Raw genomic sequence first — 56,926 nt, forward strand, 5'->3', positions numbered from 1 at the left:
TTTAGTAAAATATACAATTTATTATTTCATTAATGTGTGTGGTATTTTTTATGTTTATATTGGAAACATATAGCATTCATTATTATGAATCAATAATATGAATTCAAATTACAATTATAATAACACAAAAAAAGTTATGACCTTATAATGGGATAAATTTATGGACTTACCAGGTTCTTGCTCATAAAATTGATTTATATTATAATATTCAGTATAACCAACATAATTAGTTTCGGAGCAAAAACCTTGTATGTCCGGACATACCAGGTTCTTGCTCTGAAATGTAATAACCTGGTACCTAAGTCCATTTTGCTTATATCTCCGTAACTAATAATTAATAGGAATATCAAAAGACATATCACAAAATATATTTAGACATTTATGTGTCCCCAACTATGCTCGTATAATCAACCCCATTGACTGGCTTACGTGCAGACAAGCAAACGGATTGTCCACCAACACTGCAATTACTGTAGTTCTGTGTATTTTGTGTTATTTTCTTCTTTTTTTTTTTAAGTCTGTGTATTATTATTGTATGTATCTTTATTGTAATATTTTAAATTACTTTTTGTACGATATACTACCGTAAAAATTGCCCGTGTAGGCATGAATTATTTAATAATTAAAACAAATATTAGGTAAAAATTGATAATCATTTTATGATAGCACCAATTTTCATTACAAACATTGTCTGTATTTCTTATATTTTTACCGATTGCAGTAACTGCTTACGCACTAAATACTAAGGATAAGATTAAAAATAATTACAAGACCGTTATTAAAATTAAATAAATATAGTTCGTGTAATTATGTCATTAATCAGTAATCACATGTATAACATTATAATTAATAAATAGTAGGTCAAATTTCGAATAAGTTGCAAAAGATCTGAATTTTTTAGTAATTAAATAGTACAATTAATATTATACATATTGTAATACATTATGTTTATTGGACTGGTTTGTAGACCCTGGTACAAGTGATGTCATCGACAGTCAGGACCTGAAAATCAAAAAGCACATCTTTATTAATATTTTATATTGTTTATTACAAGATTTTGCTTAGGTAGGTATTAAAAATTAAAATATATTATAATTTTTTTGTAACAATTTTCAGATTTTCCGTACAAACTTTCTCGTGTTAGCGACTAGCTAGTGATGTTAAAACCGATATTTTGAGTTTTTTTAATCACTCAATTGGTAAGTGCTTAAAAGGTATCTATCATAAAAATCGACTGCTCTAAAGACTAAAACTTTTAAGTCGCACACATCATGATCATAAAAATTGTAGAAGTAGTAAATGACAAAAAATCTCTATTTTTTCGCGATTATATTTTTAAACTAATTTGAATTTATTAACAACTTTCGATCTATAGTATTTAAATTTAGATTTTCAATTTAATGTTAAAAATCCGGTTTCACAAATCAGAAAAAGAGAAAACTAAGATTAATTTTGACCGATTTTAAATTGTTCTCAACGACTACTTAATTTTACGATTATAATTTTTATCTATACAGTATGTCAGTTTATACATACACATCAGTATTGAGTAAGTGCTGAAGCGTTATAGTTTAAATTAAAAATCGTTCTTTTATAATTTATTTAAAATGTATTTTTTATTTAAGGTTTTTAACCTTATACGTTAAGGTCAATAAAGACACTTAAATACTTAATACATTGACTATTATATGAATAAAAACCAAATTATATGTATATAATATTAGATACGTAATGAGCCCCTATACTATGTGTATAATGTGTATATATATATAAATATAAAATGGAACATCAATTAAACGACTCTAACAATAAATCTTTTTACATAAATATAATACATTTCGTCATTTAATTTATTATTAGTATTATAATTTATTATAGCTGTATTAGTATCATTATTTTGTAATTGTTATTATAGTCTAGGTTATTGTACTTAACCCCCATTTTAATGGCAGATTTATTAGCTATTTTACCATTTTCAACTGATCTGGTTCGAATTCCCTGACGATCGTGGTGTCGCTATGTTTGTCGCATTTTTGGGTGTGTACTAGCTTGTTTCCATCTTGAATGATAGTCGACTTCACTTTGCGGCCATCGGGTGTCTCCTCATCGAATTCCTCGTTGAGTTTGAACGCGATCGATGAGTTTTTGAAAGTTGAGTTTGACGATAGCACAAGTTTGCCATCATCGCTTTTGGTCAGCTCCACCACTGGAGATACAGTATTACCTAATTTACGGGTCATCATTCCAACACCTACAAGACAAAATAAGAAACGTAGAATAATATAATATAGTTAAAACTTTTCCAAAAAAAACAAGTATTAATTTTCTCAAATTAAAACCGTGAAACCTAGTTTAGGCATCTACTAATATTAATATTATGATTTAAAATAACCCATATATTTACATAAAGTCTAGATTTTAGTGTATAAAAAGATACGAAATTTCATTAAAAAATAGTTTTAAAAAAAAATGATTTTACGCTTTATTTCAATTAAAACTATTAACAAATTTACTAAACTTTTTAGGTCCGTATAGTTAATAAATTAGCCAACTAAAATTGATAATTTTACTATCAACATCTTTAGAAAAAAAGCTCTATCAGAATCTATTAAAAACATAGTTGTACATATTTAAAAAACAAAGTTGATTTTGCTGTTGGTACAACCGCAAGCTTAAAAATTTTGAAATTGTGATGCAAACATTTCGGTTAAAAATAAAGAAACAAGTCTTTTTTTGAAATTTCATATTATTGATCCAAAATCATTAATAATCACACTCCTATTGACATAAGATACACTCTGTATATAAATAATATAAAAATTATTTTTCATATTAAGTATATATAATATATATATAGTTTCATTCTAAATCTTAAATTAATATGATGTAATTATGCTACAATAAAGTGATACAAAAGTTTTATTGTAGCTAGAATATTTGTTATAGTAATTTTAATGATACTTTGCTCCTTGACGATGAACAAATTAATGCATTTAATGATTTTATCTCGATAAGACTAATTATTGTACAAATCCAATCGGTTTTACCGAGGTACATTGAGAATAATACATCTATCTATCTGCCATAGTCACATTATGCATTAATACAGTATAATTAGAGAAGTTGGACAAATATACTTAATTAAATTTATAACTTCGTCATAGAATACTTTAGGTACATCAAATTCTACGAATTCAAAGATATGTTATGTGGTATAACTTAACCTATCTATTATTCGGGTAATTATACTATACGTAATACCTAACCTAGGTAATATATTATATTATTAAGAGATGCACGGTACTAACTACTAACTAGTTTAGTAGTTTATAGTGTTCATACCTTGTAATTTGTATATATTATTATTCCTAACGCGTGTAGTCATATAATAAGAATAGCTCTTAAAAAGTTAAAATCATAATATTACATTAATACCGCATGTCTGCATCAATGTAAAAGTAAATATTTTCTACAGACGTATATCAAAATATTAATATTGATTTGTTATTACATCAAATAGGTACTTGTTAATTATAATGTAATGATGATTGTTTTTTTTTTAGTATTTTTTTTTTATTTTCAGATACCTAGTTAACCAATTGTATATTTATTAGGTGAACGTAAAATTTATTGATAGTTTAATAGATTTTACAGATTACAAAAAGTGGTCAGAATTCCGTAGATCGTAGGTATATAATTGATATATTCAGGTTTAATGTTTAATCATTAATCAATAGCAATTAGCTACCATAATATTTGTTACTTTATTACTTGTTAAACTGTTTTTAATGGAATCAATAACAGACTGACTAATATACATAATTGTGTGCTGTGTAGTGAAATTCTAATATATTTTACGACAGAAAAAATATTACAGAGAAAGAAAAAAAGTCTATTAATGATTAATCACGTAAATAGGTACGTATAAACAGATAATTTTAGGAAAAAACAAAGTATTTTTTGATATTTTTTTTTGCATTACTTACAATAATAACAATGAGTATATAACAGTAATAATAAATGTAGTAGCATAAAAAAATTGAGTGTTAGTGAGCCGTAGTGTAATAATAATAATAATAATAATAATGATAATGCGCTCTCTTCGTTTCGGTAAAAGAATTTCACCTGTGGCCAATGACCCGTTTCCAGCTTATTAAAGTAAACAGTATAAAAACTATTTGTATGTAGGGATTTCGGGTGTATTTCCATATTTTGGATAATCTAGTTATATTATAACATTAAATAGATATTTCACATATTACTGCTGCACTAATAAGCGACACGCGAATGAATTCAAGTTATGTGTATAGAATGCATTAACAATAATATACAATGTACCTACAGTGAAATAGCTTTAGCTGTCTATACTCACGGCTATAACAGAAGTTCTCAAACTGTGGTACCCGAATAGCCAGACGATAGTATACAGAAAATAAATCGAATTCTTTTATTTATTTATTAATTTTTGTGCCGAATCTAATATTATTTTGTATTGATTTTTATATTTTGTATATATAATTATTTACCGTCATTTCAGCATGTTATTATATTGTTATACAAAATTTACGAGAATAAAGTTTATACCTACCACAATGAATAATTAATCGCAGTAGGAATAGCTCCTTTTGTTTAATCGGTAATTATAATGTATACCTATATTGGCTATATTAATAAATAATGTACACACCACACAACTACATATGTTAAGCTGTTACACGCAGTGCGCACACTATTACCGGTTGTGTTCTATGCAACAATATATCTATATTTAAATAAATCACTTAAAAATTAAACCGATACCTATCTATGAATTTTAGAAAAATAGCTCTTATTGTTGTTATTGTTGATGCCACTAATGCCACTTCTTAATCAAATCAAATTGATACATTAATATAGGTGCATATTAAATTATTATTAGTGTAAGTATTTTATTGTATTATAAAGTACAATAAACTCAGTTGAATATTTTACAAACGGATTTGAGTATAAGATCTGTACCGTGTGTACAAATAGCAGAAATATAATTTATAGAATGATATTATTTAATTTTACGCACTAATCGGAATAAATCAATCGATACAGTAAGCATTTGTCTATACCAATACGTCCGGTTTATATTATATTAATCTGACTATTTACTATAGTAAAATACATTGTATTATATAGAACGTACGTCGTACATAGTACTGACACCACGAGTCATATAATAATATAGTGCAGTATTTATTTAAAACGACGTGTGATAATCAATATACAGTAATTATATAATTATAATGATTATAAAGGAATAGTTTATGTCAATACGCATACACGTGCCGAATCGTCGAAACATTAAAGTTAATATATTTACGATATTATATTATAATATTTTACAAGACATTTACAAAACAACATTTTTTGAATATTTCACGTACATGATATATAATATGTATACATTTTCGCGATCTTGTGACGTTTTCACATTTGTGCCGGACCGCTACGAGTAAATTATTTAACAGCTTTTTAAAAATATAAATTAAATATACAGAAACGCGGGGCGTTGGCCGTCAGGTTGCTGTGCGGGGGTTGCGTACTTACGTATCACTCGCCCCGCCGCACAGTAATGTACGGACAATATAATACATTGTAATAGTGTGATTACGATTTTTTTTTTTTTTGTTTCGAAAAAGGCGACGAATGACGGTGAATAAACACAAATGACACAACGTATAATGCTATGGTCGTGTAAAATATTGACTTTATTACTTTAATTAGGGTCGCCACTCAATAATCTCTCACCGAAATCCGCTAGCTAAAATATATAGTTATATTGAGAATAAATGCGTCCATCCGTTTTATAGTCCGCGGGGTTGTCGCGTTCGGGGAGTGTAAAATGTTTTTGTAAAATTTGTTTGAAAACAAACGATTAATATAGTAAAACGCATATGTAATATTATTGTTAGTATCGAATATATTTCACGTGTTATAATGTGTGAACGTAAAACGGAAAAATGTGCTATTAAGACTGAAGTAAAAAAAAAATAATATTAATAAATAAATAGGAAATTTGTGTAATATGACATATTATCGTGGAAATTTTGAGAAAAATAATTGCCGATTTACGTAGTCACGTATAATCATATAGTTCGAAACATAAGCTCGGCCGGTCTATACCACAATCCGGATTCGGAATTCGGAACGTCTGCATCTGGGAGAATGGTTTTTTTCGAAAATTTATGTTCGAGATCTCTGGTGTACTCGTGACCTATTTACGGTCGTATAGTGGCACCTCGGGGTTAGTGGGTAAGTGGGTGGGTGAATAAGTAGTGGGGGAACGTAGCGGCGATGGCGTGCGCGACTGTAGTCACCGTCGTCGTAATCGTTAAAACGAGCGCGGCCGAAGAGAAACGTTCGGCAGCGTACATATCTATATAATAATAATGTAATATAAAATATCGTTTTTTACTCGCAGCTGTTACCGGTCTGTTTCCGTCGTACGGCGTTGATAGTAATTATTATGCGGTTAAATACTTAAATCTCTAAATCGCGTCGCACGTGTGAATTTAGATGACTACCTACCTATAACAATATTATACGTATACGTTCGGCCGTGACGTCATAATATTTCTACCGGTGACCAAACGGTCTGAACGCGTACACACAACGTGCCTGCAATACCTATACGTGATATTTAAATTATAATTTATCAAGACACGATTAAAACACAAGTAGCTCGTTTGCGATAAGTGCAGTGTATATAGACACTCGTAGTACCTATAGATATTGAAATAATACAATAATAAAAACAATATAATAATAATAATAATGTAGAATTATAACATACGAAATCTTACCCAAAGCTTTCATGTACTCGTCGAATTTTTCGCTAGAGCTCAGCTTATATTTTTTGTTCATAAAAGCCTCCATGATCGCAGCCGGAGAAGTTGAACGAAATCGATCGACGACGGTAAAAATCTACAATATTTATATATAGACGGTCTAGATACTATTTACAACACTGCTGTCGTGGTGTACGGTGTTGCAGGCAGGTACGTATAGGCGAGTACTGCAGACGAGAGACGGAAAACGAATGGGCGAACCGCGTATCGTGCGTAGAACGATATTAGAATATATATATACTGACGAAGAGCGTCGGTTCCACTACTACGCTACGGAGTATAATACGCTATATATTATTATCAAACCGTAGCGGTGCCGGGGTCCGTCCCATTTTATATGCGTCGAGTTTTCCTGGCCGACCGACCGAACCCGCGATCGTTTCCCATAATACAATGTTCAGTATTGATAACAGTATAATATTATGTTATCGTAATGATGTTGTTACAGTATTCATAACAATATATTTATTATCACCGCATTTTGCGGAAGCTTCTAACATTCGATGGTCCATAGTCGTCTGAGCTGTGCGAGTACTAAGTACACGCACACATGCGCACAACAGTTCAAAGGCTATAAATATAAGACCGGTCAATATGTATATATACATAATACTATGTACGACGCGTTAGCGCAAATGCCTGCAGAGACGTTTCACTAATTCGAAACTACTAATTACACTTTATTACCTTAAGGTGTTCGATTATACCTAATACATATTTGTTTACAGGAAGTGCACAAGTCTGCAATAATATTAATTAATAATAAATAATAATCTATATCATAATCGTTTTTGTAACTTAACCGATGTTCATCTAGGTATAATAATGTAGGCAGTAGGCACACATTGGACTTGAGTACAACGAAATAATATATTTAGGTATGATGTAATTGTATATTTATATATGATTAGTATTTAGTATACGTTTATAAAAATACAATCAAATTATCGACAAAAAAAAAACACAGTATGATATTGGTCCAATTAAAAATATTTTTATTTTTTATTACTAATTTTTTATTTTGAATAAATTTAAGCTGAAAAAAACCTGTGGTTTACTTATGACATGAAAGTACAAAAATATGTAACGATATAATATACGTATTGAGGTATGGCGTATAATTGTATATTTATTATATATTATGTTTAGTGTTCTTTTTTAAAAATACAATTAAATTATCGATACAAAAAAACAGTATGATATTTGGCCAATTAAAGATATTTTTACTCGTATTTACTATTTATCAATATTGGTTTTCTTGAATAAATTTAAGCAGACTAAAAATATTAAGTAAAGAGTTTAAATGTATATCTTTGCATTTTAACATATCTACAACTAGTGTATATAAAAAAAAAAAGTATCAAAATAAATAAATCAGTAATAATTAGTATAATATATTTAATTAGCTATATGGATAACTTGGTTCAGAAATTTATTATTTTATTTCGTATTATATTTTTATAATTAAAGGTCTCTTTCAAAGTTGTTTTTACAAAAGAACTAATATCATCAATGTCAATGTCGTGGAAATTTCAAAATTACTAGAAAGTAAAACATAAATAGAATTGAAGGACGTTAACGGTATATATATTTTTTGTGAATACAAAATTAAGACATAGCCATTGCCTATGACCGTCAATGTATATTTTATTTTTTAATTAGTTTCTCAATTTTCATAAATTGCTATAGTGTATCCGACTCTCCGACAAGAGAATAAACATTAAATTGAATTGTTAAACATACATATTATACTTTTAAATTTAATTTAAAAAAAAGGTTTTATATCTTTACTGAAACCATTTATTTTTACTTAAGTATATTAAATTATACTGAAACTAGATAAAACTGCATTATATAATATACATATTTATTGTTCGTATTTGGTATGGTACAGGCTATAGACTATAATATGAACAATATTTCATGTAATATTTCATATTTCATAGTCTGAAATGTGGGTCTATATAATATTAATATTCGCGGCATTTTTCGAACTAGTTTATTTATATTTAGTTTTGCTAAATTATTTATACTGATGGTCATATTTACATTAATGTAAATAAACTAAAAAAATATATTTATTTGACTATAAATAATACAATTTTATCGATGTATAACGAATAAATAATAAATATAATATAATATAATAATTATAATATTACAGTTAGACAGTTAGGTAAATGGTTTTTTTTTTTAATATAAATTATAAAATACTATCACCAATATTAAAAGTTAATTTAGAAATTTAAAATACATAAAAATCAAGTTAAACAGGAGATATTGATAATTTTAAATTGAAACTTATTTATTTATCTACAAAAACTTCTGTAAATTATTTATACAGAGTGAGCACTAAACCTTTATATTTTATTTATGAAAATTATGTTGTTGTTTGTTTGAAAATATATTATACTATTTCTTAATTTTTAATAATAGTATGTATAATATTCCAGTTTTATAATTTGCAAATACTTAAAACGCAAATAAGCTTTTTATTGATCTAATTATGTAAGACTTATATACAATATACATTAGCTATTTATATATTTAAAACACGCGCACCATTATAAATTAACTGGTGAAACCTTATGTAATTTAAAACTAGTCGTTTTTTTTAGTTATTTCTTATATTATGCTTAAAGATAGATGTTATATTGCCTATAGGCCCAAGCGTCAGGCGCAGAATGAAATGCAATGGTATATTATATATCGTATATTGTATATTGTATATTCTGTATGTAAATAATACCACTGATCATTAAATGTAATAGTTGAAATGAAAATGATAATCTTATACTTATTTGTCACACATTTTTAAAATAAAATACATTTATGCTATAAAGTTACGCTTTATAGGTAATAATAAAGTGTTAAATGAAAATAGCACACATTTGTTACATACATGAATGTATATTAATATTAAATTAACTTTGACGGCATTGAAAGCAGGTATCGATATCACGATATTATTGTAACAGTACCGGTATAGAACGGTATACTGTAATATCGGTAAATGCCAGAAAACCACAATACCGGATACCATACACTTGAAACCGTAATACTGTATATCGAAAATTTTTGTTATGATATGCACTATTTATTTAACCCACTAAACGGTATACCGAAAAAACTGCAGTCTACGGCGTCAACCCACGTATAAATAGTAAACGGTATTATGATATACCGTTTAAGCGGTATTTGAACCATAACCGGTTAATTGGTTTACCGATATAAGACGTTAAACTGAATAAACTGTCAACCCTAAACTAGTTACAAAGTATTAATTATATTCATTAAATATCATAGTATTACCCATAGACCTATAGGTCTATGATATTACCTAAAATGAATTATATATATTTAAGTAGGTATCAAAATATAATAATTTTGATTAAAATTAAAGGGAATTAAAGAAAATTGAATAAGATATCTGGATATTTTGATAATTGCTCATATAAATCGTAACATGTTTATATTGTTAAGTCTTTAGGTACACTTTTAAAAATTACCTAGAATTGTGTGTATTGATTATTAATATAATAAATAGATCATAACTTTTTAGTTTTTACAAAAATATTTGATGAAAACTATATTTTAGAAAATGTTTTCATTTAAAATTTACATCAATTGGCTTTTTACAATATAGCAAAATATATGATATAAATGCAGTATAAGAATATAATAACAGTGTTTGTTAACTTAAAATAGAGTAATAGTAAAAATATTTAAATTGGTAATAGCATTTTATCAAACAATATTATAAAATTTATTGAAAACCACATAGCAAATAATTTAATTTACCTATAATTTATATGTAAATGTATTTACTTTGAAAAAGTGAAGTTTTTAAAGTAAATGTAATTTTTCATGTTTTTCTACTGACTGAAATAATAATGCATGAGGTAACTATAATAGTCAATAATTGTTGGATTAATAAAAACCATATAAGATGTGTGTTTTACACTATTGCGTTGTTTTCAAATGTCCTAAAAAAATTATTTTGATGCAAATCAGTACAAGATTAAAAATATAATATTTTTTTTATTTTGATTAAAATTTGAATTGCACTAAGAAAAATAGTGGTCGACAAAGATAACGTCTAAAAATCTTTAACGACTTATTGAAACATAATATAATCATTCACGTCTTCCTAAAATCAATATTATTATGGTATAGTATATGATGTACATTAATACTTAAGTCCAAACATTAAAAACGTTGCAAACGTGTCGCTATTAAATCCAAAATATTTATCTCAAAACGAACGCGTCAACGGTTATTAGGACGTATATAATACGATTAAGGCGCATATACATACATAGGTAGGTATATGCGTATATTTTTTTCCGTAAAATAATAAATTATAATCGACGACGACTTACCGAGAGCTTTCATGTAATCGTCGAATTTGTCGCTGGACTCCAGCTTGAATTTTTTGTCGAAAATCAGAGACATAATTATGCGGTATAGCCGACTTCGGTTCGGGTCTGTTTCCCAATAATATAATATACTCCCGGTATAATATATAATATATTTAATATTATTTGTCACGTTTAGGCCGTCAGACGATCACTGTACGCGAGCACACAGGTACCGAGCGTATTTATAGCAGTCGGCGCGCGGTGGAGGCATTTGCACCGATTTCGAGACGCTCGTTCGGTCCGGTCGGCTTCAACGAACGAGAAATTATTATACAATGCACCGACTGCACTATACAATATGTACATAATATTATTATTATAATATAAACCTAACCCGTCCTTGGCATCCAATTAAATGACCACAGATTGACACGGGTGCACGCATCACTGTGTATGATTGTATAATACCAGCGTAATATAATATATTCGTCTATATTATATCGTACAATATTGTGTGTGTGTGTATGACGTGTGTTTGTGGATCTCTTACAGAGAAGATTTTATGGTTTTAATTTTTCGATTTAGTTATTAACTCGGGCGACGACAATAATCGCGCTGCACACACTGTTGCTGCATTATACTCTTATTGTTATTATTATTGTAGGCAATTACAGTGTACTTAAACGTTAAACGGACCTCACGTAGCGTACGACGACAATCGAAACGCCCGCTGAGCGTATTACGGTAGCAACGACGGCCCGTAGTCGATTACTCGATAATCTCAAAACGCGTATTACGAACACGAGTATTATTATATACATAATTGTGACATGAGAATTTAAGGTAAATAGGATTAATGATTATCGTATTAAAATAAGAATCTTAAAATATAAGCCATATTCTAATGACGTTTTTAAATTAAAACGCTTTCGCTTTTACCATAATAGTTTCAACAATCTATTATAGCCGTATTGATGCTTCTGAAAATCTATTGTTTGAACTGTCCATATATTTTACCATGTTTATCGTTTCATCGATACGAATTATTATGAAGGAACTGAGACACTGAGTACCTTTATTGTTATTTTTCTTATTATTTATCTTGAATAATAATTATTTATTATAATTTCCATAAAGTTAAGGTATATAAGAGAACGGTTTGGAAAACTTCACGTCACAATTTTGAAACTGATACATGATAGGTACTTATAACTAGGTAATAAATAAACGACCACGAAAACAATTTAGGATGGCCAGATGAATATTATTAGTAGTTAATCACCCAGTATATGTATATTTTTGATAAATCTTGTAATGTGTGTTTTATCAGTGAAATATTAAAAAATACAATACGTTTATCATTCTACAAACCTTAGTATAATAGAATATTGGATATATAGTATAACTACATAGCATATATAATGAAATATTATTACAAACTTAAATTAACTATAGATAAGGGTAGGTAAATATTTTGAATGATATTGTTTAAAATGTGAATGTATAATATATTTAGAGTTATAATAAATACATTTGATAAAATATTAAAATATTATCAAATAAATGCGTTTTTTGACTATACTCGATACACACGATGAACCCGTGATGTATTTCATATGCATCATCTTGCGATCGACTATCCAGTATCTACAGACCACAATCGAACATCAATCACATTACCACATTAAATTTTACTTATTTGCTATGTAAAAGCAAACGTTATTATAAATTTATCGATTTAAAACTATCGTTATATTTTACTGATCAGTTGGGAGATTAATAATGGATTCCGTGAGGCCAAAATTTAATTTAAACATTATTTTGACCCATTCTTCAATGACAATATTCAAAAAATGTTCTCTTAAAATATTTTCCAATAGTTATCTATCTAGGTTTATTCAGTTAAAATTATTCTTTTCTTTTAAATTCAGACAATTAGTTATAAGAACATTATAATTTAACAACTGCAATTTGTTCTAATTCTACAATCGCATTTTTGATTTACTATTCCTGTACGCTAAAGTTGGCACGCAACATTTGTAACCCATTTAGATTCTGAATGATACGCAATAGGAATGCGTATTATTGATTTCAAATTTGAAAATGTTATCACGTCTAGAACATAAAGTACAAGTCTCGGAGATATTTAAAAAGTCGTTTATATTTTTAAAAACGACATCTCCTATATCATTATATCAAACCTAGATAATATATAGGTATATACCAGCTGGTGGCTAGAAAATCGATGTAGAATTTGAAATAGGATTTTCCCTTGCAATAACCTTGCAATAGTGTTTGCCGACACACTAAATAAACAAAACAATTGTTTGTTATACAACCGTAGATTGATGAGTTTTTGCTTTTAGTAATATTTATAAATCGAGGCTAGAAGTGTTGAAACAATAAATAGCTCTAGATACAAGTTTTTTGGTATCGCAACTTTTGGTCAACCATTATAAATACTGATAAAAACTAAATAGGTATATCTGATAACATGATAAATAACTATTAAATATTCCTATAATATTATTTTACGAGACATACATTTTCGTAAGTATTGTATAGCATTAAGTTGATATTTGTAAGCTGTTCCATGCTATAATAAAAACAAATAATAAATATTATATAATATTAAAACTATTAAAAAATATGTATTTCTAAATGTTGTTGATAAAAAAATACTTAGGCTGTAGCATTAAAATAATACATATCTAACAATAAATATAAAAAATTTTTTGAATAAAATCCAGATTGGATTTTTAATGACTCTAATTTTTAATTGTTATGTAGAAGATAAACTAATAAGTGCTGGTAGAAAAAAAATAAATTATAGGTAATTTAGAACTTTTATTTCATATATTTTCGAAATTTATTTTCGTACTTTTCTGATTTAATATTTCTGATTTTTCTGGTAATATTCAATTACCAGTGTTCACATATTATATTAATTTTAATTTATGGTGTATTATTTTATTGAAATATTTAAGCAATAAAATGCGTTTTTATCAACGCGAATAGTAGAGACCGGGGCTAGTTGTCACACGGGTGTGCTGTCAATTGTCATATAATATTAATAATTCTGAAACTAGACAGTATTTATATTCATTAATCTGTAATGATATATATAGTTTATCATTATTAATTTATTAATTAGATTTAATTAATTTTAAAATTTAGCAATTTAAGTGTACTAATTATATATAATTTAATATTACATTTTATAATATTATAATATAATTAATTTTAACATTTAGAATTAAGTTGATAAATTAAAAAAATAACTTATTATTAAATGTTATATACATAGATGTTTTATGAGATGCTGCAATCTATACACTGATTAATAGCATAGGCAGCATCCTACAACATTGTCTATAAAAGGCATTAAAAGCACAAGAAATACTCAGTAATGCGCTCAGTTGCACACCCGGTCAATACCCTGTCACTGTTCATGTATCATATTATTAGTAACGTAAATTTTTATGTATAATTTTCGTCTGTGTTGATAATTGATAACTCATTAAGTTAATTTGTTATCAAATAGTAGATTGGAGTTTATTTTACATTAATAACTAACAATTTATATTTGATTTGGCTTAACATTTGGTTTATTTGGAACAACTAATTCCATAATAATATGACAATCATCCCTCAAGCGGGAAAGATTGTCACGAATTCCATACTTAAAAAAAAAAGATTAAAAAATGTATTCTATATTAATATTAGTGTTTGGTTTTTTAGGATATTATTAAGAAGGAGAATATAGATATCAAATATTTTAAATAATGTGACAAAGAGTATTTCAAAAAAATAATTGTCTCTAAAAAAATGAAATGAAATGATGAAAACTAGTCATCCTGGTCTTCGCCTGCATAAAAATAATATTTATTGATTGTGACCGATTTACATAATGTGTACCTCGTAAATTGAAACGATAAACGCTGTTTTTTTCTGTTATACGAGTACATAATGTTGAAACCGTATGGATTTAAAATATTAAAATATTTTTAATTAATATAAACGAGTTAGAAAATTACTAAAAAAAATTTTAGTATATCATTATAATCTTTATATATTTAAAATATTTATAATATTTATAATTAGGTATACTTCTGTACCTACTGTGAATAAAACTTAAACTAGTAATTGTAATAATCTATTTTATTATAGACCGAAAGTTTATTGTTTTAAGATTTAAATATAATCATCAATTTGACTTGATTGTTTATGTACCTAGGTATATGGTTATAACGTTGTAAACTCAATAAAAAATAAATACATTTTGTGGAAAATAAATTACGTAACAACTTATAATACAAGTTAAACAAGTATTGTATAATATAAATGTATATATATCTACAAAGTTATTATATAAAAGTATATAGCAATAGTGTTCTGTAAATAATAATAATAGAAAAGTTTAAAGGTAATCCATGTAGAGTTTGAATAATACTAATTTATTGAATTACGTTCTCAACACAAGTACCTGGTTTTTATAATGTTTTACGAGTTTATATCAAACTTATATAAAAAATAACGTAATTGTCTCGATCGGAGAAATATAGACCACGCAAAAAAAAAATATTGACAGAATTGTATACGTATAAATATTAATTAAAAATAGTTTTTCAAAGATAAATTTTATCCACTGGCAAACATACGCGGTATCATATAATATGTAGGTAATCACGTTAAGTCAAAAGACAAACATAAACGCAGTCATATAACTCTTGAAAGATGTAGGCACTTAAATTGATGTCACATAATATTTTGTTCAGTTTTATCAAACACTCAAACATTCAATACTGTTGTTAAATATTAACAGTTCGTTATAGGTTTTGTATATTATTGTGTGTTGTCAGTTTTTAAATAGTTATCATGGTAAGTTTAACATTTTTTTTTTTTTTTTTTTGGTAACCGACAAGTATAATTTACTAACTGATCTATTTTACGTATTTCTATTTTATTATTTTTAATTGGATTTTTATAAACGTATTGAAGCATCAAAGAACATTATAATAATTGCCGTTTATGTTAATCGTTAACCAGGTTTTCAAACAGCTAATAAAACCAATAATTCAGAATTTAAGAATTTAATTCGTTTTAAAAATAAAATATGAAAAAATTAATTTAACTTTAAAACACGAATAATTAACAATTATATTAAGTTTATTTAAGTTTATATATTAAATTATAACATTAATAATGAAGTATGTGACTTTTTAATACTCTTGTGTGTTTCTGTTAAACACACGTGAAACATAACAAATCTACGTATCGTATTCTTATTATAGTTTATTTCTAGTTGATATTTGAACATATTTTCATATTACCTATAGAATTTGTATAGTGGAGATTATAAACTGTGTCCGACCGGAGAGTTTGTTTTCATATTTTTGGTTATAAATTAGTTAAATGAAGTACTTTTTATTTATAATCTTTTCAAATTTTTGTAAGTATCTTAATTTAAATAAATATATATACATACGAGTATATAAAAAAAACTCCACACTCAGGTACAGTTTAAATTCTGTTCTATACAAATTCAATAATATCTATGTAAGTTCGCTGTAAAATATTTTATAGATAAACTGTAGTAAAAATCTATTATGTATAGATTTTCTATTCTATGCGTGTGTTGTGTGTACCACAAAAACAACACGTGTGGGCATAGCGTCCTATTAAAATAATTTTATACTATACATGCAGATACACTGAAAGTTAAGCATCATATTCAATATGACGTATTGTACTAACTCGATATATGATCTCTAATTTTGTAATCCTACAAAACTTCAAGGATTACTATATTGTGGTCACATGTATAGATTCATTATTGGTAAATTATTTGAGGGGTAGATGAAAGACGTTACCTTCTATTCAACATATTTTTACACACAATTAGTAAAAACAAATGTAATATATTGTTTAATTTAAAATTTTAACTTTAGTCAATAGTATCATTTAGGTCTACTCGTCGCTGTATTATAAGCAGCGATATTTAATGGAAAAAAACCGCGTCTAGAGTAGATACATAATAATTAATATTATATATTATGATATATTACGTGCCGTGGTCGAGATAGTATTATTAAAGTTACTGCGCGCAAAATCTTTTGGAACGACATAAAATAAAAAATATTATAGCAGGCGCGTACGTCACATAATATTGTATAAAATAATCGACAACAGATCGCTGTTTGCCTGTGTTATATAATACGTGTATATTGTCGTCGGCGAGAAGAAATATTTAATAAAAAATAAGGGTCTTATGTATTATAGGTACAGTTTATATACACTTATGGTACATTGTACGAGATTATGTATACACATATATTATGTACAAACATATTGTACCATATATATACGCGATAATATGACTGTTGCGTATTATTATATGTGTGTGTGTGTGTGTGTGTGTGTGTGTGTGTGTGTGTGTGTGTGTGTGTGTGTGCGCGCGTGTGTGTATGTACATTATAAATATTAGTGTCGTCTGTTTGGGTAATCGATTTTCGAGCGCGCGAGCGTGAAATAAAAAAAATACTGAACGAAATAAGTGAAAAATAAAAAACTCGCTCTTATCTACGTCGCAACTAGCCGACTATAAAAGCTAAAAGGGATGATAATGTGTTATATATATATTATATATTGTCGGATTATTATAGAGGGATGCGGCCGACGCGGGAATAGAGAGGAGAAAAAGTCATCACCTACGATAAGGTTCATATGAATAATACCTAATATATTTATATATTATACAATTTTGGCTCGCGGTGTATATACATAGACTTTAAGTATATATTATTATGTATACTATATATATATACACAGAAGGAGAGAAGAGCAGCGGCGACGATATAAGGCGTGGTGCAGCGGCGATGGCACGAAGATTTGTCGTCGCCGACACTGCCGCTGAAAATTCGATATATCGGGGGGCGGGTCGGACGGACGCGGATGATGGAAACTCTTCTTTACCCTTTCGGCGGCGGCGGCGGCGGCGTAGAAAAACGAGCTCGCGGGAGAGTGAGTGAGAGAGAGGGAGGGAGAGAAAGAGAGAGAGTGCGTAGGAGAGAGAGAAAGAGAGAAAAGAGCGCATGCGATTTTTCGTTTTAAAAAAAAAACCCCCCCGAGTTTCGGATAAACTCGGTGTTCGTGTTCCCGCCGCCGACGCCGCCGCCGCGTGAGCGTTATATCGCCCGCCGCGATTACGAACGCTCGTGCAGTAGTCGTCATGCAGCATCTCCGAGACCCGGCAAAAGACCATCACAGTACGTGAACACCGCACAACTGCTCTCTATCGCGACACTATACATTATATTATATCCGCGTAGTACGAGACACCCTTCCCCGGCACCGAGTACACAATATAATACACACATTCAATTATAGTAACTCGTACACCGTCTTATACCAAATAGTCATCATCACAAACGTGTATTTTTATTATTTTTTTTTATTACATATTGTCGTATAGAAAAACGTATGTATTTATCGTTTTGATTTGATCGTATACACTGCAACGTTTAGCGTAGAGAATCGCACATCATTCGCATACGCGAAGAGAGGGATAGAGAATAGATATATTTCGATGTAAACAATAATTATTTTTAAATAATACATTACGAGTAAATTTGAAAATACAAAAACAGGTTTTGCGTTGACGCAATTCTCGCGTTTTTCGAGCGCGCAGATCGTATACAGAACATTATTATAATCTAATAATTATAATTCATATTTTTTTTTTTCTACTCGTTTGAGTGAATATCATTGGTTAAACTGTTTACCACGCATATTAAAAATAATATTTAACATGGATGGTAAAATATCTTCAGTATTCGAAAAATACTTTTCGCCTTCCCCATTGGTGAACCAAATAAGGAATTTTGTCGTGAGTACTTTTAATTAATAATATTATTATTATTATTATGTATCGGTACATATTATGTCTAATATTATAATACAAAAATACTACATTTTTTTTTTTGTATTAATTTAACGAACGAGTTGTATTACATTTTAGGTATGTATAATTAAAAATAAAATCTAATTAGTACAATCATGAAAATTAGTTTTTATGCTTATTCTATGCATATCATTACAGTTTTCCAAAATATTATTCATCATACAATTTAAAAAAATATATTTATAAAAAAAGCTTAAATTTTAATTTTAATTTTGAAGAGCATAATAATTAAAAATATTTAACATGATTTGTCATTACATAATCATACAATGAGGAAATATAAATGAAAATTTTTAATATCCATGTCTTCTTATTTGGCACGGACATTATGTTTAAACAATTAATAGTGTTTGGATTCTATCTTAACACTGCTTTTAATTAGGTCTAGGACAGTTTGGTTTAAAACCATGCACTTTCGTTTGTTACGGCAGTCGTCAAAATAATCAAAAATAATAATGATATTAAAATTGGCAAATAAAAGTTCATTACTCTTCACAATAAAACAATGTTTTAAAAATATTTTTAAATAACTCAAATTTAGTAAAGGAAATATACATGATTACAAAATATTCAAGGCATTATAAAAAAACTTGACTTATTAAACCTTATGTGTGTTTTTATTACTTTTTACAGGTTTCTAAATTATTAAATTTTCACTATTTGTACATAATAATATAGTTCAAAAATGAAATTTTATCGAATTTTATGAAAATTTGTCGAAAAAAAATATATTAAAAAAAATCAAATATTTTTATTCCATATTAAATATATATTGTGATGTAATAAGAGAGTATATTCAGAGGTTAATAGGGTGTTTGTGTGTGTGAATCATGTTGAATTAAGATAACATTTAAGGGTTGAATACCATTTAAAAGGTTTAATAGCTAGATAAGGAAAAAGTTTTAATACTATTAAGAAGTTCTTAATTGATTTATCTACATTCAAGATTCAAGAATAATATACGTATACCTATTATAAATGAAAATTTCTTTTTCTTTTTGTAACAAAAGCGTCATATTTAAAATATAATTAACAACATATTAATTAAAAATAAATTATTTAGTTTTAAAAATAAACATTTTACAATAAACCGTCTTCTGATATATTAAAACTGCGTATTCAAATATTCAAGGGACTGGTAAAATGATTATTTTCAAAACTTTAAAATTTAAACAATAACGGATCGGTTAATATTTTTTTTTTTGTTGTAACTATTTTAAAATTTAATTGGGATAGAGTTATTTATGAATTTATTTTGTTTTTCGAAATTTTATAAAAAAATATACAAATAATCGTTTTTATTTTCAATATTAACTGTATAATGGTCCGTATATTAGGTCCTTACTCCCAATATATAATATTATCCAACATATTTTTAAAGAAGTTATATCATATATAGGTATAGTAGTATATATTAAATAAATAAAGTGGTAGACAGTTTTAAATTGACCCCTTTCTTTCATTGCATTAATTCTCGTTTATTATTCTTTATGGTCGAATTCTATACTAATTATATTATGCGGTATTGTGTGTATCTATTCTTTGGTACTTATATACAATCGTCTCTCAGTTTGTAATAACGTTATACTTATTCTTGTTTCCACGATAAGAGCAGTTTAAAAACCATGACTTGTAAATCATTTATTATTGCTATAGAAGCACTAATAACTACAAAAATATATTCCTTTATACATATGTACGTGATAATATGTACTATACAAAATGTATATATTAACCATTATAGGTATACTCAACTTGATAATGTATTATTAAAGGATTAAAAGGCTATGTTTATGCTTGGTGAATCACCAAGTATATACAATATACGGCGAGTAAAATACAACATAATTAAACGCTAATTTATTATTAACAATTATCGATACACAGGGATTGTAAAATTACGTTTTCAATAAATGTTTAGTTGTAACGCAATCAAAAACAAGATAGGTAATAATAATAATTATTATAAATATAAAAATTTAGAATATATATAATACAATATGCGATTCAGCATAAGTAACTATTAACTAATGATAAAATACGTATATATACGGCTTTTCTGTTTTTAGAATAATCATGATTAATGAGTGAATGAGCGATAATATTATGTACAACACATTTCACGTCTCATGACTATTTTTTTCATGTGTATAAACTTACTGGTCGGAAAAAATTTGATACAATAATTTATTGACAAATGCCGTAGAATGTGTCTATACGAATATGTTCATAAAAGTAAATTTATAGTGTTCCATATTCAACGTGTAAAGAGGATACGATAATCTCCTAGAATTTTTCCAACTATATCTAGATGACTCTTGATGTATACCTAAGATGAGCAGATTTATTGGTAAAGATTAAAGAATACCTATGCCAGAAACAGCTGTATCCTATTCGTTTTACCTATTTATTACTCTTAAGCGCACAAGGCACAAAAAAATATATGTAGGCCGTACGTATACGTTCTGTAAAAATTATTGAATTCACTATTAAACATGACATATCACAGTGTTAACTGATTATGTATTAATTGCAAAGTGTTTTATTCGTCACACATATCACATCACATAATAAATTACCATATACTTAAAATTATATTAAAAAAGGATTGTCTTATAATATTGTTATACTATAGTAATATAATATTTTAATAAGTATAATTAGTCATTTTTTATATCAGTTTTGAATATGTAGCTTGTTGTACTGTATAATGTATATTATATAATATAGAATCGGCAAATAGACGAACAAATGCCACAAAACGTAAGCGCACAACCAACAGTAACGAAACACCACAGTAATAATGTAGTGAACGGCACCACTCCGAAACCCACAAGCAATGAAAAACCAACGGAAATCCAAGTACATCCACAACCCACTCAGCCTACCGATAGAAACTTAGTGCACGTTACTAAAGCACAAATGAAAGGTGACATGCTATAAGACGAAAAAATTATGCAAACACGATAACAATTATATAATATTGTGAACATTTTGACTCGAAAAATAGTACACGAAAAGAATAATTCTCATATAATTAATAATTATTATCCTTACTTATTAATCGCTTAAATTTGATATAATATAATGTGATTCAATACAAAGACATATATTATATCTCGGTACATTATGCATTGATTTTATATTTCAACATTATGCCATATTTCATCATTGGACATAATTTAATCGTCCCGTTTACGACTTATGCGTAGATTTCTGTATTTAAGAGGATTAAAAATTACATTTGGAGTTAATCTTTGATGTGTGGGTATTACGTTTAAAAAAATAAAAAAATATCACTATAAAATTTTGAGTTATTATGTGTACTTACCTAATGTAATTAATTACTTGCTAGGAACGTATTATTCCACGGTGAAAATGTAAATATATAATCCTTTCGGGGTAGCAGCATTTATCTATTCGGATAAACAATTAATTAAACTTAATTTTATACTTTTTAATGTAATCGCTTGCACTCAAATTATACGACTATAACATAAAACGTTAAATTGCGTAGTTAAAAACAATGTTCTTTTCGTTTACATTTTTCGAGGATTTTTTTTTATTCTTGATATTATTTTTAGATAGGCACCTAATAATAATATTAATATTTAAAATAAACTAAAACTAATAGATTTGGCATCTTCGTTGTAGAATTTCAAGAAGCGTTTAGGTTATTTGATAAAGACGGTGACGGCAGCATCACGAAAGAAGAATTGGGTCGAGTTATGCGAAGTCTTGGACAGTTCGCTAGAGAAGAAGAATTGGAAACAATGTTACAAGAAGTCGACATTGATGGTATATATTATGCTTTAATTTTATTAATGTATATTTTAGGATAGAGGGTTGAACTGTCGAGGGTTGAGAAATCAAATCGAACAAAACTTGAATGATTAAGCTGAAATCACGTCGGCCTATATCAATATAATATATTGCATAAATTAAGGCAAAGTAAAATAAAAAAAAGTAATATATTTATAATTTGTTATAATAAACTGTAGCCTGTAGGTAATATAACAATTTAAGAGTGTGACTTTTATGTTATGTAGGTACCTATAGCCTATGTTTCTAATTTTTATCCTTTAATAAAAACAATTATCAAGCGATTAACAAATTATACCAAGCATTTAATGAAATGGGTAATTTTTATCATGTTCTATACAATGTTATAGGCGATGGAGCGTTCAGTTTTCAAGAGTTTGTGGAAATCGTGTACAATATGGGTGGTACGGCAGAAAAAACCGCGGATCAAGAGGAAAAAGAACTCCGAGACGCATTTAGGGTAAGTTTAAATATTATATATTAGTAGTCATTTTATTTTCAATAATATTCGATACTGCGAGTGGTTTTAAAATTTAATAATAAATTATAAAACAAATCATAACAATTTTATAATTTATAAATTTATATAGTCCTGCAGAGTCTGGACTCCAGAAGTAAAACGTAAAACTATATTATAGTCACCTCTGTTACATACTACCAATAAGTTTTCACTGGTGGTAATTCATGGTTACCTAGTGAGAAAAACATAGCAAAGTGTATTACAACATTTTAAAAGTATTTTATGGACACCATGTTGATATTATTAAAAATATTTAAACAATATTAATATATAATGATATAATAATGCATAGTAGCAATTAAGCATAGTATAAGAAGTATAACTTATATTGTCGACAAGACTTGAGAAATACAACTATATATAAATAATGAAAATAATAATTGTTATATATATATGTAAGTACCACGTTTCAGTGTACCTTCCTGTAATACGATATTGTGTTATGCTTACCAGAAAAACAGTAAACTATCGGAAATGCCATTGATTGCATTGCATTTAAATTAAATTAAATTTTTCACTTCAAGACATTATAGTACGAAATAATTTATTTTTTGGGTTTTGACGATAACTTATACCTAATTACATATTTTTGCATTTATTTATTACTAACATATTTTTAAAGCGTTGACAAAAATTTTTTTTGTGTATATTTACATGCATCGTGAATCCGTGATGCTTTTGAGTTTAATTTACGAGGACGGCGTTTTGGAACCTACAAATTTATAATAATATGATCTCAGTATCTCACATGTTCGTTTCTGTCATTATATATGGCGTTTTGTTGTTTTGTATAGTACTAATATATATTCTATGTCTTGATCTTCGCGTTTCCTCACGGCTCACTAACGTGGTGCGGCCATCACTTAGGTTTGAAAAATAAAACCAGCGTATACGTATACTTTTATATTAAATTTAAAAATCCATTAAAAATGTAAGGGAGAGATATAAAAGATAAACTGTTCGTTACACAGTTTGTGTATGTGTATAACGATCAACGATGTACATTATTACAAAAGGAAGGTATATATATATGTATACTATGGTTTTATAGCCATTAGCCTATATATATTATAAATATACATGGGAGTGTACAATGATAATACAATATATAATACTATTTTATTTACGAGGTCTTTGGTTTAACGTCCCGAGGGTAAATAAATGCATACATTAAAGTTCAGAACAATACAACTTTTGACTTTCGACTCGGAGTGGGTCTTATAAAATATTCAACGCACTCTGAACCACTGCATGCGATAACTATTGAAACGAGTATATATGTTTAGTGTCTATACATCATCAAATGCTGAAATAAAATTATTACTTTGCGGCATTATAATAATATGTCGAACAAATATATTTTTGTTGCCTATAATAATAACTGCAGCTTCAGACATTAATAATAATAATAATAATAATCGATAGGTCGGATCGAAAAGTTGTTCATAGTTCATAATAAATATATACCACGATTGCGTCATGACATAATTCGTAGGCCGCAAATACAGTCGATATTATGTTTGCTTATAAATATTGTAACCACTATGAAATACTAAACTATTGTAATAAAATACGACACTTTAATATTCGATTACCGTAACTCTGTATGAGTTATAATTACGATATTCTTCGGAGTATATACGAATAATAATTATTATCGTAGTGTAGCCGCGTTATAGTTAGGTGCATTATGTTGAAGTATAAAAATAACAAAACTAATTGTTTTAAACACATTATGTGTTGTAAATAACAATTTAAAAAAAAATGCTATTCTTAAAATACAAGGACGTGTAGATTTAACACAATATTAAATTAATATAAATCAGTTTAAATGTTCAGAAAAACCACACAATCGTACAAGGCATTCACGATATAATTCTTAAATAATTAGTTAAATTTTCACCAGTGAAAAATCTAAATCACAGAAAAGTATAAATATTAAATGCTTACTATTTAAAATCCGTTTATAAATAAATTATTATTTAAACTACAAAATCTAAGGTTAAATCATTGAATACATATATACGTATATATACATATATTCTTAAACCACGTTTTAGGAGGTGAGTATGTTTTAAACAGTCATTAAATAAAAGTAATATTAAATTGTGACACTATGAAAATCGTTATTACATGATAACTGCAGGTATCATCACAACTGGTATTTTGAACAATCGTAAAGCACGTTTTAGTTTAACCCTGAACATTAATTTATTTTATTCAAATCAAAAATTCATTTTTTTTTATTTCATGTTTTAAAGATAGTGTTGAGTTTATAATACAAAATAAATAGGTAGACACAAGAACTTTTGCTATTTACATGTCAAATGCCTTTAAACGTATTGTAAACTTTTTAAGTATAACATTTAGTCTTACATAAATTCACATTAAGTACGTATGAATATTTTATATATATTATTAACAAACAGTTGTATTAAAACTTTTAAAAATACATAATGGTTTTAAAATAAAAGCGAATAAACATTTTTATATGTCTGTTTAAAAATAGTTTAATATTTAACGATTTTTCTTTTAAATTGTAAACTGGAAAGTTTTTTTTTCATCTCAGCTATACCAGGAAACCAGGAAAAAAACTAATTAAAACAAAAATATAAAATAAAACAGTCGGTATTTTTTAACATACCAAACATGTATTTTAATTATAAGAATATTAAGAAAAGTGGAACGGTAAAATGAAATACTTCGAACAGTTAAAATTAAAATCATAATCTTTTAAAAATAAAAATAGATCGAAACCCTTAAAACCCATGTTTTTTTATAAGGCTTGGAAATATAACGCTCGTTATACTTAGTGGGCTTTACGTAAGGTATTATATGGTTCCTAGCAGATTTCAATATCGTATGGGTAATCACAAAATGTGAGTGGATTGTGCAAAACTGCTTTAAATATTATAATGTATTCCACTTTGCATCTGCAGAGGCGGAAAACGCAAGTTCCTGCAGTAGTTTAAGACTACGGAGGCCCGTAGACTGCTAAAAACTAGTTTTGTTTATCTAGTGTTATACTACTATAGCCGTCTTAATAAATAAAACTATTGCAATATAACTCTCTAAGTTTATTTTGTATCATAACGGATGTCATTATAAATATGAATTCGATAATTTATAGTAAATATTTACCAAATACGAGATAAGTACTAATAGACTATAGTTAGTCACCTAAACTGTTTTTTAGAGATTCGTATGTTTTACCTGTGAGCAGGGACGTATACAAAAAAAAAAAAATCGTGAGGGGGGGTTTACAAAATTTAGCAATACAAATTGTGCTGCAACATAATAAAACAATTTTTTTCTAGTTACTCGAAACTATTTTGGTGGTGGGGGGGTGGTGAACCCAAAATCCCCCCTGTATACGTGCGTGCCTGTGAGCTACGCGCCACAAGTCATTATTCGTTATAGTCTCGATTCATAATAAGATTATACCGTATTGTATAGGTAAAGGCGTATGAGTGTACTACACGCTATTTACACGCATTATCTAAGATTTAATAATAATATAATATATATGAAGGTATTAAATTTGAGTATTACTTATATAGTGACATTTCAATCCTATAATGTATATTCTATTAGATTTATGATGTTTATAGTGCCATTAGTAGATACAGACTTTGGTGCCCAATAACTTATCTACTGTTTATATATTATATTCAATATTTATGAAATCAGAAACTAAGAAATAAATAAGTTATACAATGATATGAGTAGTTTTTTTTTTTGTATCTAATAATGTATGCACATTTAGAAACGTAAAAGAGCTTTTGGTTTCAAATTAAGTGTTATTGGCATTTTGGAGGCTGGAGAAGAGCTAAAAGTAAAACAAATGTGTGTAACACTATGTTTTGACGAAATCGATTAACTTTTTTTTTTGTAATTCAAAAATGAATAATATAGTCATACTGTCATTACTATATCGTCACGAATTGATATGTTCACAAAATATTAATATTAGCTCTATAGACGAGATGTAATTTTAAAAATATCGTAGCTCTTACTGTGTTATTTATAGACATTAAATGGAATAATCGAATTTTTTTTCAATTTAACGAAAAAAAAATGTTGTATTTAAATAATAATTTGAAAATGTGATACCACTTACTTTATTAGCTGTTTTTATAAAACTTAAAAATAGGAATGGAAAATACATGGTCATTATTTTTTTTTTCGTAATTATTATTTATTGTCAAATTACGAAAACTTAAAATTATTTTTTAGTTAAGAACACATTAATTTACAAGGTTCCTCGTAAATTGTTCTTAACGAAATTAAAAAAAAAAAAGTTTAGCGTCAATTTACATTTATTTTTATAAATGTTTGAATAAAAAATGTGGAAGTAATTAAATATTTAAACAAAAAATAACGATTTTTCCTTAAACAATTTTCGTTATTTTGTTGTAATTCAATAATATTCTAACCGTAAGGCAGTGGTTCTCAACTTTTTTTTGTTCACGGCAATATCCTAACCTTGAGTGTTTTATAAAAATCTCGGGACACTTTACATACTATAATATGTATATACGTTTAAATGATTCATATTTTTAGTAATGTTTAAGGCCAGTTCACGGAACACTAGTGTTCTGCGGCACATCGGTTGAGAACTACTGCCTCAAGGACTTGACATTTTTCGTAGTATTATTATTTTCTACAGTCATTGATATTTTCGAATTAATATTTAATACTATGATTCTTATTCAAAGCGTTCTTTGGCGGGCATGGTCAGTATTATAACTTATAGGCAAGTAAGCACCTATTTAGCTAAAATAATATAATATTATATTATGTGATATTTTCGTAAAAACTGATTCAACTTACTCTATCACTAAAAGAAAAATAAGTTACTAATAACAAATAATATAAAATAATTCTAAGCATAAATACATCCCGTTCATAATATAATCGTTTATCATATACATATATAGGCATATTATGTATAAGTAGTCTAATAAATTATATTTTTATAGGCTTTAATTCAAATTTAACACAACCATATTATATTGACCTAATCATTGGTGAAGATCACTCGAAATCTACTATACAGCAGATTGACTACCCCACAACCCCCCTGTTTATAAATCGATAATTTTGGTACTTACTATATTATGATAACCTATATTAATTACTAATTAGTCATTAGTATTACACCAGAAATTACGATTCAAAGTTCGTTTGCATAAAAAATAGTTGTAATCATTCCTGTAATACTATTCAAAGTTCAAAATATTATATATAGTTTTAAAATAATAATTGTATAACTTGTTTAAGTTCATAAATAAAAAGTATTTTTGGAAATGTTCTATTATTATAATAAATTAAATTAAAAATATAAATATTTTTTTTACATAATTTAATCCTGTTTATTGTGTGTATAATTATAGGTAAATAATTACTATTTTAATACATTATTTTATTTTACGGACAACTGTCCAATTTAAACAGAATAGTATAGGAAATAATAATAACAATAGTGAAGAGAATATAAGTAATGAGTAACGGTTAACAATTTTGGACAAATGGTTTAACATTATACAATAATAAATAAAAGAAAAACAATATAGGTAATACGCATAAAGATGTCAAAGGCTTTTGGCAATCAATAATTATATAATATAAGTATTATTATGATTATATAAGTAGTAATAACGAAATAACTCGGCTCAATTTAAAGGGAGAAATAGAAGGGTCGGCATTGGCAATGCGCATAAGACGGATAATGGGAGAGTTTCAGAGTTAAGATGGTATAGTTTGAGGAAGATAATTGAAAATGGAATGAGAATATATTGTCTATTATATACACATAATATAGGTAATGTTCTAATGTTTATTATTTGCAAGCTATAGCTACTATACGATGCATATTGCATAGTTTTAGTGTGGAATGATGTATTATAATTTATAGTGGAGTAATATAGACCTATTGATTTCATTTAGTACAAGTGTACACTGTACTGTAAACAAATATACAAGAAAAGTGTTTGATTAGTATTTTTATATATAGGTACATGACACAAAACTATTTACAGTTCTTTGTTATTTTTCAATCCTGTTGGTAAATTCGAAAAAGGTTCAACGTATTTAATAATATTTATCATACACGATCACGATACATCTATAATTTCAAATAATTTTAAAAAATTACCTATATTCATTATTCACACAGGTATAACTTTTTTTACGTGTAATATATAAAGTCGATGCAATAAAAATAATGACCACAAGTAAGGCTACAAGACTACTAACAAATATGATATGATGAAAAAATATTTTTGATACTTATTGAAAACACTTTTTAATTTATTACTTTATTTATTTTTTTTTTTTTTTTATTAAGTCCTGTACTTAATAGATCATCACAATACAATTTCAACTTGTGCATTACTTAGCATTTTAGATGATTACCCGGTATTGTAGCAGAAGCCAACATTTTAATTTGAGGATTCGTATGAGAAATGGTTTTTAAAATTTTTATAAAAATATTTGGCTTTAAGGTTTATTGTTTTAAACCAGTAAATAGGATATAATTTTAAACGTAAGAATTAGCATTAATTTTATTTTTTATTGAAAAATGTTCTGGAAGATTTGAATTTTATTAACATTTGATTTTTTTTCGTCTTATGTTATTAGTAAAGTTTCATAAAGTTTCGTGTATAATAAGTTTCGTTTCCATGCATGGAAGTGTATTTATTATTGAGTATTATGCGCGAGTGATTATTTAGAGCTAATCTAAAAGTTATGATATGGCGGGCCCAAGATAATCTTTGATCAAGTGTTAAACCAAAATATTTTACTGTGGTGGGGTAATAAGGAATGGGTATATCATATAGAGAAACATTAGGCCAAAATCTGAGGGTAAAAGTAGTATGAACAGATTAGTTTTGAACAACTTAAAAACGCCATCATATTTTGGTAAACCAATTTTTCATAGGTAGTAATGGTAGTATCTATACATTTGAGAATTAACTTTCAAGTATTTTAACAAAAATAGTAAAAGACTAATTGGTCGATGGGATGATAGCCGATTAGGATGCTTATTTAGTTTTGTACGGACATTATAGCCTATAAGTGGAAAATAAGAACATTTTAGAATTGCATTAATTGTATGTAAGATATGGATAACTGCTTTTTTTTTTGAGACCTCGGGCTTACTTCAGCAGTAGGCAATGAAGTCAAACCCAACTAATTTATTAACTCAGTATTTTTTAATGCTATGTTTTATATCACTTGGCGTGAATGGTTTGACTGTAACTTGTAAGTTAAATAGAGAAAACTGAGACTTCAGGAACATGCACGTGTATCTAAAAAAAAAAAACTTAAGCCTAATTTAAAAATATTGTATTTATTTTCAGTTTTTACTAATTATTTTGCATGTAGGGTATGCGTGTTTAATTTAAATTTTTACATCGTAAAAAAATATTCATACCTAACACGTATAATACTATAATACTGCAGGATACAGATATAATGTCCATATAATTTAGGTACCAAAAGTACCTAGCATAAGCAGTAGAACCTATATAAGCATAAGACAATTTTTTTTTAGAAGATAATCTAATAAATTGTAATATACAAACAGACAATACATTCAAGTTTTCAAGTTTTTTTTTCCCCGAAAAACATAAAAAGTATAAGTATCAAGTAGGTAGTTATACTAAACCGAATTAATGTGGTTTCAGGTATTTGACAAACATAACAGAGGATATATAAGTGCGTCGGATTTAAGAGCCGTCCTTCAATGTTTGGGCGAAGATTTATCAGAAGAAGAAAGTAAGTAACTACTAATTAAGTATATACCTATGTAAAGTTTAAAAAAGGTACTAACTAGATACCTATTAATTATTATAAATATTAGGCAGGTATTACATGTTTTGTATAAACAATTTTTTTCCTTGTTTTATTTATTCTAGTTGAGGATATGATCAAGGAAGTAGACGTGGACGGGGATGGAAGAATCGATTTTTACGGTAAGTACCTACATAAGTACCGAAGATGTCGGATACATTTATTGTTACATTGAAATTGAATACGAGTAGGTATATTGTAGGTATAGTGTTGTATACAAACGCAGTATAACAAAATGCAGTCTCACAATCATGTTTTATTTTATTTGCCTACTTATATGATTCAATGATTGAGTGGTTTTAGCTGTTACGCGGACATATAGTACCTATAGTATAAACCATATATATATATATATATATAATATATATATACCTACGACCTACCCGCTACCCATATCCCATACCCACTATAATGAAGGCAGTGTAAATAATGATGATAGGATTGATATAGATTTAGATCTTAATTGGCTTAGATATTGATCTCCTACAGAACTTTAGTAGATAATAGTTTTTTTTAAATATAAGACTGTTTATTAATATTTATAATTCGTACATTCAATCAATTCACGCATAGTGTATGGCTATATTTTAAATTAAAGTAATGCATTTTTTTAAATAGTATAAAATGTATAAACATAATCAAATAGGTAGGTATGTATGTAGAATGTAGATATTTCGGTTAGTATCTATGTCAAAAAATATACTATGTACCTATTATATTAGTGATCAGGATTCAGGATTTTAAAGTTCATAATTCTTCATATATACCTACTAATAATTTATTTTTCCCGTTGGTTCTTTATGATCTAGTCGTTCTAACACTAGGTAACTTACCTAGTTTATATTTAACTAATTTAATTGATTATTCTATAATAATCAATCAGTCAAATACTTTGAATTTAAAATCATATTCATATTAATATCAACATTTTCAATTTTTATAAGCCAGTAAATACTAATATTTTGCCCAAGTAGAGGTTTTTTTTTTGTGCTATCTTAGCCAGAATAAAATTTACAAAAAAAATATTCCGATAACAAATAAACAAGCTGTCATCATTTTAGTACTTAACACTATTAGGAGTCACCAAATACTACTTTTTTTTAGAAACACCATATGAGAAACTTTACTCATTCAGTAAGTTTTTGGGAGCCTTTGAAATACAATGTAGTTTAGTAGTTATAAAATATTTTTAACCAATGAAAAATCAAAATATTAAATGTAAACTTTTATATCTCACCATAAGTCCACATAACAATTTTTATGTAAAATATAATATGCATTTTACCCATTTAGTGACTAATATTTAATATTATTTCATTGAATGTTATCACTTTATCTACTTATATATTTAATATTAAAATTAATTTTATTAGTACCTATATTTGAATACTGATAACACTTTTTTGTTTAATACAAATAATAAATAAAATAGTTTTTATTATAATAATTAAATTAGCAAAAAAAGAATATTGAAAATGTATGTAATATGTATCATTTTCAAAAAACTATATTATATTTTTAGAATTCGTGAATGCTCTTGGAGAACCAGGAGATGATTATGATGAAAACGATGAAGACGAAGAAGACATTTACCCCCAATTGGACATTCAAACATAGTTTTAAACAATTACACGTCTTAATATTATAATAAATTCAGTTAAAATTGAATTATCAAAAATGATAACAATATTTTTTGTAAACTTAGGTTAAAATGTTAAGAACATACCCATTTTGTAATTTCTATCAGGAATAAACACACCAATATCTGTTTTAATTTTGCCAACTAATGATCTCTATTAAGTAAAACATATTTTACTATAATATCAATGTAATACTGTAGTATTGTTAAGTAATTTATATCATTTTCAATGTTAATATATAAATTAATCGTTTAATGGTACAATCAGTAATTCAACTTAAGACCCAATAATTTATCAAAAACATATTATATCATTAATTTTACTTCATGTATAAATTTTAGTCAAAAACATTCAGTTATATGTTATAAGTTGTTATAACTATTTATTTAAGAAACTATAAAAATTATTGTTTATTATAATAGTGTACGAATCTATTTACTTCCATGGAAGATAATTTATAAATAGAAAATGTTAAGGTAACTTAATTAAAACAATAATATTATGAACAAGTATTTTTACTTTAAAAAAATTACATTATTATATTGTCAGTATTCTTTCAAATACAATTAATTCAAATTTGTGAAATTGTCCATTCCTCCTTTATGCTTTGTGAACTAAAATTAAATACATTAAGAACCAGAATACATTTAAAGGAAATAGTCGGCTGCGTGTTTTTTTGTTGGCATTCCTCGATTTTCTTGTGGAGCTGCCTCAAATATTGTAAAATCTCTTTGGAGTGTTTCACTAAGTTCCAATATTGCCGCAACATTACCACATCTAATAACATTAATAATTAAGTAACAACATTGATAGATAAATAGTATAACATGTATTTTTAGAGTAGTATTTACCGATAACAATAATTGGGTGCTGACCAAACAGTAAGCACAGTTTCATCAAAATGCCATTTATATCCTTCCATGACTAGCTGATGAGCTCGACAAATAATATCTATATCATTTGTAGTATTAAACTGGGAGACAACATCAGAACCAAAAAGGTATCCAGCACCTCGAGGACTAACACCCCATCCCTGAGTATCTAAAATAATTTAGAATGTTTAAAAACCAATTTTTACTAGTGAGTTATGGTTATTAAAAAAACTTACTTTCAGGATCGGACCATAATAAATCACACATAGGTCCATCATGAGGAACTTCTTGTTTTCTATCAATAGTTCTAATTTGATCCAATGTTTGAATTGAAGGCGATAATCCACCGTGCACACAGAATATCTAAGTATTATAAAAAAAATTACTATTAAGTTTATTTCAATAAATAAATAAATTAACATACTTTTCCGTCAATAATAGCAGATAAGCTCAGGTAATCAAAAATTTCTGTACAATAACGCCATACAGCAACACTATTGTATTTTCGTAGACATTCATCATAAAAACCATAAACTTGAGTAATTTGTCGGGATTCATGGTTACCACGTATTAAGGTTATTCGATCAGGATATCTAACCTGCAAGAAAATTCAAATATCAAAAATATGTTAAACTTAAATATGCTTAATGGAATCAATAGTTATATGAGAGAATTTAATTTTTGTGAATTGATAAACATTGATACCTTAGATATCATTTAAATGTTATATTCTTAGTTGACTTAGATATATTTTTACGCCCAATAAATATGTTATAGTAGGTGTTAATAAAATTAACATACAAAATTGTAGAGATCATAATTTTTTAAAATTATGTTACATAGTGGATATCTTAGTCTTATAAACATACAAAGCATTATAGGTTGTTCAGAAAAATTGATTTTGTGTTGTTAATTTTAATTTAAGGCTAAATGATGTTTCATTATGTATGAATAAAATTTAGGATAGGGATCATCAAACTTATTTAATTTGTGATTTATTTTTGAGCCATATTAAAAAATATATAAATCAAGACTTCTGATTTGAAGTTCATACAACCTAATTTGGGACCACATCTGATTGAACTACTGTTCTATGGCATCTAATAGGTGTTATATAATATTAAAGCTAACACTAAAAGGATTTCTCTAAGCAAAAATGAACATTCATAAGTCTAAAACAATTTGTGGGAATATTGTGTTCTCTTTAACATTTAACAAATTACTTTTAGCAATTAAGTTATAAATTGACTTGTAAAATTAAAATATTTTATGCTGAAATCTTAATTTTATCAAAAAAGTATTATGAACTAGTAAATCACTCAAGTATAGATATCTATAATAAAATAAACCATACAATAAATCTATTTAAAAAACACAAATAATAACACACAAATTAAAGTTTCATACGGTTTGGAATCACTACCTTTCAAAAAAATCAATTTCATACCTGTACCTAATTATTTATCTCCTATTTTTCTATTATTATAATAAATTACTAACAAGACATTAAAACGAAGTTGTAAATAACTTATATCTCGAAAAATATAAATTAAATTAAATTTATATGTATAAATTGTTTAGTATTAATAAGTGTATTAAAAATAAATTTTTCTTCCAATATTTATTTTCATATAATTTAGAAAATCTTAAATATAATATAATGCCAACTGAATGTTCTATCATAACATAAATAATAATATATATCTTTAAAAATTATTAATAAATACATGTTAATATATTTTATGTATACTTTTAAAGCAAGTAGAAGTAAAAATGTCTCAACACTAAAGAATCCTCGGTCGACAAAATCACCCATAAATAAATAATTTCTTTCAGGAACATCGCCGCCGACTTTGAACAATTCTTTTAAGTCATAGAATTGTCCATGAATATCACCACATACCTGCAACATTTTTTTTTTTTTTTAATCAATAATGAAATTGCAAATATGAATTATGTTAAGATCTACTATTATTAAGTTTAACCATTGATCTTAGAATACACAAAAAAGCAGTGTTGTACAAATAGAATAAAATTAAATAATGACAAATAATTTATTACAAATTCTAAGGTTCATAAAGATTGAAAGGTGCTGCCATCCACAATAAGGTAGACAAATAGCAGTTCCTATCAATGTTGAGATGACATGTATATTCTAAGATCCTTTGCTGTGAAGTTTGGATAGAATAATTATGTAATCAAGCAATGAATGAATAAATGTGTACAATTATTTATCCAAGTAATATACTGTAACACTATACTTACAGTGACGGGAGAGTCGACACGCTGTACATTACTCTCTTCGATAAGTATTTCACGTGCTTTAGCGCATAATGTTTTCACTTCATGCTCCTGGATGATTTCACATCGTTTGAGTTGTTCTATCTGTCGATCTAAGTCGCTGTTGGAATCATACATCTTGGACATTTGGGATAAAACCGCGGGGTATGATTGCTGTCAGTAGTTCAGACTTGCTTAATACACACCTGCAGCTGAGACCGTAATTATGAGCGCACTCAGTCGGAGCCCAGTCGGACACGGATCGCTGTTAAGATCCTAATCCACGAATACCTACTCACCCGCATTAGGTACCAAACCCAACGGCTCCTGCGGGACGCGATTCCTGTCCGCTGTTGGGGCCGACTGACGCGGTCGAACGGCTCAGTTGACAGTGATGTTGCACACCATCGTTACTACAATTGAATTTAAGAGTAGTACAACAAATGGCCTTTCGGATAAACGAAGAATTGTGACAATTGAACGCGGACGGAACTGTAACGAAAACGACTTACAAATAACAGCGGCTGAGACCAAAAACGGATACCAGTCGAGTAAGTGCGAAAAAAAACTATGTGAAATTATCGGGTGTTTTGTGTTTACACGCCGATTGCAGAGAGCCAGACTAACCGCGACGGGATGTGCGCATGCGCAAACCAGGATGACCGCAACGGTTGCCGCGAAATATCCCATTTCACAACAACCGTTCCCGCCGAATTAAACGTACCAATGAAATAAAAAAAAACCGGTTTTGTCTAGCTTGATTTATTTCGCCACAGCTTCCCCTCATCTTCCCAACAAACGTTTAGTGTACTTGTGTGGAGAAAATGTAAATAAAAATTAAATAAATAATTTATATATAAAAAAAGACAGTCTTGTATAAATGTTTAAGTATAATCTAATATTCTAATTAGTATATATGTTAGCGTTAATGTATGAAATTCCGTAATTCTATAAAATAACTAGTTATTCTATAAAATTACGGGTATTTTAAGTTAATGTAAATGTATTGAATGAGTTCATAAATACATACTTCAACTAGTTATTCTACATACTAACTAGATATTTTATAAACTAACAATTGTAATGATGGCCGTACCTGGTGGGGGGGGGGTCAACCCCCCCCCCCCCCCCCCCCGAAATTAATTTCCGGTTACGACCTTGCTAACAATAAGGGTTTAGTTAATGTATTTACAACTATTATTGAATAAACATTTTAATCAAATTACTAATTACAAAAAAAGTCAAATGTTAGTATTAAGCACGGTATATTATAATATACCGTGGTAATAAGTCAAACACGCCTTACATTATTATTAAAAAAAATATTAATATTAATTTATTTCACGTCAATTTATTAGAATAATTATTAAAATTTAAACAAATTACAAATTAAAATATTAAATCTATTATTATAGTTATAATTATTAAATTTATTAACTTTTACAATTTACAATTTATTTATTAGTACAGAAGCTTTTTGGATGGCATTTAGAGTTACAAAGTAAATTATTTTTTAAACATAATATGCACCGTCTTGTGGTGCGCTTTTTATTGGCATGAGCATTTGAAAAACCCTCGACCATTACCAAGTGATTGGGATTCGGATGCCTTTCGAAGACAAATATATCTACATCTGGGACGTTAGGTTAGGTTATTATTTTTATTAATAAAACGACAATGGTAACAAATCTTGTATGTTATCTATTCCAGTACCGGTCATCTACCTAATTATATAAATTTCATACATTAGCGAAAACCCAATCGGTATTTTATATATTAACTAGTAAAACAGTGTAATTTATATATTAACGAGTATATTTAGGAATTTTATAGTATAACTAGTTATTTAATAAAATAACGTACCTATTACATACATTACCGCTAACATATACATTATAGTACTATACACTTGTCACTTTGCTTGTTGTTTTTCACAAATTACCTTTTTACTATAAACGTAAAAATCCAATGGTTTAAATTATTTTATTGGGAACAGCCGGCTAGCTAAATATAAAATATTATATTAAGGACCTTGGTATGACTATATAGTGACTTATCGTTTAATGCACATATTACGATGATTTGCTTTAAAGCAATGTAACAAATTTTTGGTTTCTTAAAAAGTATAAATTCGTGAATTTAACGACACCGATTGTATGAAAACTTTATTTGGTACGTTCATTTGTTTAATACGGCTCGATAACGCGGAGTATTTATCAATCTATTCATGTTACGCAAATCGAAAAAAATACATGTTTTTTCCATATAGGTATGATGGTAATGAATTAGGTAAGATTGGCACTTCATCTTATACATTAGCTAAAGAACTAAGCCATTGCATATAGACATTATAGACAGCTTAAACATGATATTCTTTTATAATAAACCTTATTATTAACATTTTATTATTACCAAAATAATTTATTTGATTTTTTCCGTTCTACAAATTACAAATACATTAATTTTATATTCAACCATGAAAACAAAATTATAGTCATTATGCCCTTTTAAATATAATTTTATTTACTAGTCATTCCGTAAAAAATGATGATTACTTTTTTGTTAAAAAGTTTTAGGTTGTAATTGACAATTGTATTTTATATTATTTGTAAATCACTTTTAGACTTTAGAGTATTAGTTTATAAGTTTATATTATATGTACCTAATTAAATAATATTTTTCTAATCTATTTTTCGATTACCTAATTTTATTTATATTGTTTACAACTACTGTAAACTGGAATCGTTTCCTTTGCTGGCGTTCCACGATTACCATATTATATTCCACTCTGGACATCAGAATAATATAATAATTCTAGCCGCTATAATATTGTTCTTGAATTCTTATTGACTGCGATGGTCATGGTTTATTGGTTTCGGTTTGGTAGGTCAATTTCACATATCGAGATCCAGTCGAATATCTTTCGAGATCGGTCTACAGGTTGTGATTGGTATAGGACTATAGGAGCTGGTGATCCATTCACGATGAGTCTTATAATTTACAGTTTTACGGTTTATTCGTTTATATGTCATTAGTAAGATCTAACCTAGAATTCGGTTCACTCATCTGGTCTTGTAAAGTTTTAATTACTCAATACTCAAATATACAAAAGATTTAGAATATTTTGATGTGTCCAATATAATTTTTTTTTAAGAATTGCAGCTTATATATCTAATATAATTGACAATATAAGGGTCTAGAGATATCTTAATGTTGTTGAAAACTTCTTGAGTATATAGACTCATTAAGTATAAGTAAATATATATTAGCAAATAGGTATCATGTTAGTTTACAATATTTTGAACAAACTCATCATTGCTGTCTTAGTGTCTTGAGTTATTATCTTAAATTGGTTTCCGTTACCACGTAAAAAAACAAAAAGTTTAGAGTTTAGACTTATTCATAATTCCTAATTATAACACAAACAGTTGAAATAATACAATTTTTTTTTCAAAAGTTTTTCTTTTGATCATTACGATTTTTGCTAGATTAGATTTGTTATACTTCCCCCTTAACATATTTAGATTTATGGCTTTATAGAATTAATACAATTTATATATTAATATTAATTGTAAAAAAATACTAAAATGATATAAATATTAAATAGCCATTTATATATATATATATATATATATAGGTACTTATCAGAAATATTGCAATAGTTATTATAGTTTAGTAAAAAGGGCATTTGATCACGAATATAAAATAAATAGTATATTATATCATTATTATCATTATTTAGAAATAACAATACCATATTTATTCCTATACAAATTAAAACATAATATTATTATCAAGTGCCTTATGGCCCTTATGATAAGTTTCTAAAGAGACTTAAGTGTAAATATTTAAAAAATCACATGCTGGAAATGGTACGGAAAAAGTACAAAAGTGCAACTGTAGACATTTTGAATTGAACTCCTATTTTGCTTTGTTCTTATTTTGCTTTCTATAATCATATTCAGTAATTATTGGCACAATATCACGTATACATATTAATAATTTCACCTTATTTATACAGTTATACTTTCATTTATATTTTATATCGTATGACTTATGCATTTGGTCATGACAGACACGCTAAAACTAAAATCACAGCATTATTGTAAACTAACTTTAACACCGCGAAGTTATAATTTTCAGATTTCTGCTGTCTCTCTGTTACCCATGCTACTGAGTAAAGAACTTTTTATTCTATTAAGGTTGATTAAATTTTTTTTTCATATTCTACTACAAGTTTGAAAATATAATACATATAAGATTCCTTAATTCTTTATTAAGTATTCTTACAGTAATTAAAAAAATACTGGAAATGAATTGTTTTTATTTTTTTTTATAAGTGTTTGAAGTTATAATTTTTACAAAATTCATCAAATATATAAATATTTGTAGAATATTCAATATTTTATAGGTAAAAATTAACAAAATGTTCAATTTCAAAACCGTAATAAGGAATAATATAAGAATATTCTGATATTCATGAAAATTGATTGCAAGATTTCTTATAAAGTTTTTCATTACGGAATTAAAAAAAAAAAAATTCTGTACAGCTACGTTAAATTCGTACGAGTATAAAAATTAGTAGTAGTAGAAGTTCTAAATTTTATAAAAATTGATATCCTTAAAGTACCAATTATAATGATCAGAACTTAAAAAATATTAATCGTAGAAACAGACACATTCTACTATTAGGTACTTACATTATGATTTTCCATTCACATGCAATTTTTAAAATATTTACTCCAATTTTAAGCTACTTATTTGTATACGTAATATAATTTGTTTTCAATTTGGGTATATATAAAATACTTATTAGCTGTATCATCAAACTTTGACCGTGAAAAAATGAACAAACTTTGTAAACTAATTCGACCGAGATGGACGATTGGTTCGCCTGTGGTGAAAATAGCACAACATCAAAAAACCAATCTATGACTCCATTACATATGTATATTTTACATTTCATGGCTATGGATACAATGTTGACAGTAGATCACATAATCGTGGTACATAGCAATCATTTACCGTTGGATTAGGTTAAGTTAGATTTGACTAGGTTAGAATCTAGTATACTCAAAGACATTGATTTTAGAATATAATAGACACTTTAACACTTAGGCTATTCTATAATGTTCTGTCGTTCTGTGCTATAAATTATAATCAACACCAAAGATTAAGTCGTAACCCGGCATACCGGAAAGCAAAATTTGCCTACTGTTGTGCGGCCTAGTGACTAAAGTAAGCGGCAGTCGTAGATGAGTTTAAAAAGTAAAAAAATGACGGGAGATAGCGCTGTCGTTATCGTCCGGTTGTGTTGATCGAGTCTTGACAAAATATAATATATTATTCTATATCTACTGTCATGGGCCGAAGCCCGAATATAATACACAATGATACATAACATGGTCAGACACTTTGAGTTATTATTTTATGCATTGTTTATAGTTGGTATGATCGCATAATATAATATAATGTTTATATTATAAAAATTAATGTTACATAATACATCTAAAATTAAAATAATCTTCAATATTAATTTTATATTTGACTCTATGTATATTAATATGATAATATAATAATTATAATATCAATAACAATAATAATAATATGTTGTTTATTATTTTATTTATTTTTTTTAAGTGAAATATCTGTAGGCGCAGTTTCAACTTTTGACTGGGGGATGGGCTGAATATATTAAAAGCAAGCAGACCCGCGGGGAGCATGTTTTCCACAACACCACCATTCATTTATCTTAACTTGTAATATTAATTCATAATTCGATTACATTTTTTTTTTTTTACTAAAATATCGTACACTAACAATAAAACAAATTAAATAGGGAATACAAAAATTGATATAAAAATGTAGGTTTTATCTATCAAAAAATTATGGTTTATGACTAATATCAAAAATAGAACAATAAAATTATTGAAAATTAAAAAAAAAATAATATGATGCTTTAGTTCTTTTTTTTCTGTCATTTTAATTTCACACCTTTAAAGGATAATTAGTGTCAATTTTCAACAATTCGTAAGAAAGATATTATTTAAAATGATATTGTAGTATCATAAAGTTTTGTATATATGTTAAGAAAATTATATTTTTGCACTCACTTTATATTGATAAATGAAACAAGTGTATTATCAAAATTAAGTATGATAAAATTATTAATACCTAGGACACCTAGGTATATCCTAATTATTGCATAAATGAATGAATATCCAATTTTATCGAAATGTCTATAAAAAATTTGTATTTATCCATCATCTATTGTTATTTTTTTAAAAAAACTTTTAGATTCTAAAATTAGTAAAATTTAAGATTTTATAAATTGTTACCTAAAAATGATTTTAAAATTTAAAATTTTCGTGATTTTTCAAATAATAAACTCAAAATATTTGAACTAATTTTTAAGATTACTGGGAATTTTTACTTTTCACCACATTCAAAGTAACGGTTATATATTATTATTCTATTAGCTAAAAAATTGTACTCAAGGTTCAAATTTGAATTTTTATGCTGTTCCAAAAGATGATGTTAAATATAAATATATATATATATATGTATATTGTATATATTATATACATATAAACCCGGAACCTCCCTCCCAAATGACGTACCTGTTTTTAAAGTTAAGTAGGTTGTTCAAAATATGAATATATATATATGCTGTAACATAATAGTTTTACTTTTTTACTATTCGTATAGGTTATAAAAAAATGTATATGTCAGCATATAATTTTAACTATTACAATATTATACTCATGTAAATGCATAAGTATTCACCCTTTAGTTACTTTACATACTCGTAGATTCCTACAATATTAACTGTATAATCACATTACTATTTTAATTTACATTGCTAGAACTCTATAAGAATTATGATTTGTGATTACTACTGGTTTCTATGTTTGTGTTTAGTGTATACTAAATTATCTTATAGTTTTAAAGATAAGTAAGAATAAAACTAAACACTTAACTAAATAAATAAATACCCGGATACGGTTAGTATCCACAAATTTGATTCTATAAATTTATCCAGAATCTGTAATAACTAATAATCTACAGATTAATAATTATTTTGTTACGTACTTACATATTATTCTTATTATGTTTAATTATGATTTTGAAGTAATTTCTTTCACTGATTATAATTTATAACTTATAAGTCTCAACAACCTTATGTTATATAAACAATTAAAGTATTTATATAATTTAAAAACATTTTAATACATTTGTATACAAATAAAATATCAATAAATAAAAATATTGTATGTTCTAAATAAATAAATATGATATTATGAATTTGGAGGTGAATTATTTTTTTTATTAGATAATCAGTTAAGAAAGATATGACATTTAATTAATTACTTTTGATGCTATAATATAACATGTAATATATTACGTATTGTTTTTGTTTTTGTTTTTTGTGTTATAATTAACATAAATATTTTAAACTTAAATGTAATAGTACCTAGTATCTACGGTATTGAAAACATTAACTAGGTATTATATTGTTTAATTGTTGAAAGTTGAAGTTTTTGTTGAAATATTCTTAGTTCTTTCCCTTCTTTGGCAGATGTTCAAGAACGATAGTCTGAAATTATATTATATATTGTATTAAAATATTGGTTAAGTTAGTTAAATTTATTAAAATATTTAAGTATACAAATACAATAAAAACAGTAAAATAGTTTACCTCGAATTTCTTGACTGATTCAGCCAATTTGTGTTCTAGTGGACGAAGTGCAGTCCTGGCCTTCTCATATGCACCATTAATTTTATCTGCGTCCAATACGTACTTGATAATATCTTCAGATACTCTGTCCAAGTCACAGGACTTTTCGTAGAATTTAGTTAATTTATCTCCTAATACGGAGTCTTCCTTTTTAATTATATCAATACTTTTCTTTAACTGATCTTCACTTTCAATATCGGCCTTCTTTATGTATTCATTAGTGAGTTCAGCTCCTCTTTTAAACTATAAAGTATTAAAAAAAATAAAAATTAATAAAAATTTATAACATTACATATAGTCATGTAATATTTAGTTATTTATGTATTAATTATTTAACCTCAATAAACCATATCAGTTGTTTTTTTCTATAACTTACATACAAATAATTTAGGGTGTTTCACTTATTTTGAATAATATATTCAATATTCATATAGATTATATTGAATACATTACATATGTACAATGTACATTATTATTTATCTAAAAAAATATATAAATGCATCTTAAAATAGTTATAATTTAGTTTATTCTTTCATCCTTACATCTTTTATGTATAAACTGTATTAAAAATAAACTAAATTAAGCGAGTAGCAATAATAATTAGATTATAGTTGTAATTTTTACAAAATACGAAAAGGTATTATAATTTTTATGTTGATTAAAAAACTATGTTATAAATTTGTCTTTAAATTTTTTTTTTTTTTTATGCAGATGAATTATTAAAACTATATCTATAATAATTGGAAATATCAAATATAAAAAGGTCGATTTATTATATTACCTAAGTTCGAACTGTGATATTTTTTAAAACTTTGTATTGTATTTATTTTGTTTTTTTTATACATTCCTACTAAGTAAGAAGATTACTAGATATTAGATCTAGTGTATATTATAAGTTTGGGTTTATTTTAAATACCTAACTAAAAAAAATATTAATCATTTATTTTATTTAATGTTGATTTTTATCAGTATTTTTTTTTATTGCATTTGGACAGACATCGTAGAATATAATTAATAATATTTAATAATATATGCAAAGTTCAATACATAATGAATCTAGATAAGAACTGCTGAATTGAAATACATTTTAACCTCATCAATGATTAAGTTACAGACTTACAATAATTAATAAGTTATAACTATAGCTTATACGGACAGGAAATTCATAATCTACATGATTTCACTGAATAGTTAATTAAAAGTGAATAACTCACAAATTTTAATCATAGCTTGAAAAATACAATTTTGTTAGTCATTATTTTTTTTATTGTTGTTAGATGTACCTACCAATAAATAAAAGTATTTAATAAATATTTTTAAATACCTTATAATATTTACGTGTTACTTATAGTTTTTAGGTGACTATTATTAATATATTATTTATAATTCTAATTTTCAACAAATATATTGTAATTTAATAATTTAGTATTTCAAGAAATATTTAATATTCTGTGAACATTTTTTTAAATTCATGAGTATTCAATACACATTAGGTACTAAGCCTAATCTCGGTTTTACATAAAATATAAAATTGTCTACATAGTTATTAAGTTAAAAGTCCGTACTGTTATGTCCTTGAAAGGTCAAAAATATAATGGACTAAAAAACATTGAAACATTAAATCGAATAACTAAACATTATATATAAACGTATACTAACAGCCTAATACATGCTATTAAATTTACATAAAAAAATACAACAGTCAAGATTATTCTAAAATAAAATTATTTTGGATAGGAACCTATTTATTTTGTATATTTTACAGAAAATATATTTATTTTATTTTTTATTACATACGTATTTAATAGAAAAAATATCAGAATTATTAGTGAAATCATCAGAGAGGAAAAACTTTAACAGCTTAAACTTAAACAATAAAACACTAATAATATTAATATTTTAATACGACGAACAAAAGATTATTAAACTATAATGCATATATATTATATATATATAATAGAGTATATATACTCTCTATCGACAGTCGACACATAGGAGAGTATTTACACTTAATGACTTAATGTATAATGATTAATGATCCACCAAGCAGATGTGCAATATTATATTTAGGAGCTATTTATTTAAATAAAATATATATAAAAACATTTTATATGGTGTATATATAAAACATAATGCGGATGTACTAGTCCAGTCTATTTGTCCGTACCTTTATATAAGTTTGATACATAAACTTCTTTAAAACATTTTATTTACTAAACTATAAAAAAAAATTTACCTGTGTTTGCAAAAAGCTTCTTGCTTGTTCAGCCTTTGATGCGATTTCGTATTTTTTGTACAAAGCGTTCAAGTCCAAAGCGAATCTATCGTCATCTGTGGTTAGTTTTGAAAATTCTTTTAACATATTTGTTCCAGATCCCAGGATTGTGTTGAGAAGTTCGGTATCGTGGTCATCCTAAAATATCAATATATTACATATTTATTAAAAAAAAAGTTTTACTTAAACTAAGATAAATTAAAAATAATAAGTATAATACTATTATTCCCATTATATTTACCTTAGGAATTGACATGACACCAGTCATCAGGAAACAGACGAAAATTATTTTTGCCAACATTGTGTTATTTTTTAATACAAAATAAGAAACTTGTATCTCTTAGTGTTCAGAAGCAAATGTAAAGTCATACATGAACAGATCGTTGATCAAATTTTCACTAAATTCTCCTTCTTTTATGACCTTTAGGCGTATACATTTAAATTATTCGTAAAGATAAAACTATGCTTATAATCATATTATGTACAAAAGGAAATTTAACGTATTAGTTTTTTATACATTTGATTATTTAATGTTTTGAGTGATTAGTTATCCGTGAAATTTGGACTGTAGTGTCTATTGACCTGTGTCAAAAACTATTTTCAATAATTATTATGGTATGGTACTGATAAATTATTAGTATAACACAATCAAAATTAATCATTCAATTTTATCAGATAAAAATAATGTATAATACATTAATTTTATTTATCTGTACATTTTATATATTTATACTTAATATTCTTTTTAGTATTTTAATAACTACCTATTGTATGCAATGTAATTAATAATTATATGTTAATGTCCGGATGCAATAATATTTAGTTAAAATCTTGATAGAAACAAATACTACTCTTTACAATAATACGACGATTGTTGTATGTGTTTATTTCACTATTGAATTAAAACATTAAACATGTTTAAGTTGGAATGGGAAGGGTGACGACTATACACTAAATACACTATACACAATTTTGACAAGATTAGATTTCCAAACGTACGAGTAGTAGTATACGATTTTTACTCAAACAATTTTAAGCGTTTTATTGTAAATCAAAAAGTAGTCATGGAATCTTGAACCATTCCTTATATTTTTAATATTTTTGCAAAGATTAGTTTAACCTAGCATACAATTAATTAAAATACTAATTACTAAAGAATAAATAAATATATTGTAAAATATCCTTAAAAATAGAGTGCTATTATTATCATAGTCTTCGCTCAGAAAGTTTTATAGCGTATACAATGATTTATTATTGAATTTAAATTTAATATACTCATCATACAATGACATAAATATATGTATAACTATACATTGGAAAGACACTCTCAAAATTTTCTATACAGAGCGAGTTCCCTAATTTCTTTTTTATTTTACAATGACTGTAAGGTATTTATTTTATGATATATTAAATGTCGTTAGAATTTATACTTTTTTCAAATACGTAGGTATGTGATTAAACTATTAAAGTACCTAATCTAAGAACTTAGAATCTTAAAGAAGATTTATTAAATTAGTTATTAATACTATATACCAATTAGGGTTGCCAACCGATCGGTAATTCACTTCGATAGGCTTAAAAAGCTGGTTAGTTCCACCTAAAGATAAGTATAAATTTTATAAATATATATTTTATAATTTTTGCGAAGTTGATTATCTGTAAATACATCGTACGTATTATCTCAATAACTTGTATATAATATGTATATATTGTATATAGCCAGTTGTGTATGTTGACCGTCAACTTTGACATTATTGTATGTAGTATATGTTAGACATTGTTAGACCATAGACTGATAAACGTTAGTCTCGCTTTTTCATTGTACATATACAAACAGGTAAATGATTATATTCTTTTTCTAAACGAATAAAAAGAAAAATAGAGTTCGTAATTATATAATCAAATATTCAATAAAAATCCATGGAAAATAATAACCTTTATTTCTTTAAGGTTGTCAACTTCAATACCTTAACACCAGTAGGCAATAATATTAGAGTAGTAGCGTATGCTGTATTTTATAAGACAACTTCCATATTAATATATATTGTCCAGTCCATCGATTGGACACCACAAAAGACGAAATTAATTAAAAGTGAATAAATAATTTATATTTTTTAAATTTTTTAAACTTCTTCTTTTTATTATAGATAGTTAGGTATATAGTGATTTGATAATATACATACATATTATGTCTTAGTAAATATTTTATTTTTATAATATTTTTAAATTAAACACTACTCATTTATTTAGATTGAACTAAGATACATTTTCAATTAAATATAATTTAATTATAGTGATAAAAATATCTAAGTGGTTTAACAAAAATGTGTGATTGAAACCTAAAATACACTAGGTATATAATATATTATTATAAATGTTAATCATTAAAAGCATTTTAACATATATATAAAGGCCATTGTCTGATTAGATACAATAATTTTTTCTATTATAGTTATGTACATAAACACACAGTTCCATAGTTCATACTTTATTTAACTTCCTAGTTATTACCATACTATAATGATAAATCGAAAAAATATACCAATTGTCTTTTCTTCTTAATATTTGTACAGCTAATATTAAAATAAATATGTTGTACATTTTTTTAATAAATGTTCATATATCTCGTGACACTAATAGGTATACATCGATGATTAAAATTGTTTTTGTTTGATTTCAAAAGTAACAGAAATCAATATTATTTTAAAATATTTTTGTAAATTTTAATTTAGCGGCGTATAATAATATACTAAAAATAATATGGTAATTTAACAATCATGACATTTTTACAGTTTGTTAGAACACAAACTACACTTCATTAAAGCAGCCACACTAAAAAATATTTATAAATATTCTATTATTCTGTGTTTTTTCTAAATTATAAGCATCTTTATAATAATTAATAATTTGAATCACCGTGTAAATTAATTTTTAGGTCGATAAATCATTTCAAAATTTTCAAACATTTCCTTTGTTATAAAAACCCGTTTTATTATTTCGTTCATTGATATTTCTGTTTCTTGTGATATAAAATCGTTAACGTTTGCTTATAAAAGTATAACATATAAGTCGATTAAATTAAACAATGACTGTACATCACCTTCATTTGTCATTAAATTTATCACGGATAATGTTTAAGTTTTTAATTTTCATAATGATTTATTTCTTATTTAATTATCTAAAGTTCACGTTTTGTTATTCAATAACTCACGCGATTAGAAATGTATATGGTTATAGTATAGGTAAATATATAATTAATAATAAGTAGGTATAATTACATCAGGATGTAACAAATAACTTTATTAAATTTATCGAATTCTTATTAATTATATTATTATATATTCAATATGCAAACAGTGGTCATATTAGTCAAATATATTTACTCGATAAACTAGTATATTATTTGAATATTATGCCAATTATAAGTAGTTACTTAAAAATACTTAGACTTTAGTCGATCCATAATGAGATGTAAAAGTCGAATGATTCGTAATCTTACTATACCTTTTATAAATGATAACCTCTGAATCGGCACTTAAGAAAGTAGTTTATAGGTTTTCTAAATGATAATATATTTTAATAGTAAAAAATAAAATAAGTAAAAGTAAAATAATTTATATAACAAGTTTTACTTTTTACAACAATTTAAGATTTCAAAACATTATTGACAGAAAATGCGTAACGAATAAAATGTTGAAGTGTATAAGTTAATAAGTCTTATTTATTAGTTTTTCTTGATTTCCTTCTTACTCTTTTCAGGGATCAGAGCCAAAATAATCTCCTAAAAATATACAATAATAAAAAAAATGTTATTTGTTTTTTAATATTAAATCATTGAAACTTACTTCTATGTCTTTGACAATTGGTGTCCAACGTTTGACGATTGGTTTGGTTTTGGTTCTGATTTCATCCTTCAACTCATGGAAACGTTCCAAAAATGGTTTCTTGATTTCTTCGTATAATTTTAAAAGGTCTTCTTTTAATTCAGCTAATTCTGCTTTTAATTTCTTAACTTTCTCGCCGATTTCCGGATCCTTTGCTTTTAATTCTTCGCTCAAATGCTCGATTTGACGCTGAACGGCATCACAAATCTGCTTATGGAATTTTTCTACATTTTCTTCAACCTAAAATAAAAAAAAAATTATTTATATGCAATAATTTAAATATTTTTCCAAAGCTAATTCGAACTTAGATTAATTTCAATTTTACGCATCACAATCATTTTAAAAGTTTTTTTAAATGTTTCGTAAATAATTTAATTTCAAACGAATAAATAAAAAATATAAACTAACCTTTTGAAGAATTTCTTGAAAATGGACATTGGTGTTTTCAACATTTTCTTTTAAATTATCAATGTATTGATCGACATGGACATCAGCTTCGTTTAATCTAGATCGGATCTTCTCGGTGATCTTATAAGCCGACTTGGAGATCTCTTTGAATAATTCATCAAATGGATTGTCTGATTTTTCAGGAAGAAGTTTTGTGCCTGCTTGCACCTATAGGTATATATAAAATAAATAAGTTAATATTATGTAAATATTAAATTAAAACAATTATATTTAACAATAATATAGTTAATACACTTTTTAACATACCTGCGACAAGCAAAATAGGAAAAACACGAATTTAAAACCGTGATTTTTAATGTGCACCATTTTTATTGATTTCGTTTCAAATGGCAAACGATACTTGGCTCTTAAACACTAGTAATAAACTCGGTAACAATGTTTTGTCAGTTTTTATGCTTAAACTATGAACCGAAAACATCGATAGTCGATAAGCTATTTACTTATCTCCTTTACATATAGGTATAGTGTATACTGGGTGATTCTTTTAACAGTAAACATTCAATGCCTCGAAAAGTAATAGCGTTTTTAAATATATTTTTTTTTTTTGTTATCATAATATGAATTTATTTACAATTTTAATTGTTTCATTTATTTAAAAAGAATTTTCAGTTTTCAATTGCATATTGTTAAATTACATAATATTACATATTTACATGTAATTTAAATTTCATATGCTTAATTAGACAAAATTTTTTAGAATATAATGAAGTGTAATAATTTATATTTCGAACAGATACCAAATTAATTTGCTTAAGTATTTAAGGTTAGGTGTAGTTAAGTGAAGTAACGGACAAACATTTTTTGGGGTATCCTTCAAATTTAAAATATATATATATATCTATAATTGTTTGTTTTGTGTAATTTTTGGGTCCATGCTATTGCTCTGTTTTACCTAAGAGATGTTTACCTAATATATACCTAACAAAAGTTGAAAAAAAATCAAATTATAATCGATACATTTAAAACGCATCATTAAAATGTTCAAATAAATCTAGAATTACTTCATGATTAGTAACAGTTATCATTATATCATGAAATATAAAATTTTGAAATATTTCAGTATTTTAATAAAATTATTATTATATAAATACATATATTTATAACTTATATTTAGTCACTTTTATAGTACCATCATGGTGCCATTGTATTATTTGCATTGTCCACGACGATAAGCCATTCCTAGCAAAAAAAAATAAGTTTCACTATAAATAAACGAAAACAAGACCCTAATATAGACATTTTTGAGTGCTATCGACTACGATGCTCATTGCATATTATTATCAACGATTAAAGCTACAACTTATGGACTATATTCTTATTAATTAATAAATAATTATCATCAATTTTTTGTATTAAAAAAATTCAATCATTTACGTTTTAGTGAAATATTTCAAACTTCTAACACTGTATATATATTTTATTATACATTCAACAATTTGTATGAAAATTGTGTATTACAAATTATAATTGATATATCATAACGATTAAATGTAAAAGAATACAAAATTTGACCTCCTACTCCTCCGAAGTACCAATTATATGAGTAAAAATGATTTTACAATTGTGGACATGACTAAGATTCCTCAGACTATTCATAAAACCTAACAGAGTTTCTTAACATAATATATTAAACTATAAATATAAATTCACTATAGATATGTCTAATGTGAAATATTTCATAGGTACCATTTTATTATTCACCCTAGTTTTTTTTTATTGTTTGTCGTTTCTAATATCATTATTACTTATTATACATATTATGAATAGATTATAATTTTTTCAAAATAAACCATATTTAAAAAAAAAATTTTTTTTTATCTACCTATTTTTGCAATAAACATTTTTTATGATATGCACTAAAAATTATAAAACTACTCTACTATGCTCTAAAATGGAAGAAAAATACAATATAAAAGTTTCAGTTACATATAAGTAGAATTTTTATTTGGAATGACTTGTTCTGGGCACATGTGAATTGTACTGAGTTTCAGGTACCTAAACGATTTTATGGTTCGATTTATAAAATTTAAATTATATAACATTTGCATCTTAACTTCATCGATAGTGAATTAATATTAAATTTAACCGATATATAAAAAAAACTTCAACAAAGTGCATTTAATAATTTAAAATCCGGGCTTTACTCGTTACTCGTTAGTAGCTAATATTTTTTCGTTCCCTGTTGTTTTTAATTATAATAATGCAAATTATAAAACAATACTAAACTTGAACATAATATTAACGTTTTTCTAATTTCTAGTCGTACTTAAGTGTTTAAAAATTACTATTTTTTTTTATGCGAAAAGTATAATAATAATATTTTATAATATGTGTTTAAAGTGATTAAATACACGTAGACTAATGACCTAAATCAATGCTAACTATTAAATAAAATATTGATATGTACGAATACAAATTATGATGTTATAAGTATAATATGTATATAATTATGATTGTATATTTTACTAATTTTTAGAGACGTAATTGTATGGATTTACTTTTCAGAGGCTTTGTATGGTTATACAAAATTTTTTCGAATTATTTAAATCTTAATTCTATTTGAGCGGTATTAATTATAAAATGATGTGCAGTTATTCAAAATATTTTATAATTTAAATAACTTTATTTAGTTAAATAATTATAATGATGTAAAATAGGTATAAACGTTCAATATAATTATCATAATTAGTAAAATGAATACTTTTCGTTGTTGGTTTTAAGTTGATAAACACAATAAAATTATAAAATACAAGGTAACATAACATAATGCGTATTGATTTGTCTTAAATTCTTCGGCTTTTACCAAAAATAAAAATCTGCAAGATGTAGTACCTACCTAGATCTCAATTTAAAAATAAAAATGTTTGTCATATTATCGTGGTGGTTTAAAGACAACTAAATCAATTTAGTTGAAAATGACAAGCTATTCGTACATTTCATTATTTTTATTTTTATAAGTTTTGGATATTCGTTGAACTATATCAAAAATTATTTTTAATATTAATTAAACTGATTACCTATGTTCTATATACCTTATTCGAATACATTTTTTTTTTGTTCGTTGCTGTATATTACCTTTATTTATTAAATCAACTATGTAATATTTTATGTACATATATATCTTAACCTATATTCTTAGAAATTAGTTTAGTGAAATAATTAGAGATAACAGTTTGAACTATATTTTTATAATGAAACATTATTATTTTTAGTGTGCGTAAATACGTAATATTATAGTATACATAATATAAAGTTTAAAATTGATTAGTAGTTTTTTTTTTTGACATAAACAGTCTACACAAATTAGCACAATAAGTTCATAAGATTAATAATTTAAAATATAAACTAGCGGACAATTTAATTTAACATTCACTTTTCTGAAAAAAAACATTTATTCTAGTTTTAGTTAGTATTTTAGCGGTGTAGGGGTATAGATAAAAAACAGAAAAATGTTAGTTTAATCCATCAACAATATTAATGGTAAAAACAAACATAAATATAAGAGAGAAGTAAGTAACGCTATAGTAAGTATTGAGTGTAAATTATCATTGAGTAAGTTACCGTAATAAATTTATTAAATTTGAATTCAATGATAAATTATTTGCATATCAAAAAAAAAAAAATTATTAATTAAATTACTTTTTGTAGAAAACATTACATTTATTATATTATAATAATAGTATATAATTATGTCGTATATTATTGTTGTATAAGTTTTGAGTCAATACAAACTTATAGTTTTTAAGTACCTAAAACGGTGTGAATAGGTTCGAACTTTTTGAAGTAAAAATAGGCAATAATAAAAATTAATCTAAATATTTTGAAAATATCACATACAAATTATTATAATATATTATGTAAAAATTTCATTTATTTCTTACAAAATATATATTTTTGTATTACAGAAACATAATTAAAATCGTTGTTATTTGTTTAATTATCTAACTTAAATTTAAAATGCTTATAAAAAAAAAATCATGTCTATATAGTACATATTATTATTGTTAATATTTTTAAATAGCTATAATAATAATTTATGAGAAACCTTGTATTCATTTTTCAAGATTTTTGACTTATCGAAAGTATTTTAAGTTATTCGCTTTTGAATCACAACAAAAAAGAAAATTGATATTGCTGAAGAAGTAAAAATTAGTTTTACATAAAAAATTCGTTTTTGGCTATAAATTGTTTTTTGTTATTCTCGTTTTTTTTTTATAAATTACCAAATAATTTTGATCTATCAAAATAAATACCCAAATTACTAACTAGATTCATTTTCCTACGAGATAAGATATCAATATTAAATTCTACTATAAATTGTGTAAATATTTTTTATATGTATAAATTACGTAGATGAATTATTTTTATATGAAAGACTCATTGGATTTACCACTGTTAGTCATCACTCATCAACAAAATTGTATCATTAAAATCTGATGTTATTCTATGATGTGTTATTATTCTCGTTTTACATTTGATATCTAATCTATAAAAATGGTTGGTCAATTATTGTGTGTAATGTATTTTCTCCGAAGACTACGATTGAGATATATTTTTGTTTTTAGCTCTTACATATTTCTCATTATATAATGCAGTTTACCAGTGTTTTCTGGCTGGCGACTGGTCATCCCACTATAACAGCTAGGTTCATAATAAAATAAAATAAACAGTTATCGTTATATTGTGTAAATGTCGTTTAAATGTTTTAGATTTTTGTCTGAAAGAGAAAACTATACTCTGCTAAAATAAAAATAAACAATTTAAAACAATAATTTACTATAAATTTTTCGCCCTTTCCGCCACAAATATGATTCATGTGTAGGTGAACACAGTATCAAATAACACATCATTACTAAATGTCTTGAACATGAAGTTATAGTCACACAAAGGAACAAGTAAAACATAAGCCCCACTCTACAAATCGGACAGATTCTGTGACCATATTTTTGATAGATGCTTTAAAGAATCGGATATTTTTAATTACAATTAATTTAATATTTTAATTTTAATATTTGTAAGCATTTTAACACAATATATAAAATATTGTAAATATAATAATAAAAAATACATATATTTAGTAATAATATTTAACTTTTTATGTAGGTACAACATAAAAAAAATTGGTATCAAATTCAAAATTCGAACTTTTTGAAATATTTCGTGGTTTTTCTGTTATTAAAATATTATCGTTACTCTTAAAAATGGTTTCATGAAATTATAATATAGATGTATATCGGATCTAGCATTTAATACATTTACAACATTTTTATAAATTATAAATAGTATGGTCGATTATCACCCACAATCACGGATCTATTATCCTCAGTACACTAAGTTAGTAAGTTAACCACTCTTTAGAATTTTGATTTTAATACATCATCATTTTCAGAAAAATGATCTGAAAAATATTTGACTGTTTAAAAGGGGATTGTTAGTTACAAAACAGGAATTTATATCTGCATATTATAACACTTTTTAAGTAGTACAAAAAAATCACAAGAATATAATTTTAAAATTATGTTTTTAAGTTTGATTAAAAATTTAAAAAAATAGATTTATAATAATTACTTTATTGAAAATAAATGAGGGTGTAATCATGCTTGGTGAATCACACTGTATATTATAATATATGAACTATGATAATAATGTTAAAATTATAGTCTAAAATTTCTTTTAATACTACATAAAATGTTTATGCAGTGATTTTTGACTAAAGGAATACACCGTCAGCTGCATGTACAATTAACCTATAAATGTCCTTTCTAAATATTATGTAAGATAATTAAAATATTATTTATTAGGTTAGGTACATATATTTTTTTATAGTATATCTACATATAAAAATGAAACTTAACAACTTAAAAATAAGTCAAACAAAATTTTAATGCGTGTTATAAATTTATCGTGATAAAATAAATAGGTCATGTATAATGTACAATTAGGGACTTTTAAAATTTCTGGTAGGATAATTTCTGGCAATTTTTTTAACATAATCATGAGCATATAAATAAGCCTATATAATATAACATATTTTCAATAATTTTTAGGGGGCTTAGCTCCTTCCCCCCCATTTTCACCTATCACAGTGGACTATAAGTATATATTTACAAAATAGCAGTTTCGAAAAAATCAATTTTGTAATTCAAAAAGAAATTAACTAAAAAGATTTGAAATTTTTCAACAAATATTAATTTTCAAAATGTACGGGATCTGTTTGAAATATAACAGAGATTTTAAATTTTCTACCTGAAGCAAACTTTTTATCAATTTAAGTTGATATTATTATATTGTAACTTCAGGCCAAATAATTTTTCCTAAATTAATTCAAACAGCAGTTAAAATATATTAAATATCCAGTCACAATTTAT

The 56,926-nt window shown here is 26.0% G+C and overlaps 5 protein-coding genes across 9 annotated transcripts; 1 reads left to right on the plus strand and 4 right to left on the minus strand.

The window, feature by feature from the left end:
- Positions 1-775: 775 nt before the first annotated feature.
- Positions 776-11,459, minus strand: LOC132918609 (fatty acid-binding protein, muscle-like). Of its 2 annotated transcripts, none has more exons than XM_060979957.1 (3): positions 11,261-11,459; positions 1,971-2,251; positions 776-1,002 (listed from the first exon to the last, which is right to left on the minus strand). In XM_060979957.1, exons 1-3 carry the CDS (start codon positions 11,331-11,333, stop codon positions 949-951), a joined length of 408 nt encoding a protein of 135 aa, XP_060835940.1. In that variant the 5' UTR covers positions 11,334-11,459; the 3' UTR covers positions 776-948. The 2 variants fall into 2 exon arrangements, with proteins under 2 accessions (XP_060835940.1, XP_060835939.1); XM_060979956.1 differs by lacking the exon at positions 11,261-11,459 and adding an exon at positions 6,834-7,176.
- A 482-nt stretch (positions 11,460-11,941) lies between these two features.
- LOC132918608 (neo-calmodulin-like) lies at positions 11,942-33,175 on the plus strand. Of its 3 annotated transcripts, none has more exons than XM_060979955.1 (7): positions 11,942-12,082; positions 21,933-22,131; positions 22,857-23,000; positions 23,375-23,484; positions 31,236-31,326; positions 31,467-31,523; positions 32,924-33,175. In XM_060979955.1, exons 2-7 carry the CDS (start codon positions 21,954-21,956, stop codon positions 33,016-33,018), a joined length of 675 nt encoding a protein of 224 aa, XP_060835938.1. In that variant the 5' UTR covers positions 11,942-12,082; positions 21,933-21,953; the 3' UTR covers positions 33,019-33,175. The 3 variants fall into 3 exon arrangements, with proteins under 3 accessions (XP_060835938.1, XP_060835936.1, XP_060835935.1); XM_060979953.1 differs by lacking the exon at positions 11,942-12,082 and adding an exon at positions 16,001-16,120; XM_060979952.1 differs by lacking the exon at positions 11,942-12,082 and adding an exon at positions 18,423-19,127.
- A 365-nt stretch (positions 33,176-33,540) lies between these two features.
- Positions 33,541-36,812, minus strand: LOC132918607 (serine/threonine-protein phosphatase 4 catalytic subunit). 2 transcript variants are annotated; one of them, XM_060979951.1, is made up of 7 exons: positions 36,493-36,812; positions 36,179-36,405; positions 35,664-35,816; positions 34,338-34,511; positions 34,150-34,276; positions 33,893-34,082; positions 33,541-33,818 (listed from the first exon to the last, which is right to left on the minus strand). In XM_060979951.1, exons 2-7 carry the CDS (start codon positions 36,338-36,340, stop codon positions 33,689-33,691), a joined length of 936 nt encoding a protein of 311 aa, XP_060835934.1. In that variant the 5' UTR covers positions 36,341-36,405; positions 36,493-36,812; the 3' UTR covers positions 33,541-33,688. The 2 variants fall into 2 exon arrangements, with proteins under 2 accessions (XP_060835934.1, XP_060835933.1); XM_060979950.1 differs by having other exon boundaries at positions 36,179-36,812.
- Positions 36,813-43,498: 6,686 nt separating this feature from the next.
- LOC132917303 (uncharacterized) lies at positions 43,499-46,608 on the minus strand. The gene is made up of 4 exons (XM_060977987.1): positions 46,448-46,608; positions 46,168-46,344; positions 43,893-44,174; positions 43,499-43,790 (listed from the first exon to the last, which is right to left on the minus strand). Exons 1-4 carry the CDS (start codon positions 46,505-46,507, stop codon positions 43,749-43,751), a joined length of 561 nt encoding a protein of 186 aa, XP_060833970.1. The 5' UTR covers positions 46,508-46,608; the 3' UTR covers positions 43,499-43,748.
- A 3,208-nt stretch (positions 46,609-49,816) lies between these two features.
- Positions 49,817-50,963, minus strand: LOC132917339 (uncharacterized). The gene is made up of 4 exons (XM_060978043.1): positions 50,805-50,963; positions 50,499-50,705; positions 50,052-50,330; positions 49,817-49,987 (listed from the first exon to the last, which is right to left on the minus strand). Exons 1-4 carry the CDS (start codon positions 50,862-50,864, stop codon positions 49,931-49,933), a joined length of 603 nt encoding a protein of 200 aa, XP_060834026.1. The 5' UTR covers positions 50,865-50,963; the 3' UTR covers positions 49,817-49,930.
- Between the last annotated feature and the right edge of the window lie 5,963 nt (positions 50,964-56,926).

This window comes from Rhopalosiphum padi, chromosome 1 (genome assembly GCF_020882245.1).
Source record: "Rhopalosiphum padi isolate XX-2018 chromosome 1, ASM2088224v1, whole genome shotgun sequence".
Classification (NCBI taxonomy): domain Eukaryota; kingdom Metazoa; phylum Arthropoda; class Insecta; order Hemiptera; family Aphididae; genus Rhopalosiphum; species Rhopalosiphum padi.

What these genes read in the sequence shown, in the direction of transcription:
- LOC132918609 (XM_060979957.1), bottom strand. Translation starts at nt 11,333, where the DNA reads ATGTCTCTGATTTTCGACAAAAAATTCAAGCTGGAGTCCAGCGACAAA. An exon ending in CGATTACATGAAAGCTCTCG is followed by an intron (nt 2,252 to 11,260) that starts GTAAGTCGTCGT and finishes TTTGTCTTGTAG; the next exon opens with GTGTTGGAATGATGACCCGT. An exon ending in AACCAGATCAGTTGAAAATG is followed by an intron (nt 1,003 to 1,970) that starts GTAAAATAGCTA and finishes TTTGATTTTCAG; the next exon opens with GTCCTGACTGTCGATGACAT.
- LOC132918608 (XM_060979952.1), top strand. Translation starts at nt 19,050, where the DNA reads ATGGATGGTAAAATATCTTCAGTATTCGAAAAATACTTTTCGCCTTCC. An exon ending in ACCAAATAAGGAATTTTGTC is followed by an intron (nt 19,128 to 21,932) that starts GTGAGTACTTTT and finishes TATATAATATAG; the next exon opens with AATCGGCAAATAGACGAACA. An exon ending in TGGAAGAATCGATTTTTACG is followed by an intron (nt 31,524 to 32,923) that starts GTAAGTACCTAC and finishes TTATATTTTTAG; the next exon opens with AATTCGTGAATGCTCTTGGA.
- LOC132918607 (XM_060979951.1), bottom strand. Translation starts at nt 36,340, where the DNA reads ATGTCCAAGATGTATGATTCCAACAGCGACTTAGATCGACAGATAGAA. An exon ending in CTGCTATTATTGACGGAAAA is followed by an intron (nt 34,277 to 34,337) that starts GTATGTTAATTT and finishes TATAATACTTAG; the next exon opens with ATATTCTGTGTGCACGGTGG. An exon ending in ATTATGGTCCGATCCTGAAA is followed by an intron (nt 34,083 to 34,149) that starts GTAAGTTTTTTT and finishes AAATTATTTTAG; the next exon opens with ATACTCAGGGATGGGGTGTT.
- LOC132917303 (XM_060977987.1), bottom strand. Translation starts at nt 46,507, where the DNA reads ATGTTGGCAAAAATAATTTTCGTCTGTTTCCTGATGACTGGTGTCATG. An exon ending in GAAGCTTTTTGCAAACACAG is followed by an intron (nt 44,175 to 46,167) that starts GTAAATTTTTTT and finishes AATACTTTATAG; the next exon opens with TTTAAAAGAGGAGCTGAACT. An exon ending in AATCAGTCAAGAAATTCGAG is followed by an intron (nt 43,791 to 43,892) that starts GTAAACTATTTT and finishes ATATAATTTCAG; the next exon opens with ACTATCGTTCTTGAACATCT.
- LOC132917339 (XM_060978043.1), bottom strand. Translation starts at nt 50,864, where the DNA reads ATGGTGCACATTAAAAATCACGGTTTTAAATTCGTGTTTTTCCTATTT. An exon ending in TTCAAGAAATTCTTCAAAAG is followed by an intron (nt 50,331 to 50,498) that starts GTTAGTTTATAT and finishes TTTTTATTTTAG; the next exon opens with GTTGAAGAAAATGTAGAAAA. An exon ending in CAATTGTCAAAGACATAGAA is followed by an intron (nt 49,988 to 50,051) that starts GTAAGTTTCAAT and finishes GTATATTTTTAG; the next exon opens with GAGATTATTTTGGCTCTGAT.